Source organism: Limanda limanda, chromosome 6, assembly GCF_963576545.1.
Source record: "Limanda limanda chromosome 6, fLimLim1.1, whole genome shotgun sequence".
NCBI lineage: Eukaryota > Metazoa > Chordata > Actinopteri > Pleuronectiformes > Pleuronectidae > Limanda > Limanda limanda.
The window spans coordinates 26,303,630-26,375,718 of NC_083641.1; the positions used below are offsets into that span (position 1 = coordinate 26,303,630).

At 41.3% G+C, this 72,089-nt stretch overlaps 5 non-coding genes across 5 annotated transcripts; 1 reads left to right on the top strand and 4 right to left on the bottom strand.

Annotated features, from left to right (window-relative positions):
• Positions 1–45,008: 45,008 nt before the first annotated feature.
• trnar-ucu (transfer RNA arginine (anticodon UCU)) lies at positions 45,009–45,125 on the top strand. Its single transcript has 2 exons — positions 45,009–45,045; positions 45,090–45,125. It is a non-coding gene; the product is annotated as a tRNA-Arg (tRNA).
• Positions 45,126–45,615: 490 nt separating this feature from the next.
• On the bottom strand, positions 45,616–45,732 carry trnar-ucu (transfer RNA arginine (anticodon UCU)). Its single transcript has 2 exons — positions 45,696–45,732; positions 45,616–45,651 (listed from the first exon to the last, which is right to left on the bottom strand). It is a non-coding gene; the product is annotated as a tRNA-Arg (tRNA).
• Positions 45,733–45,936: 204 nt separating this feature from the next.
• On the bottom strand, positions 45,937–46,053 carry trnar-ucu (transfer RNA arginine (anticodon UCU)). Its single transcript has 2 exons — positions 46,017–46,053; positions 45,937–45,972 (listed from the first exon to the last, which is right to left on the bottom strand). It is a non-coding gene; the product is annotated as a tRNA-Arg (tRNA).
• A 211-nt stretch (positions 46,054–46,264) lies between these two features.
• On the bottom strand, positions 46,265–46,381 carry trnak-uuu (transfer RNA lysine (anticodon UUU)). The gene is made up of 2 exons: positions 46,345–46,381; positions 46,265–46,300 (listed from the first exon to the last, which is right to left on the bottom strand). It is a non-coding gene; the product is annotated as a tRNA-Lys (tRNA).
• Positions 46,382–46,543: 162 nt separating this feature from the next.
• On the bottom strand, positions 46,544–46,660 carry trnar-ucu (transfer RNA arginine (anticodon UCU)). Its single transcript has 2 exons — positions 46,624–46,660; positions 46,544–46,579 (listed from the first exon to the last, which is right to left on the bottom strand). It is a non-coding gene; the product is annotated as a tRNA-Arg (tRNA).
• Between the last annotated feature and the right edge of the window lie 25,429 nt (positions 46,661–72,089).

The window sequence follows — 72,089 nt, forward strand, 5'->3', positions numbered from 1 at the left end:
CAGATTACACTGTTCTCTCACATTTGGACGGTCCATTTGCCGAATCGCTCTGCCGCTCTGCATGCACTTCACAGTTACTCGAAAAAGGAGCCGCAGCTTCGGCTGATCAGCCTCTTTTGCACCGTGAAAATGTTGCCAGATCTTTCTCTAAATAGCATTCGCCGCGTGTTGGGACCATGCATAAAACTCCGGTTGGTTCTGCCTGAGGAGTAAGTGAGAAATAATCACATTCAAAGCAACAATTCTCTGTGTCCCCTGAGTCCCCTGAGACCTGTGGCTGGCTGCACGTCCTGCACTGCATCAAACAGAGCAACCTGCCGGGCCGGAGTCGCACTGAGCCGATGATGCCATCTTGACGGATTGTCAGGGAAATTTGATTCTCCGTGGGCTTTTCCAGCTGACGTGAAAGTAATGCTGCAAAGCCTATCAAAGCTGCAGGAGGACTGTGACTGTACCCAGTGTTTGGAGGTACTGTGCAGCCGAGAAAAACAACAACAGCTCCTATTATTCGGTGCAGCTCAATGAACTCTGGGGAGTAGATGTGACAGGGATGAAGGTTGCCGCCACCTCAGACGGAGCTGCAGCCACAAACAGCCAAGGTCAGGTCTGTCAGCTCCGATATGCCACCGCGGTGAACTGACAGCAGAGAGAGAGCCACTGCGCGGAGGGGTGCTTTACACTTATTGAAAATCAATAGCAATCTTTCAGTGGCAGCCACAAGACATATTTGAACAGCAGCCTTTACTCGGTAGAGCCGGGTCACATTTTCATGCAGGTTTTCCCACTTGTGAGAAAATCAAAGGAGGGGGTGAGAGGTTAATTGATTTTGTACTTTACAGGTATATTCGGCAAGGGTTCTCGTCCTTCTTGATTTCGGCGACACCTCAATTGAAGGAGGTCATGTTTTGCTTTAATTGTTGCTCCTGTAGCAAATCCAGATGATGTCTCTGCAGCTTTACTTTCTACTCAGATGTGGAAACACTATTCAGATCCTTTAACCTAGCTCTGCAGCAAATTGCGGTGCAGCAGAAAGTGCATAATTTCCTCCATCTTTCCCAGACAGGAACGTTACAGACTATATGTATGAATACTTGAATAAAAGCAGGGCATTACCATTATATAAAAGCTATGGTTGACTGCTTTAACCACTTAGTACGTCCCTCTCTTTAATGTGCACTGAGTTGAGAGACAGATTTTGCTCCTTCGGTGTTGTTGCTGCTTCTGGCACCGTCGTATTCTGCAGAGAACTTCCTGCGACCAGGAGCTCAGAACCCCCCCCCCCCCCCCCCCGTGCCTGTTACTGTTGGCAATCCACTCTCTTTATTCTACACCAAGGACAAAGCCCTCTTCGTGTAGCACTGCCCATTGTGTGCAGCGTGGTGGTGGATTTCCAAGCGATTTACTTTCACAGGAGTAAGTCATGGGCGTCGGAGAAACCACTATAGCACGCAGAGCACAACCGAAGGTCGTACATAAATATTTGGAAGTGACTCGTTTCTTTGTCACGCTCGCCAGATCATCGAATTCCTCCTCTGCTCGCGTGGCGCGTGAATAGAACCAGAACGTCCGGGTTTATTAATGTCGTTAACAATCCAACGGTGTGTTATCGAAGAGTTAGAAGCTGCAGCTTTGTTTCTCCGAATGGAATTGACCTTTGTTGTCTTGTTACTTTTCCAAATTCCCAGCAATTCATGCCTTTTGAAACACACTCCCTGTAGTAATTGAGTCATTTAGCCACCGGTTATCTGGTGCAATGATAAACTATCTGAGCCGCACTAATTGAATTTGAAGGTGTGTTGTTGGCTGCACATACAGCGGAGGGGCTTGGCTTCTGTACAGAGTAGCTCTCGCTTTTGTGATAAAAACGAGCATTACTGTGCAGGGAGAGAGTAATGGTGCGAGCTCGCTAATCATTCGGTTTCACCTTCCACAACATTCACCGGCACATCCACACGCACAGGAAGCTGTTATCACATTTCAGAACGTACGAGTATCAGAGACGCTTAAATGGCGAATAAAGTCGTATATTAGGATGGGGAAAAGTCAAGGATTTATAAGATAAAGTCTTAATATAATGAGAGAAAAGTTGAAGATTTACAAAAAATAATGATATTACCTTTTGATATTACAATCTTTAATCAAAGACTCTGGGTTCAGGTGTGGAATCCGACAGGCACAGGTTCTCTTTGCTGCTTCAGTCCAAGTCAGTTTTTACTTTAGTGTCGTAATATTTAAGCTTTTTTCTCATTAAATTACTACTTAATTTTCCTAATATTTAGACTTTACAACTTAAACTTATTAACTTATCTTACGACTTTCTTTCTCAATTACCACATTACTCTTGTGATATTATAACTTTAACCTATTTAAATTACAAAGTTACCTTCTAATATGTTTTTTTTCGCATGAAATAACTTTTTTCTTGAATTCTCTGATTTTCTATTTCCAATATGGCTAATACACGCCATTCTACTTAACATAATTAGGAGGCTATGATATAAAAGCCCCAAAATATATAATCCTGAATCATTATTTCTGCTTAAATTATTCTCCCTCGATATAAGAACCAGTCGTTGCTCACCCCACCGATGCTGTGGGAGGTGCCAGTCTAAATCCTGTGTGCCAAGCGCCTACGGCTCTACAACAGAGAAATGGCATTCTCCTCCAGTCCACTCCTGTGTGCGTTAAGTTAAGTCTTAATATAATGAGAGAAAAGTTCAAGATTTACAAAAATAATGATATTACCTTTTGATATTACAATCTTTAATCAAAGACTCTTGGTTCAGGTGTGGAATCTGACAGGCACAGGTTCTCTTAGCTGCTTCAGTCCAAGTCAGTTTTTACTCTAGTGTCGTAATATTTTAGCTTTTTTCTCATTAAATTACTACTTAATTTTCCTAATATTAAGACTTTACAACTTAAACTTATTAAAAACATATTTTAATTCCTATGATATGACTATTTTCTTGTGATATTACAACTTTCTTTCCAAATGACCACATTACTCTTGTGATATTATAACTTTTACCTAATTAAATTATAAAGTTTCCTTCTAATATGTTTTTTTTCGCATGAAATAACTTTTTTCTTGAATTCTCTGATTTTCTATTTCCAATACGGCTAATATACTCCACTCTACTTAACATAATTAGGAGGCTATGATATAAAAGCCTTAATTTATATAATCCTCAATCTTTATTTTTGCTTAAATGATTCTCCCTCCATATAAGAACCAGTGGTTGCTCACTCTACAGATGCTGTGGGAGGTGCCAGTCTCAATCCTGTGTGCCAAGCGCCTACGGCTCCACAACAGGGAAATGGCATTCTCATCCAGTCCGCTCCTGTGTGCGCTAAGTTAAGTCTTAATATAATGAGAGAAAAGTTCAAGATTTACAAAAATATTACCTTTTGATATTAAAATCTTTAATCAAAGACTCTTGGTTCAGGTGTGGAATCTGACAGGCACAGGTTCTCTTAGCTGCTTCATTCCAATTCAGCTTTTACTTTAGTGTCGTAATATTTTGTCTTTTTTCTCATTAAATTACTACTTCATTTTCCTAATATTAAGACTTTACAACTTAAACTTATTAAAAACATATTTTTATTCCTATAATATGACTCTTTTCTTGTGATATTATGACTTTCTTTCTCAATTACCACATTACTCTTGTGATATTATAACTTTTACCTAATTTAATTACAAATTTACCTTCTAATATGTTTTTCCTCATGAAATAACATCTTTATTCTTGAATTCTTTGATTTTATATTTCCAATATGGCTAATACACTCCATTCTACTTAACAAAATTAGGAGACTATCATATAAAAGCCCCAAAATATATAATCCTCAATCATTATTTTTGCTTACATGATTCTCCCTCGATATAAGAACCAGTGGTTGCTCATTCTACCGATGCTGTGGGAGGTGCCAGTCTAAATCCTGTGTGCCAAGCGCCTCCGGCTCTACAACAGGGAAATGGCATTCTCCTCCAGTCCGCTCCTGTGTGTGTTAAGTTAAGTCTTAATATAATGAGAGAAAAGTTGAAGATTTACAAAAATAATGATATTACCTTTTGATATTACAATCTTTAATCAAAGACTCTGGGTTCAGGTGTGGAATCCGACAGGCACAAGTTCTCTTAGCTGCTTCAGTCCAAGTCAGTTTTTACTTTAGTGTCATAATATTTTAGCTTTTTTCTCATTAAATTACTACTTAATTTTCCTAATATTAAGACTTTACAACTTAAACTTATTAAAAACATATTTTAATTCCTATAATATGACTCTTTTCTTGTGATATTATGACTTTCTTTCTCAATTACCACATTACTCTTGTGATATTATAACTTTTACCTAATTTAATTACAAATTTGACTTCTAATATGTTTTTCCTCATGAAATAACATCTTTATTCTTGAATTCTCTGATTTTCTATTTCCAATATGGCTAATACACTCCATTCTACTTAACAAAATTAGGAGACTATCATATAAAAGCCCCAAAATATATAATCCTCAATCATTATTTTTGCTTAGATGATGCTCCCTCGATATAAGAACCAGTGGTTGCTCATTCTACCGATGCTGTGGGAGGTGCCAGTCTAAATCCTGTGTGCCAAGCGCCTCCGGCTCCACAACAGGGAAATGGCATTCTCATCCAGTCCACTCCTGTGTGCGTTAAGTTAAGTCTTAATATAATGAGAGAAAAGTTCAAGATTTACAAAAATAATGATATTACCTTTTGATATTACAATCTTTAATAAAGGACTCTGGGTTCAGGTGTGGAATCCAACAGACACAGGTTCTCTTTGCTGCTTCAGTCCATGTCAGTTTTTACTTTAGTGTCGTAATATTTTACCTTTTTCCTCATTAAATTACTACTTAATTTTCCTAATATTAAGACTTTACAACTTAAACTTATTAAAAACACACTTACATTCCTATGATATGACTCTTTTCATGTGATATTACGACTTTCTTTCTCAATTACCACATTACTCTTGTGATATTATAACTTTTACCTCATTAAATTACAAATGTACCTTCTAATATGTTTTTTTTCTCATGAAATAACTTTATTCTTGAATTCTCTGATATTCTATTTCCAATATTGCTAATATACTCCATTTTACTTAACAAAATTTGGATGCTATGATATAAAAGCCCCAAAATATATAATCCTGAATCATTATTTTTGCTTAGATGATTCTCCCTCGATATAAGAACCAGGGGTTGCTCACTCTACAGATGCTGTGGGAGGTGCCAGTCTAAATCCTGTGTGCCAAGCGCCTACGGCTCCACAACAGGGAAATGGCATTCTCCTCCAGTCCACTCCTGTGTGCGTTACACAACAGACTATTGTGTCTGGCGTTTGCATTAAGGCCATGAAACGCAGCCCGTTCCCTGTGCAGCCCGACGAGACGACAGTAGGAGTTCCAGCTTATAAATCTGAGGCCACACTGCAGCCAGATCAAAGCAGCTCCACCGCCTGTTTTAATGAAACGCATCAAAGGAAAGAAATGTAATGTGGTTATAAGAGATCGACCATTTGCTTCGGTTTACGAGCGCAGCAGCAGCAGCAACTGTGGCGTGACGTGACGCTGATGGACGTGATATGTGATCACAGGCTCCGAGGCAGCGAAGCTACAAGGTGCAGCGAAGTGCCGGCTATTGTTCGGCCGCATGTGAAGTCGTCCTCTGTGTCCGTCATTACTGGCAGTGAATCAAGGGAGCAGACAAGGGGCTGTTGAGAAGAGCCCCCCTGGGAGCTGGGCCTTGTTCTGTCACTACCAGGAGGGACGGCCAGATAATAATGGACACATCATGAGGGCGGCAGATAGGCTTGTTCCTCTTCAGAGTGGAAGATGGTGAGAATTTGCGGCGTCCCATCAAAACAGCCTCGGCAACCTTGATTGGTCCCTGGGCCCCCGATCTTGAAGAGGACAGTTTGAACGGCTCTCGTCGAGGAAGACGGATGCAAGTGCTGTTTGCTGCAATGAGAAAAAAAAAAAAAAGCATCTGACAATAGAGGACAATCCAGCACCAGGAGGTTCACCTGGGATTTAACTTTCTATCTATTTCACAGCAGATGAATTATATTCTGATCTGGGGTTGGGAGCCATTTGCCTGTTAAGGGCTTTTTTAATTGTTATAAAATCCTTTGAGGGACCGTTATAAATTACTGTTCACATTTATCACACTTAACCCAAGTATCTGGATAGATAGATAAATAGATAGATAGATAGATAGATAGATAGATAGATAGATAGATAGATAGATAGATAGATAGATAGATAGATAGATAGATAGATAGATAGATAGATAGATAGATAGATAGATAGATAGATAGATAGATAGATAGATAGATAGATAGATAGATAGATAGATAGATCGACAGACGGATGGATAGACCGATAGATAGATAGATAGATAGATAGATAGATAGATAGATAGATAGATAGATAGATAGATAGATAGATAGATAGATAGATAGATAGATAGATAGATAGATAGATAGATAGATAGATAGATAGATAGATAGATAGATAGATAGATAGATAGATAGATAGATAGATAGATAGATAGATAGATAGATAGATAGATAGATAGATAGATAGATAGATAGATAGATAGATAGATAGATAGATAGATAGATAGATAGATAGATAGATAGATAGATTGATAGATAGACGGATAGACAGACAGACAGACAGATAGATAGATAGATATAGATAGATAGATAGATAGATAGATAGATAGATAGATAGATAGATAGATAGATAGATAGATAGATAGATAGATAGATAGATAGATAGATAGATAGATAGATAGATAGATAGATAGATGGATAGATAGATAGATAGATAGATAGATAGATAGATAGATAGATAGATAGATAGATAGATAGATAGATAGATAGATAGATAGATAGATAGATAGATAGATAGATAGATAGATAGATAGATAGATAGACAGACAGATAGATAGACAGCAGCAATTCAAGAGCCTAGAGCGAAGCAGCGATTACAACAAATACAAAGAATTAAAACAAATCAAAAAAGAATGTAACAAACAACTCAAAACTGTGCACTCTTTCCCTTGGTAAATAAAACACAATAAAGTACTAGAATACACAGAGTACAGGTACTTCGTCATCAGAATGTGTGTTTTTGTAAAAGTTGCCCGTTGGACACACAAACTCCACCAAAGAGTTGTAACTTTATCCAAGAGCAGTTGTTCCTGCAGCTCCTGCATGTTTCCAGCTGTAATGACACTGGGTTTCATCACTGCCACTGTGCCCTTGGACGTTGGGTGGACTGGTTTATTTTTTTACACTGAGAAAAATCAAAGACTAGTAAATTTCTTTTTGGAAAGTGCGACGCTCCTCATCTACTAGTTCTCCTTTTCTGACAGTCACCGTTTTGTTTGTGTTTCTTACGCCTGAACTGTGACCTGACAGGAAACAACCAGATGGGACCAACCATGGAGGACGACTGTCTATTACTTTATTTTTCCTTTCATAACGAGAATAAAATACTGGCATGAGATTGTGTTTTCTATTTCTGGGTTTGTTTTTGTATTTCTGAGTTTCTCTCTCACAGAGTTTCCCTGAACCCCTGAAATACAGAATGATTAATGATCAGCGAGAGTTGTAAAATCAGAAAAGATAAAGAACATTTCTCCCAAACTCTCAACTCCTCATGTTCTGATGCTGGGTCGGGACTATTTGGGTCTCTTTTCAATACAATGCATGGAGTTAAGGGTGAATTTTCAACGTGCAAAATATTTATCACAGACCAGTGATCACATCGAGTGTGTGTGTGTGTGTTAGATGAAGGCCATACAAGCAATTCGATTAAGGTTAAGGAAAGATCGTGGTGTGGTTGAATACAGAAAAAGGGGTGGGGTTAAATCTGCAGACAACCTCAACTTTCAATGCAACTGAGAACTAGTTTACAGTCATCCTTTAAATCCTTTAGCGGACATATTTAACCTTGTGCAGGTCTTATAAAAAAAAGGTTTCATCAATAACTTGAATTTCATTTTCTTCCTCTGCAGTCCTGAGCCTTTTTTAAAGTTAATAACCTTGGCTTAACGAAACACAGGGGGCGACTGGAGGATTGAACTCAGAGCAGAGAGAGAGAAACATTATAAATCTGCAATGTTTACTAGACCTTCATGTCTCCTTCACGAGTCCGTCCACCTGACAGCTGTAGAGCGAACCCTGTTTATTCTCTCAACCCAATAAGGTGAGGTGGAGAAAAATAACATAAACAAAACATACTTTGGGAACCGAACACATTCTTTTCCCCAAAATGTATTTTGAATTTCTCTGCCCCCCCCCCCCCTGCTGGCACGGAGTTTAAAATATAATAGGTCTGTCATGGTTTGGAGAGTGCATGTGGGTTCACTGTCAAAGCCCGGCCAATTTGGGGGGAACACATCAGAAATGCAGCAGCTGCCGAGTGACCACAGCAGTGAGGTATTCACCCAGTGCCAGGGCGGGGGGGCGTGGGGGGGGACAATGGTCTCACGCCGAAATGTGTGTCTGAAAATAGGGTTTGAATGTGTTTTACGACTGAGACCCTCAAGGCTGGCACATGCAATGTCAAATGACTTGTAACGATTTTTTCTTTTACTCGAGTCAAACTTTTCTCTTCTTCTTCTTCTTTTTGGATTTGTTCCTGCTTCATTCTGAAATATCCTTAACCAGTTTCTGAAGTATGTCCAGGGGCTTTTGTGATTTATTGTTCATTCAGCCTGAGGGCGTCATTGAGATGTGACATTGGCGGAGTTTCTTTTTTTTTTTGTCTTGGCTGCCATTGGACTTTTTATTTTAAGTTCAACCCAGAAGCATCAATTACTCATAAAGCAGCTGATCTGACACCGTTATGTCTCCTCCTCTCCGCAGAGAAGCCCATGGCACAGGGACCCCCGGGGGGCGTGATCGGGGTCCTTGGCGGCGTCGTCGCCATCGGACTCATCGTGGGAGTGGCCGTTACCGTGCTCATGATCCACCGGCGGCAGCAGAAGACCCGCACCGAGACAGACAATGACCTGTGAGTACCACGACCTCTCCCAGACAGTATTGCTGCAGAGATGGACAGGTGGTGAGATGGAGGGTGAGCTCTTGTCAGCCAGTGAGGGAGGAACACAAAATGTGTCCAGAGTTGGGTTGCAAAATTCCGGGAATATTCAAAGTTGGAAACTTTCCATGGGAATTTACGAGAATATACGGGAATTAACAGGAATAAACGGGAATATACGGGAATTTTGTCATAGGCCAATTTGAGCCCTGAGGAAACTTTGGGCACTTGACTATATGCTTCTGCATCGTTGTGTCATTCTTAACATAGGTCTTTGCACAGTATTTGCAAATGTACACAGCCTTTCCTTCTACATTGGATGGGGTGAAATGTCTCCACACATGAGAGAGTGCACGTGGCATTGTTCTGTAGAATAAGATGAGAAAAAAGTTTGTAAAAAAACCCTATTGCAATGCCAGAGATATAAATAGTTAGCCGAACAATTGGAATCGTCTGTAAACATATTTTACAATTGATGGATAAATGAATGGAAATAGGCTAGATGAACAGATGAACAATCCTCAATCAGCATGCTAATATATTTTCCCCAGTAATATCATGGAAACTTACCTGACTAGTCCTGCACACTACAGCAGGCCTCAATAGCCCTGCTGTAGAGTGAAGGATGCTGGGAGTTATCTGTGCATGTGATGGAAGAATGCACAGTGGAGGGTTGAAATGCAACATGCAGCGTGTGCTGCATTCCATACATCTTTAAAATAGAGTTTTGAATGATGTTTTTATTGCTCAGCGTTTAATTTGCATAGTTTTTTTTTTTTTCAAAATTCTCAAAAGTCCCGGGCTAAACTTCCTATGGAAAGTTTCCGGAAAGATTCCGGAATTTACCGTAAACGTTCCGCCCCTTTGCAACGCTAGTCCAGAGACAGAAAAACAGGTCGTTACCTCCCACGCGTTCTGTCTGACAGCCAATGATCTTCCTCTTCTCTCACGTCAGTGCATGAAAAATTATCTAATTGCAACAAGAAAGAAGTGCGAGTTTGTCTTTGTTGACAGTGGCAGATAGAATAGATGATAATCATTAAAACAGCAGCGATTAAGCGGTTCCTTGATTGTAATGTGAGCTGCAGCGAAGCCCGTTTCCCATTAAGACAGTGTTGTTTTAATCAGGAATGAGCACAGGACCAGGTTCTTCCTGGAGAAGCTTCACCTCTGGTGCGATATCATCAGGAAGCCAGGGAGATGTTCCCGGAGATTGTTGAGCCGTCTCTAAATGTTTCTCCGAGAAGTGACGGTGGAAATTTGCTAATTTATTTGATTTGAAACAGTTTCTAGTAAAACTTAAAAAATCCGGAGATTGAGCTTCAGGTGGTTAGTTGAGGTATTTATTGTCTGAATCCTGCAAAAAGCAACATCTGCAGGTGGTTTAATTTGGAGATCAGTGTTCAGAATGCATTTCAGAATGAGTCAGACTTGAAGACCCTGCGTCTCTCCAGCTTTATTTACTCCGTCCCCCCCCCCCCTCCTCCGGCCAGCCAGATAATTTTGTTCTGCAAACCAGAGGCCATGACAGTTCTGAGCATTACCAGCTGCTGCCTCCAGATCAGACGGGAAAACAGAAGTTGACGAAGACGCAGCTGAGAGAACAACAAGCGACAGGGCCGGGAAAATCTGAAATATCATTTTTGTGTGAAGGTGATTTAGGAAGAATAGTAAGAAATCTCTTTTCAGCAGAGAGAGAGAGAGAGAGAGAGAGAAATCAGCGTTCAAGTTGAATCCTTTGTGGTCTTTGTCTGAAACACCTGGTTCACGACATAGAGCTCAGCGGTTGCCAGGGTTTCCGTTATGCTCGGGGGTGTAAACTGGATATACAAGATGCACACCACACCCCCCCACACCCCCCATGGGATGGATGCTGCAGAGGTTGGAGACCATCCTCCCTGGGAATATGACCAAAACAAGTGGGGTTGGGGGGGTTGTGTGCACACGAGCCTTTAATCAACTCACATGATGAGATTATAATACATATTTCAGAATCTTGTCATTGATTTGATACTCATACATCGAGCATTAGACGAGAAGCTGTGCCAGGGGGCGTGGCCTCGGCGGCTCCTCCTTCTGCTCGTCTGGGTTCGACCACACTGCCCCCCCCTCTCAGGAGTGCTGTTCAAGACAAACGCAGCACAGAGACTCTCACCTCTCTCCCATTGCTTTCTGTCTCTCTCTCTCCCCCCTCCCTGCTAATCTCTCTTTCTCTCTCTCTCAGCTAAAGTAACTGCTCTCTGTTTCCCACTCCCCCCTCCCCCCCCTCAGCATTGCTGTTGCTGCTGTTGCTGATAGTTGTGTGACACAGGCTCCCGAGAAGCCAGAGTCCCCCACAAGGAAAGTAGAGGCACCTGACCCCAGTCTGTCCCCCGCTGAACCCTGTCCCCCCGGATCCTCTGTCCTGTTGCCTGCATGTAACGGTGGCCTGCAAGTGACATACTTGAGCACGCCACTGTGAGCACTGACGGCATCGAACGCCCGGCCACACTCGATCACCCGCTAGACACTCACTCTGGGCTTGTTGACAAAAGAACTTGGAATTAAAAGATATTTTTGTGTGTGTTCTTTTGCAGTCAACAAATTCAAAGATTTAAGTGAAATTCACGCAAACACACATTTTTGTTTCATCGTACGATTATGAAATAACGTGCGTGCCAAACGCTCGGTCACGTCACATCACAGCACTCTGATAAACCACGGACGCAAATCAGGCAAAACGGTTTCCCGAGATAAAACTTAATTAAAAGTCTCGAGATAAAATATCCGGCTCCACTCAGAGTTTATCAGATTTGTGGCGAACTTGTCTGAACCTACATATCAAACTGTTAATCGCAGACCAATCTGTGAGCTCGTCCAGTTTCTTAGCGTCGCGATGCTAACTGCTGAAACGCTGCGATAATGTCGAACAGACCACATTGTGCAACCTCTCTCCCCCCCCCCACCCCTCCGCTATTTACCCTACTTTTGTGTGCATGATTGTCGTCCAATATGCATGACAAGAGTCCTAGTGGTGTCAGTGCTGTTCAGCGGATGTCGTAGCTTCCTGCTTGTAGCTCGGCATGCGATGCTTAATGTAGTGAAATGTGACTCAGAGCTTTAATTGTCTAGAGATGAATATTTGTCTTTTCTGTTTTTTATTTTATTTCCTGTTGCCTGTCATGAAGAAAAAAGTTGTTTTACTTTGAAAATGTTCAAATCATTTGAATGCAGATGGGTTGAAAGTGAATGTTTGGGAGGGGTTTATTTCAATGTGGAGAAGTTCATAGTTTTATATGAATATCTGTTGTCAGGGTAAAGGGAGGGGGTGGAGGGGGGGAGCATTTAGCCAGACTGTTTAATTCTGCATGTTGATGAGCTGTTAATCAAGCCTGGGCATTTGATAACATGCCTGGCTGCGCCGCCGGTCACGCCTCTGTTTGCCCTCCTGTGGCAGCACATGATGTGACTCAGAATCGGTCGATTCCCGAATCATCAGCCGGCCAATCAGAGGCCGCGCTGGCACGAGAGTCACCTGATTACCAGAATGGATGGGCATTGTCACCGGCCATGTTCTCAGAATAATGTGTTCATCACTCTGTCTTTTGCCCCAGTGTGATGTACGACCTCCAAAATGCCGAAAAGCACTGCCAATCGTGGCGCCGTTATCCCCCCCCACCCGCCCCACACCCCCCATCCGCTCGCTAAAATGAATTAACTCGCGAGTGCTCCTGACGTGCAGCTGGTGTTGACACAGTTGCAGATACTCGCTGGTATAAATCACTTTGATGCCAACTTCCCCGGCCGCATTCGCCACAGTATCCGAGCGGAGTCACATGATGCAGGGCGGGGGGGGGGGGGGGACGTTGAGTCATGAGCCCGACGTCAATGTCACTAAACGGCATCAACGCATTTTTTTTAATTTCTTTCTCACCAGCGTGGGAGGACTGAAAATGTCGCATCATTGTGATTTTGGAGGACACTTGAAATTATTGATGGAGTCTAACAGTGACGTCAAGTTGGAAAAAATGGGATGCTGCAGTTGTAAAAAAACAAAAAGATAAAGACAGAAGACGTATCTGCTCTTGAAGCTCAATTTGAAAGATGACACTGGCTGACGGAGGAATCGGGGCCAAGGTGAAGAAAAATCGGTTCTAAAGTTTTGGGAATAAAGTCGTAACACTACAAGAATAAAGTTGTAATCGAGAAGGAATTAGAAATTTACGAGAATCAGGTCTTAATTTCACGAGATTATAATTTCATAAAAACTGTCAGCAGTTCATTGTCTTGATTTCCAATCTCATCGATTCTTGAGAAAGTACAGCTGATATATGACCTGATGATAAACTCACTGTTGACCACGACCAAACATTTCGAAATAGACTCAGTTTCTTACTCTATCTTCTCAAAGTTCTGATACTGATGAAGATGAGGAGCTGATGAGACAGAAGACAAAGTTTTTGTGAAACTTATACTGAAGTATAACTTGAACAGATGCTCCATATTCCTCATTTTTACAAAGGCAACAGGCTGATCTTCCGATATTTCCCCCTTTAATCTAGAAATTAATACATGAAGCTTTAAGTACTCAAAAGGCCCTTCTGGCAATAATGAGTGCTATAATATGGGATATGTAATTAAGCATACCATTTTCTTCATCATGGGCCATGGTGAAGAAAAATTGGTTCTAAAGTTTTGAGAATAAAGTCATAACGCTACAAGAATAAAGTTGTAATCGAGAAGGAATTAGAATTTTACTTGAATCAAGTCTTCATTTCACAAGAATATCATTTCATAAAAATCATAGTCAGCAGTACAAAGGCTTGATTTCCAGTCTCATTGATTATTGAGAAACTACGAATGGCAGATACATGACCGATGATGAGCTCACTTTCTTACATTTCTTCTCAAAGTCCTGATACTGATGAAGAAGAGGATCTGATGAGACAAAAGACAAAGTATTTCTTTATTTGTGAAACTTATACTCAAGTATTCCTCATTTTTACGCAGGCTACAGGCAGATTTACCAATATTTCCCCCTTTAAATGGCACAGAGCCTGAAATTATGACTTCAATCTCATAAATATGACGTAAATTACTACTTTATATCTGTACTGTAACAACTCTCCTTTCGGAAATCTCCAGCTTTTGTTTTCCTCGACATGGCCCCGATTCTCCACGTCGTGCAGAAGTGATCTGCAGAGACCGGATTTGAGTTTGTGTAAATTATTTTTAATTTCCAAACTGCTCACCCATGCTTTTCACCTTTGCTGTGTGATGAACGCTAAATCCTTGTTGGAAACCTTTTGTAGCTTTAAGCTGTAACCAAAGTAGGTTTTGTCTTTTCTTGTGCTTTCTGGGTCATTCCACATGGACTTGTCATTGTACTGGGCGTGAATTCCAATCAACCACTGTTGTTGTTTTATGGTGCTTGGTGACTCTGTACAGAATGTCGTATACATGCAGTACAACTGTCTATAACAATCACCTGTTTAATCATGTTCATGTGTATTGCAGTGCATGTTATCTAGTATCAATGCCTAAGGAGTTGCAAACTGGCTGTGTGTGTATAATTGTAAAAGTTACATGTTTAAAAAAAAAAAGCAACAAAACCCAGACTACAGAAATAGTTTTTGATAAACTTGTCAAGGAACAAAAAACAGAAGTCATTTCGTTTCATTCTTGTTTTGTTCTTTCTTATTCTTGTGAGGAGAAGTTAAAAAAAAAAAGAAAAAAAAACGATAGACGATCTCTACAAAGTAATTGTCGTTCTCCTTTTGGAAAGATCGGAGCAAGACAAAGCATGAAAGTAATTGCCTCCTTAAAGATCAAATCACATTTATCCCGTCTTGCAATTAAAAGTATCATTAGCATTTAAATTGCCAAATAAGATTGCGATCAACAGAAATCAATGCCGAGCACCGGGGATCAGCTCCGATACTTCACGTTGTTTTCCGCGAGCCGGGTCCGTGGTCATGTGGCGGCTCCTAATCCAAACGACTCCGGGGCGATGCGACACTTCACTTTCTCTCACGTGCTTCACACACAGCGTTTTCTAAACCGCCGGCGCCCGAAACCCTCCTAATAGAAAGGTCACTTTTTCTGCGAGTGCATTGTACAAGTCATTTTCTTTGCCGTAAATCTTCCGTCACAGATTACTCTTCTCAGTTTAGGGATTAGTTATGTTTTCTCCTCGCTATCCTCCTTAAATCTCCCCTTAAGCCGCCCTGATCCCTTTGTAGCCAGCGGAGCGAAGGAGGCGCGAGGTCTTCAAGGTGGACGTCTGAGGAGGAAACACTGCAAACTCTCCAATGTAGCTTATGGTTCCCTGCCCAGTGCTTTCTGCTCCCCACAGGCTTGTGGTGCTTGTCAGCTTTCATTAGTGTCTGCCTCTCACAAAGCCAACGCCCACATGCTGCCTGCATCGCATTTAGCTCGGAGGAGGAAGCGTGCGCGCGGAGGCTGCACAGCTGAGATGCTGCTCACGAGGAGGCCGGGGCCGAGATGAGTCTCATCACTTCTGACTAATGACGGATCGCGCTTTAACTTTAAAAACACAAAGTGCAGAATTAATTGGGTCGTGTTGCGTCAGGCAGGAAGATGCAGGATGACACGAGCACGCGCTGGATGTTTTCACTCACCATATGGCATAAGCGCACATCACAGCGGAAAAACAACCTTTATACATATTGAATAGATATCAAGCTGCACGCTCGGAACATATGGTTTCACTTAAGAGGAGGAAAAACGTGTAGAGAAGAAAAATGGGATGTTGTACTTGTAAAAATGGATGAGTGCTCCTGTAGCACAGCTTGAGAGATGAGACTGAGAGGAGTGATTTGTACAGACGTGGTTTGATTTTGTAACGTATGATTTATAAAGTGGCCGCCCGTGCTTTTCTACGGCGTTAGCGTGAAGACCACAGATTGTTTGATAAAGATGGACGACGTGTCTCCTCTTCCTCCTCTTCCTCCTCTACCCAGAAATTGGCTTAAATATCGCAGATACGATCCTGGGATAAAGCTGTGTCTGTGACGATGTCTCACCCTGTTTTTTATTACATAAAATAAGAAATGAAAAGAAACATCAGTGTGATGAGAACCACCTGAAATAACAGAAACCATATTTACCGATATAACATAGTGGCGTGCATGACCTATACTGCAGCCAGCCACCAGGTGGCGATGGAAACACTTTGGCTTCACTTGTTGGGAGCTGACACGTCGTCCGTCTTTATGTTCAGTCTGCGGTGGAGACCTTTGAAATGTGATGAATGGCCGTTCGTCGTTGGAAAAGAGGCGAGTCATGTTTACTCACTCGGCTCTGTCAGTTGACATTTTACCTCCTCGACAAAAACACCAAAAATACATCAAATCTTTGAGGAAAAACATTTTGCTTTCTGTCTTTTTTTCTCTGGTTTATCCGTCCTAGTCGACAATGTGATCACAAGAGATGTGGAACAAAACAGAGACGATAAAAACACAGACAAAATGAAAGAAACTTTTAAAATCCTCAACCAAACTGTCTTTCAAACATTCATCCCAGTTTGCAGATTGAACTGTGACCCGTCGTGCTCGTGCTCATTCACAGGTTCAACAAAGGGACGGAGGGTTCGTGGCTTATTTCACTTTCACTTTCACCTCCTCTTCTGATGAATAGATCTAGATAAGCTGTTATCTCGTTTTAAATCCGGCTGATAATCTAACCACGTGTTTCCTGGCTCATCCGACCTGTCGCGATCTCAGCAGATACTTGAGCTTAATGTTTTTTATAACTTTAATAATTGAAAGGACCAGTTACTGTAAGAACACTCATGGAGACGTGATGTGCTTTTTTATAATATGAGCTGTTGATGGACAGTTCGAATCTCAAAGGAAAGAGACAAGCTGCGTTCAGCAAAAACAAATCGTGAATAGAGTATTATAGATCAAAGAAGCATTAAATCTTTGGATGAGCATGATGTCTTCTTTTAATCATTTCTGCCACACAATGATATGTTACACCAGTAGCAGTGTAGATAGTGGTAGAGCCTTCGTACACCAGTGAGGCAGCACACACACACACACACACACAAACACACACACAGTACCGGGCTCTACACACACGCCGCTTCATCAAACACCGATGATACCTTCCCTGCTGTTTCCCAGCTTTGTGTCAACCTGCAGCGACAGACCACCAGCACCCGTCCCCCCCCCCGAGGCCACTGCTCGTAACATGATTACACAAGTAGCTGAATTGAATAAAGAAGAGAGAAGTATGACGGGGAAAGTGGTTCCTATGTGGAGTTTTTATTCATGTTCGGTCAGATTTAATAAACCTGCTCTGCATACAGGGACCCCGACACTTTACTCATATGAAAAGGCTCCTTCTCCAAAATGTGCTATGAAATGCAATCATCAGGCTCCTCGGGGATCAAATGGAAGCTGAAAAATGCAGCAGGGTCTGAATAAAAAATGCTGAATTAAACATAAACTGCTCGAGTAAATCTGACCCGACATTAAGATGCGTATAAAAAAACACAGTAAATACTGAAAAAAGACGTATATTCAGTGATGCCACATTTCTAAAAGACAATGAGGTCACTGCACAGGGTGATCGTCAACTTCCTGTCTCAGCAAACCGAGGGGAACTCGTGATTGGGCGATTCGCTGTGTGCACAGGGCGGAGAGTCACACCTTGTCTCGTACGTTTCTTGAAAGCCAAATGATCTTGTTTGCTGTCACCGCATCATCTCAGAAGTGTGTATCAGAATCCGGTCCGTCATCAGCACCGGATTACGATTCTATATAATGAGCACGCGCCGCTGCACCTGCACAAACCGCGATTTCCACAAGACTCATCATTATCTGTCTGTGAGAAAATGGATGCCAGCCCTGTGAAGGCTCTGCGACTGTAGAAGAGTGAGTCTCCGTGTGTGTGTGTTTGTGTGTTTGCTGTGCCTCGGTGCTGCAGGCAGGCGGAACCGGGTGCCACATGAATCTGGCAGTGGCACGGCAGCCCTGTCTGGAGACAAGGTGATACGGACCGGAAATAATGAGCGTGAAAGGAAGAGTTAAGGGGAGCACTCATGCACGGATTTTCTGCACATTAAAACGCCGGCTTGGCCTTGCAGGAAAAGGTCATGTTATTCAATAAGGAGGCAAACCGGTGCGGTCGGGGGGGCGGGAGGGAGGAGCCGGAGAGATGCTGCTTGTAGGTGCACAGCTCAGCGCCTGTGATCCACTTCATTATCGCTGCTCGCTGCTGATATCGTGTCACAATATTGCCGATGACATCTGACTACCGGCGTGTTTGAGGGGAGGGAGTTTTTCTTTGTAGCCATTTCAACCGCAACAACCCTTCTGCTTGCTTGTCTGAAATAATTATCCGCGCGCACTTCAAACTATTTCAACATCAAGCTTTCAATTACCGCTGTCTTTCCTGTTCACCATTTTTAATTTCCCTTTTTATCATCGCATCACTGACTGCATTCCGGAGTGGCCACTCGTCTCCAGTGGAAAAATGTCATCCCCTGTTTCGAAGGAACTAGTCGTTTTGCCCATAGATATATATATAAAGGCTAGATGTCTCGTTCGACGGAGCCGGAGGTCACCACATGGCGGCCATCTTGTTAGGGGGCATCTCGCTCACCCATAACATTGTGTTGGTAAATAACCATAACTTGCTCAATTTTCAACTGATTTTTAAACGGTTTGGTTTGTTATAAACGTCAGAGATGTAGTTATGACACTGCATAGATTATTCATTTTTTTAAGTACACAGTGCTATATCTACATCTCTGACGTTTATAACAAACCAGACCGTTTAAAAATCAGGTGAAAATTGAGCAAGTTATGGTTATTTACCACTACCAACACAATGTTATGGGTGAGCGAGCTGCCCCCTAGCAAGATGGCCGCCATGTGCGGACGTTCGTCTCCGTTGGCCGGCAACGCAGACGAGACATCTAGTCTTTATATATATATATCTATGGTTTTGCCGCTCTGTTAATGGCGGCTGGTGAGCGAGCGCAGGTGTTGCGGCTTTGTTCTTCCCCAGGTGTGTCAACAGAGAGGCAGGAGGGGGTGCACTGGGATTTAATGGATGTTAGTACCGGGGGGGGGGGGGATCCAGGGAAAGGTGGAGAGCAGGAGCCGCCTGCTGAGCTCTGTGAGTCACCGCTCAGGACGACATGTCTCACACACCGCGGCCTCGCAGTGGGCCGGGTGTTTGTCCGGATGAGGCTCCATCCACCCCGAGGACTTGACTCACACATGCCCTTCTCCCTGCCCCCTATGCCCCCCCACCATCCCCATACCCCTCACCTCAGTGTCCAATTACAGCCCAGTCTCATTAGCACAGTGTCTCTCCAGCGAGAGCCTTTGAAAGGGCAGGGGGAATGGCTGCCGCCGCAACAAAGCCTCCGACACCAGATCTATCAAAGTCCGAGGAAAGAGTGAAAAAGGCAAGTGCAGGCAGGACTTCTCATTAGAGTGGAACTGTGGAAGGTGAGGGACGGAGAGAGGGACGAGCCCTGACTGTGCTGAGTGTCATGTTATCTTTTCACTCTGTTAACAGGACAGACCTCCCGCCCGCCCACAAGCCGGCCCCTCCTCCGCCCAAGAAGAAGAACAGCGACATGAAGGGACACTTGACATCTGATGACATCCAGGTAAGAAAGATCCTTCATCCCTCCTCCTCCTCCTCCTCCTCCTCCTCCTCCTCCTCCTCCTCCTCCTCCTCCTCCTCCTCCTCCTCCTCCTCCTCCTCCTCGTCTCTTCTTCTCATTCGCACAAATTCTGAAATCTCCCCCCAGAATCCTAACATCACATTTCTGTCAATGTGTCTCCAACGTTTAAGTGAAATGTTTCCAATTCAAGCACAAATATATCAAAATGTGTTCGGAAGCCAGGTCAGAAATAACACATCACATTTGATTATAACAGTTGGACTTCTGGTTTTCGGTCTAAACAATCACACTCGAGCAGGCTTTGGTATCCGGCAGGTAAACAGTTCATGTGCAGAAGAAGCAGAACACAGTGAACAAAATTCATCAGATATCAGATTTTGATTTTATCTGCATTCATATGTAGAACGCTCAAAAAAAGTATATTGGCCTTTACCCTAAGAGGCTAATTCGTCATCATTATAAACCAATAGGCTCTAAGATTGCATTCAATTCTATGTACCTTTATTTTTTTAGCGCCATTTCACCACATACAATAAAATATCAAGGCATTTTAAACAGTAAAGTCAAGATCATACAATATAGAGAAAGAGGTGGAGTCAATAGAGAGAAAGAGGTGGAGTCAATAGAGGGAAAGACCAGCACAATGAGAATAATTATTTTAATATTCATAGATTCATAGTAATTATGTTACTAATAATATCAGTAGCAATGATAGCAGCACGTATTCATCATAATAACATAAATGCTGATAATGAATAATAGACTAATAATTATAATCATGATAATGCTGAGAAGCAGATTTAATGTCTATAGACTGAAAGCTGTATGCACCTGTTCTCCCATAGGTTCTATGCAACATAGGTCTATAGATGTTTAATATAGTATTAATTCACTATCTTAAATTTGGAGGAGATGAGAGGAATAGATTATGAAGCAGCACTCGACTCTCATAAACACTTTCATCTCTCAGCGGTGTGTTGTGGTGGGTTTTTTCAAGCAGGAGATATGATTTCATAACTTGAACGAGCAGCTTTTGTTTATTAATCAGAGACAAACTGAAATGTCAACACCGAGTGGATTAGTGAGGGGAGAATTATTTCCGCCGTAGCAATTTCCTCAGATCACTGATCTTGGCTGAAGAGGCAAAAAAGAGAAACACACTGTCACAGGAGCAGAGTTTGATCCCTGACGCTGGAAGTTCTGGGGCAGACCTCATCAATTTAGATTATTAAAGATGAAACATAAGTGGAGAAGGGACGTGACTCAACAATTTCATGACTCACCACATTGCATGAGATTCCCGCACAACGAAATTAAGTATGTTGATTGAATACTAGCTTCCAAAAATAGAAACACTAAAGATTAGTGTCCGGTACTTCATGTTAGCATGTAAAGAATTATGACATATTCAGATTTATTCTCTTGCTATGCCTCCTGCTGCTGTAACGACTGGATTTCCCTGGTGTGTGGATCAATCAGGTCAAGTCTCAGCTGCCAATCATCTTAAATCCTCAGATAAATCAGCACACGATCAAACTTCATCTTTAGAAAAGAGTATTTTACTGTTCTACCCTTTAACATGGAGGAGGCAGAGTTTATGACCTATACTGCAGCCCAGTCACCAGGGGGCGATCAAGGTGACATGGCCTCACTTTCAGGCAGCCTTCGAGTCGTCCCTCTTTGCATGCAGACTCCGGTCGGAGCAAACATGTCTCAGTTCACAGTGGAGTTAACAAAGCTGCGTTACTTGTGTGCGACACAAACCTGAAACTTGATTTGCCGTGGGTCAAAACAAATAATCCCAAATCCCGCTGGAAATCTGAAATCTCATTTCCTCCCGCCTCGGCCCGGGCTCCCTTGATGACTGGATCTGTGGGAGCAATATTTGAAATCAGCCGGTGGTCAGAGATGCATGAAAACACAGTCTGTCACGATAATGTGATTGCTGTTGTTTTGTCCACAGCTCGGTCCACAGTTTAGGAGAAGAACGGCAACTCTCATAAGAAAGAAATCAAAGAAGTGGAGCAGAGGTCGCAGGGAACCTGCTCAGACCTTTACTGCCGAACAGAACAACAAAACAACAGGTCATTCAACAAAAGAGTTATAGAATCTGAATAATTACAGGTTCACTCAAACCATCGATTTGGCCGCCGTGCATCGGCACTGCTGAGATTTTAAAAGCAACTTTTACGATGGTGTTTATCGCTCCAAGGTCAAACTGCTGGACGTCTGTGCAGGGACAGTAATGGATTCTATGGTGATTAGTGGGAAGATGAACCAGAAACTGACACTGGACAGGATTTAATGTGTTGAGCTTTACTGCTGTAGTTACTGTGATACAACCTGCAGGCTCAGCAAGTTAGTAAAGTACAAATATATATATATATTACAGCTAGTTTATAATGAGGTATATACATGATGCGTAAAATATGCAGGAATAAACTATAATTATTGATAAATTGTCAATAAGCAACATTAATACGTGTGTACAACAAAATATTTAAAGATAAGATAATAATTCTTGAGTAAAGAGAATGAAGCTAGTATTACATCTCAAAATATATATATATAGAATATAAAGTGTATACAGAGTAAATGCAGAACCAGAAATTATGTAAGTACGTTATCTGAGACGGAAAACTAATACTCCACTAAAGTGGCAGTAATATGAGATACTGCACATTATATTTCACCTAATATGAGGGAACAAACAGTAATATTACACATGATTATTAATATTACACATGAATTAACAGACAACAGACGTTTTTAAGGCTCCAGCTTCAGGTGTCTCAGTATCTGCGGCTGTGATTCACTCGGTGCAGCAGGTCGTGACGTAGCTGCACCTCCAGCGTGTTTCACGTTCCTGATGAACCAAAAGCAGGAAAATAATAAGAGCAACAACTTAAATGTAAAGAGCGGGGTGGGAAAGGTGGGGGGCGGGGGGGCAACTTCAGAGAGACAACTTCCTGCCTGTCAATCATCTTGATGAGCTGTGTCTTGAATTGACACTGAGATAATCAGACTCTGTTGAGCCGTCAGGCGATGTGTAATAATAATAATAACAACTCTCTTTGATTTTATGGTTCAATGTAACTGCTGCAGGTCGACTTCCTCTATGTTATTTTTAAAATCTTCCCTTTTCGGAAGCTTTAGGAGACATAAATGTTACAACACCAGAGGAGTTTCAACACTCTGGAGATATGCATTTATACATCAAATTTAAATGTATATTTTTGGCCTTTGTTTGATTCTGACAAAGCCAGATTTTTAATAGAGATATAAAGATAAATAACAGAAGCTATACAAAGTTGTGCATTAGACGAACATCGCCTGTAAAATGATGGTACAGCAAATGCGAAAGTATTTAAAAGAAAGTTAAAACAGTGCAACAGTAAAACTTAAAATACAAAACTAGAGATATCAAATCACATTCACATATATTATATTATTATAATATTTTCTGACTGTTTGCGGATCATTCTGTTCTGTTTCCTGCGGCTGAAACATCCTCAGCTCAACACTGACCACGGTTCTGAGTTCAAAACACCATGAACACCAGAGAGAGGCAGATTTTGGAAAAGATTTGGATTCAGGCACAAATAAACAGAGAGAGAGAGAGAGAGGTAGAGAGAGAGAGAGAGAGAGAGAGAGAGAGAGAGAGAGAGAGAGAGAGAGAGAGAGAGAGAGAGAGAGAGAGAGAGAGAGAGAGGAAATGGCATATGAAGTATCCCAATATTGAAACTGGAGGCTGAAAGAGTTGGATGCTGCAGCTCTATTTCAGGATGGGTTGCCGGGTCCTGACTGGCCTGTGGAAATTGGCAGCACGGCGGTTGTTATCATCGCCCGATGCACAAAGCAAAACTGGCAACGCAGCCAAAGTATAAACATCTGCGCTCGCTACATCACAAACAATCAGCGCACGTTGCCGTGAGACGGACTGGGAGAGCCGAGCAGACGACAGGCATCCAGGAGGCCGATGTCTTCATGTTCCCAACAAACGCTTTCCTCCAGCTAATTACGTGTGAAGTCTGCTGCTCCGCTCGCCGCTCAACCGCTCAGCCATTAAATTTCTCTGCCGTTTGATGTAATATGAACGGAAACGCTCACGAGAACCAAGTCCACGCCGACTGGCGTTCAACAGCTATTTTGTTTTTTGAGGGTGAGAAAAATGGGGATCACACAGCATTTGGCAGAGTTTTGATTCGTCAAACTGAAACACACAAAGGGGCCGGGCTGAGGAAACGGTGTTACTGTTGTTTCAGGGTGTGAGTTGTGTGTTGTGGTGAGATACACGTGTCTCCTCTGGTCTTCACCCTTCACTTCCTGCTCTCTTCTAATATAAATTATGCTTTAAACATCCTTCTGCTGCTGCTGCTGCGGGAATAACATCGTTATCTGCGCCGCGTATAGTAATTTATACAAAGTGAAGCTTTATGCAATTATGAAATTCAGGCTCCTGTCATTGAAATGTTTTCAGAGCAGTTATGTATTATTGTGTCGTCTTTTGAACATTAACCTCAACAAATAGGAAGTTGACTTATCTCCTCTTTGGAATTCACAAGGTTTTTTTTTTTTGTCCCCTGATTGTTGCAACATGTTTTCCTGAATGTTTTTTAAGTGAAATCGAAGCCTCTGTATCTTTTATAAGCACGTCGCCTAGTTTTTCTTCAGAGAGGAAATAAAAAAAGAAAAAGCATTTGACACATTAAAGGCTCTTTTTCAAATTTAAATTTTTCTACATTTATCGGGGGGGGGGGGGGGGGGGGGGGCGGGTCCTCAAATCCTCAAACGCTGAGATATTCCTCTGGAAATGTGACAAAGCCAGGGCGCAGTTGTAGAAAGTCTCCATTCAAAGGCGTCTTCGCTCTGGGATGAATTTAAATACTTCACTTAAAGCAACATCAAACTATTAAAATAAGGGGGGGGGGGGCGTGTAAACACCAGTCTGGGATTTTCACAACCAGCCAGGGAGCCCAGTTTGTGAGGCCGTTAAAGTGTTTTGCTTTATGCTTTGTTTGTCTTGTAAAAAGACGTCTGCGAGTCCCTAATGGATTCAGACTGAATATTATCAAGATGATCTGGATGAGCCTCATCCACATGTTGACAATATGTGTTTGCTGAGCTGTAATTAATCTGTTCTGTAATCGTGTAATCACGTGTCACCTTCACACCATTCCCCCCCCCCCGAGTCCTTGTTTCCCTTCTCGTCTCGCGCAGTTTAGATTTACAGCGTTTTCTGCTCTGCGCTCTTTCAGACGTTTACATCATCACCTTTCGACTGATATGGATTAATTAGACAAAGTGTCTCTGATGCAAACAGAGTTCAGCCGAGCCGCTGGAGTTCAAACCGCTCGTCTGTCAGGGTTCACGTCTCATTTGTGAAAAAAAAACGATTTCAAAAACACTTTAAAACCTTCTATTCTGCTGCTGACGTTTCTTTTACATCTTAAAGTTTATGCAACAAAGGAAGGATTGTGAGTGAAGGGCCAGAGGCTAAACCAACCTCGGTCAGAACTGTAGTGCAGAATAAACTGTGTAAACGGGTCTGTGGAGTTTTTTCAGGTCATTGCAGCTTCTCTCAGACGAGCACTGAACATCTATCATATACTTGTTACATGATAGATATAGAACTAGGAGCTATATGTGAGAAAGCAAATGTCTGTTTTAGATCCTCTGGACAATCTCTGGAGTTTCTCGAGCTCAGGTTAATGTCTGAGTGAGCACATATATATCATTAATATATATAAAAGGGATTTGGAGGAAGTTACACAGCAGGATAATATCTGCAGGATGGAACCATGAGATGAAGGCGCTAATGTGGTTGTATTTTGGCAGTTTGGATGCTGACATTGCACTTTTTCTGCAAAATGTTTGATTCACACTGAACTTCCAGTTGTTTGGCGCATACACAAAATATGGACGTTTTGTCTCCATGTTGTTTTTACATCTTGGGCGTCCTGTGAAAGGACACGAGCGAGACAAAGAGCTGAGAGAGCTTCTCAGGTTTTGCCACATTCGAACACGACTCACCATAAACCAGCACAACTGAAAAAAAGTAAAAACACAACAAATATCTCTCCCTATCTTTGTGTATCTAAGGCACAGAACCTCCTGCTGCTTCTCCATATGTGAAAGTCAAACTCTGGACCTTTTCCAGATTTCCTGTCTGAAAATGTGAGTGTGTCTGAGCCCTGTGTGTTTCCTGTAGGTGGTTCATCTGGACAAGGATGAGGAAATGCAGAAGCTTCCTCTTCAGCCTCCTTATTACGACATTGCGCCCTCTGAGTCGACCCCCTTCACCGATAAGCCGGTGAGTAGCGACGCCACGAGCGGGTTGAAAGTAGCGTCTCTGTGTCGGGGTCACCGGGGTCACCAGCAGCCGGCGCCGCCCTCCGGCTCGTGGTAATTGCCGGTGAAAGGGTGAACTCGCTGCTTGGAGCTTTTTGGAGAATGGATTCAGAATTTAAATGCGGCGCTGTGATGCTTCCTGAATGTCGCTGAGGATGTTTTAACGTAGCTGCTTCGTCTGTGCTTGTGTGTTGTTGAACGTGTGTGTTTGTTTGTGTGTGTGTGTGTGTGTGTTTGTGTGTATCGTGCCCTGACCCCAGCACTCACCACTCTGCCCTCGGCCTCATCTCCCGTCCTCTTCCTCCGAACCATCGTAATTACCCGTGTGTTTGCATGGCAACTCTGTGCAGCCGGCTCTTGGCGTGATGCTGCTCAGTTCACCGCCCCCCCCCCCCCGAGTATTGACTGTGAAGTGTTTGCCTTGTTATCAGATGCCTCGGCTAAACTGTGGCGAGCCTCCCTGAGTGGCGCAGATGCTCCAGTGCGTTCGGGGCTTTGCTCGGTTTTTGGCTCGAGTCTCGGCTTTGAGCGAAAGAAAATAAAAAGTTGTTTGGTCTTTTGGACAGTTTGTGTGTGTCTGTGTGTGTTGTGTTGTGTGTGCACAAGCAGAAACTTGTCTCACTGTTGTAATTGTCTGCCATAGATTAGCTAACAAGAGCAGCTCATTATTAATATTATTGTTGCTTCCTGATTTGCTGTTGAAGGTCAGAAGTCAGAAATGTTGTGGATACAAAAGTTTGACTTGCAGAAAGCTGATGTGGGTGCGGATCTGGATTCATGCATTTGGAAATTAAACCTCGTACAAAGTTTTAAATAACTTGTTCAAAACAAATTCTGAACTTACTACGACATGTTTGTATTTTTCTCTCTGTCGATGCCACGAAATGCAAAAACCACCAATGAACAGTAAAAAGTATTTCTGTGTTTCCACGACCTCAAGTCGATTATTCCTCCGAGTCATCGAGCTCCAAACTGCAGCCACTGTAGTTTATTATTTTATTACTTACTTATATTTGGTTTTGAGCTTGTACGCAAGCACAAAAACCTTTTATCTGTGTACAAGTATTGATAAATAGACAAGTAAAAAAAGTAATTGCATTTAAATGTCCTTCAAGTACTCAGAGTGTAGCCAGTTCTCCACTGGGTGCATGTGCAGAGTTTGAAGGCTGCTTTACTGTGGCTGATCTTCTGCAGAGCTGGTGTCTGGTCTGACTTCTGTATTTCTATGAATAACAGTCGGTCTCTGTACTCGACTAAAGCTGCAAATCTTCTTCTTCTGCTCTTACAACACACACCTTGTTAAAACAAATTAATGGATCCAGTCAGTAGCAACTAGTGCTTTTACTTTAAAACAGGTAGAGGAAGAGTTTACAATATTTATGCTGTGACATATTTGACAGACACTTAAACTGAGGTGAAGGATCGTTAAGTTCTTGACCTCGATATGTAAGATAATGTGTGTAATGATTTGAAGCTACACAAATCAAATTGTCCATTTTGCGGTTATCTGCAAATTGAGAAAGATAAAACATCAGTGGTGCTGCTAAAACCTGAAAAACAAGGACTCTAAAATTTAAAACAAGATGTTCCACGTGCAGCTAACACATAAGTTAGAGTGAAATATCTCCAGGTAAAGAGACACAGGCCGAGTGTTGAGGTCTGATTATCACACATTGATGGTTGTTGCCTTTCGGGATTTAATGACATCAAGAAAAATACACATATCACCTGTTTTGACCTTTACATGTTGAAAAGTTATTTCAGTGAATTACATGAACAGGGGAACTTTGAGCCAAATTGATTTGTGTTGTCAGTTTACAGACTTCTCAGTGTGTTTCATTTTTCTCTGACATTCTTGTCCGCTGTGTAACTTCAATGTTAATTGCTGCCTGCTGTGTTTAGCAGAGCTTGTGTTGCTCAAATGTGAAGTTGATGCACAACTCGGGCTACACATCACCTTACATGGACCCTGTGCTCCGTCACTGATGCTCTTTATAAACGTACATGCGTATTTGTGATTCATACATTAGCCTGTCTGCCAAGCTGCTTTAAATCTGCTGCTTTGCATTTACATTATGCTTTTTAAATAACTCCTCTTCTCTCCTCAAACTCGCAGGGATATATAAATCACTATCACTCCTCTCTACTGGAAGAATTGATTTTTTATTTTCCGCGTAGTTATTCAAGGATATTAAACTACATCATCTTCAATTCTCCGCTCAGAGGAACCGGATGTTTTTATTTCTGATTATCCTTGGACACAGGATAGATTTTCTTTAGATTCCCTTTTTCGTATCTCTGATAACATTCCACTTAAATTGGAGTTTAGCGCTGCTCTTAAGATGAATGAGGCACCACGGAGGTTTGCCCAACACTATTTGTGAGAGACATGCATTGACTGCTGAGCATCAAGTGTTACTAATGATGATTCTCTAGGGGCAAAACACTATCTGCCAATTTTGAATGCGATGTGGCTGTAATTTTCCCCCTGATTGCACTCTGGTCATGACAAATATTCCAGATATTTTAATATCCAGCGAGAGCAGAGTGTGAGAGGTGTAGAAACGTGCAACGCTGGAGCGACTGCACAGTCGACCTTAAATTATTAATGTGAAAGCTTCAATCATTCCTGTGTAATCCTTTTTCTCAGATGGAAATAAGGTCCACTGGTGCAGTTTGGGGACAACAGGTATCTCCTCCCTCTCACTCCCCCGTTAACATCCACCCTGAGAAGTAGGGAGATCACAGCTCGGCTTTGCATTGACTTCCTCGTGACCCTCTTTTTGCTCCACTGATTTCATTAAAGCAGACGGACTAAAAAGCAGAGGCACCATCTGATCCAATCACTTCTCCTGCATCCGAATTCTGCTCCAGGAATAGATAAAAAAATATTATGCAGCAGAAAGAAAAAAAACATCAGGGAGGTTTTCACTCCTCGTAATGTGGGCAGCGTTATCTTTTGATTCCTGTCATCGTGTGTAATTCTAGTTCTCCCTTTAAGACATCAGCGCTCTGTGATTCACGCATTGCTTCCCACCTCCTCTTTTGCTTTTCACAACATGACATGTTATTCCATCTTTAACGTCCATTTCAGGTCAGTGTCAGGGAATAAAACTACGTGTCAGTTCTGTCACAACATTAAAAAGCTCATCAGAGGAAATCAAAACCTCACTGAATGTGCTTGTGTTTCCCTGATGTCTCTTTTGAATCCTTCATGTTTCTGTGTGTCAGTGTCTCCAAGTCTCCGTCATTTCACAACCTGGTTATTTTCTGCAAAACAGCGCTGCAAGCTTCCATTGTCATTTATTGATTATCCCATTAAGGTCATTTACTCAATCATCTACTCGGCCAATTGCCCATCGAGTCAATCGGCCGGTCGATCATCGACTTGTGTTTGTGCATCGTGGTCAGATGCTGGTTGAATGAAGGTCTTTGTCTGCGTTTACATGCACAGCGGCTCCGTGGACGTGGTCACGCTCGGTTGTGTAAGTGTCTCCATGTGTGGAGTCACTGAGGTTACAGCCAAAATCAGGGAATTCATGTGAGCAGCACATGAATGAATGTCCTCATAGATTTAGTCTTTTGAAAGATTGTGTGGACATGAGTTCACCTCAATTCGAGTTTTATAGATGCAACACATGTCCATTATGTGTTTGGTTTCTTAAGTTATGCACATGAGCGCCAGAAAGAAAACAAAATCCTGTAACTGAACCCAATGTGCATGTAAACAAAGTCAGAGTCCTTCTCCTTGTGTCAAACTTTTTGTTGATGGTCTTTATAATTATACATTTCTGTCTGTGTGATGATTTTCTGTGCAACATCTCCATATTTTTTGGGTTTGTCATATTAAGGCTACATCCACCCTGTACGTGCTCGTTTGAAAACGCATCAAGGATACGCCGGCGTCCATACTACTCCGGAGTTTTAGAGCCGCTGAACCTGAGAAGTTTGGAAACACTTTTTTATTCAGAAACTGAGAACTTCCTAAATTAAAGTTCGACACTCAAACTGCTTGCTGATTGGGTCTTTTCGGTTTTATAGTTACATCATCAGTTACAAGCGTTGCCGACTCGGTTGTCTTGGCTAACAGCTGCTGTGCTGTTAAATTCTTGATTTTACAATGAAACAACTGCTGTTAGTCAAACAATTCAAGTTATGTACAGGGATAAAAACTGATACGGAGCCAGAACTCTCATGTGGGCGGAGATCATTTTAGTTTGAAATCGCGCTTCTCAAACGAAGATGTGCCGGAGTGGATGTGGCCTCAGTCTTAATCTGACATTTTGTATGTTCCATGCTAACACATTTTTATTTGCCTTCCTTCTCTAACACCACTGCTCACAAATGCAAAAAATGTCCCAGTGACCATCAGATCTTCAGTCAAGATTCTCTCTCTCTGTCTGTCTCTCTCTCTTATACACACACACACACACACACTCTCTCTCACACACACTCTCTCTCTCGCTCTCTCTCACTCTCATATGTTTGGCTGCCTCACTCCTCACACACCTCTCGCCTCTCTTGTCTCCAGAACTCTGGCCACAAGGACTGTGATGTCCAGTATGCGGAGCTGGATACTGCAGCTTTGGTCTCCTCCCCCGGCCCCCGAAGCTCTGCTCACACTGGCCCTGGGGACCTTGTCGAGTATGCAACCATCCAGCCTAGCTCCCACTAGCGCATGCCATTATAGGCCTTTCCCCTCAGACTTTGGCCTCAAGGTACACAGACTGATGCACTCCTTCCCCCCCACTCATGCCCCCCTTCACATCCACCCACCTCCCTCTCTGTGCTCCATGTGGTTCCCTTGTCTTCCTCCCTCTCTGGTCTCTGGCCGTCTTTTGATTTCCCCCTCTCGCCGCTCTGAAGAAAGTTTGAGGGCAGATATATATATTTCCAGGCTATTATTTAAGCACAGACACAGACATGCAGTTCCTTGACGCAACAGAGGAACAACGAAGCCTAAGCCAGGCTTGCACATTATTGCGTAAGATCATAGGATCAGCCGCATAAGAGCTCTATTATTTTTTAAAGAAAATGTCATGTAAAATATGACCCATTGGCGAGAAAAATACATGTTTTTAAAAACTCTTCATCTTCATATCGTCTCTGAGACTTCATTTGCATGAATCCTGATCCCGGAGAAATCTATAGCGTCTCCCTACACAGTCAACAATCCCTGCTAATATCAAAAACATGGGAGATGTAGCTGCATGAGTCTTTTGCATGAACATCTCAGTGGAATGGTGAATCGTTATCCATGCATTTGCATTTTGAATAACATTAAAACAGGATGTAACTGTGCTGTAGGGTATTTTAAGTAACTGTTTCTACCACAACAACAACAAAGACGGCATAAAATATTGAACATGTCGAGTGTAAAGTATTTTTCCTGAACAGACATAAACATGCAAAACGGGTTCCTCAAGTGATTAGAGCAAACTTGACGATTCCTGATTGGAGGCAGCGCAAAAACACACTCTCGTCTCCAAGATGTAGCTCTGATGTCTCATCTGCACCTCACAGGAGAGGAAGAAATCCTGCCATCACACACACATACAATCCCCCCTGTACCACTCGAAGTATTCATCACTCACATACAGCAAAGTGGGATATAAGGGGACATGAATGGCCATGTCGCTGTGACTGATTCTTTCCACGAAACGTCCAAAGGCAAATCATTCTACAATGCAGGAGGTTTTTCTCGAGGAAGTCGTTGAGACACGGTGAGGTGCACGGCAAAGAGTTTATTATAGAAATATACCGTGGCAGCGATTCTCTTCTCATGTGAAGACAATTTCATCTAAATGTAGTCGTCAAGTGCGTTATGGTGCAATAAAAGCCCCGCAAAGATTAAATCAACTGTTTAAGTGGAATGAGCTGTTTGCCAGTTTTGCTGGGTGTGGGTGTGTGTCAGAATGAGAAGATTGAACTGAGGAAGTTTTGCAGCGACTCACAACTGTAACACAACAGAATTTAAAGCTGCATTATTCACTGGTTGGGATTCACCGGACGGCAACAGGATACACTTTTAGAATTTAGACCAGGTCAGTTGCTGGGAGTCTTGGGACGTTACGTGAGTGAACTGCAAGCGCATTATATAACAATAAACTTTACTTATATAGCACTTTATAAAAACAGGTTGACAAAGTTCTTAAATTACATAAAAACTGGTAAATTTGGTTAAAAGCAACATAAATAGATCAATGTTATAAAAATTGGGTTTATATTAGATAAAAAGGCACAAAAGAGACAAAAGATCCATTTTTATCTTTTTAAAGTTGCAGCTTTCCATTAGAGAGTTTGTATTGTTATTGGTTTTAAAGTTTTATCTGCCTCTAGAATAAATTAGCGGTTCCCTCATTGTACCAGTGAATAAATATGTACAATCTGACTTCAACACTTCAAATATTCCTAAAACAATACGGCAAAGAAGGTGTAATCTGCATCTGGATCTAAAGTGGCTCATGTGGTGAATATGAACCAATTAGCACATAACTAATTCATGCCATGGACGTGGACCGAAACTTGACCAGAACATTTTGTTGCAATTTTCACTCCATGTGTAACTTACTTTCAAAAATATTGGCAGAAAAATAAGTAAACACACTGGGGTCTCGTAGGTGTTCATTAGGTCGCCATGGATACGGAACATTTCACACTGTGATGAACCCAACACCATAACTTCATCTGAATATATATCCAGAGCAGTTTTTAAACTCAACAAAACCAAATGCTTCTTTCACCCCCTCGTGATTAAGCCTGAGGAAATTAGCAGATTTTAATATTCTCACGCACTGTTACTCTGCTCCAGTACGAGCCCATCTGCATTAACATCCCCAACTTATCTTTCTTATTAAATCTTTGGCAGCCGCATGTGGGAGGAAATCTCCTGAAAGTCTGGCAGAAATATCCATAGTTAGATATAATTTATTCTGACTTTTGGACCTTTAATTTCTTCATTACTTTCTCCCTTTTTTTCTCCAAAACATTTGTTTAAATGTTTTTAACACATGGGTATAACTGGAATCGAAAGATGATAATTGCATTTTTAAACAATTTTCCGGAGTGAATGGGGATGAAATAGCAAAATAACGTTCTTTCATCAGGAATGTGAGGCATTAAGTTGTTGGAAAGTTGCGTTGAACGTTTGTTTTTGAAGTAGTTTTAATATTTATTCGTTGAATCGGAATTTAGTGAGTAAATCACGGAAAGGTCGTCGTCTCTGGCAGTGCACGTTCATGTGATTTGGGGGCGTGGCTTTGGCGAGAGGGCCAATAGGAGGCGATTAGATGAATCAGTTGCATAATTTCAAAGTGTTCAGGGATTAAAACCATAACACAATTGATATTTGAAGTGACATTAACATTTTTTATGCTACTGGATTGTTTGTTGAGCTTTTCCAGTTCAAAACTCATTCACCCAGTATCTATAGGGGTTCAGTATCTTGCCCAACGACATCGAACCACCAACCTCTGGTTAGTGGACAACCCGCTCTTCCCCCTGAGACACAGCCGCCCCTTGACAAATACAACAATAATCATTTCATCATGATTTGAATCCTGTGAAAACATCTGGAAACCTGACACAGTTCTAACACAGACCAGACACACAAACCAACATCGATTCATTTCTTAACCTTGGCTTTCAGCGGCTGTTCAATCAGCCGCTCTGTGAATTGACGGTTTACTGTCACCGGGGAACAGTTTCCACACAAAGGTCCCCGTGGGAATTGCCTGTTGACATCCTCTGTTTGTAATAAGGCACCAGGCCTCGTCTTCACTGGCTCCAGTCACGAGGTTACAACCAGTCAATAAAATCTTTGTTTACCGAGCCAAAGCCTGAACCGCGAGCTCAGACATCCAGAGTCACAAAATCCTCACTTTATTCTGGGAGAAGAATCAAAGGCTTTTGGTCAGTGACTTGAAAAGTAATCAGGGAAATAAATCGGCCCGTTGTTAATCACAGCCTGATTGTATTTTTCCAGCATCCATTCGCTGTGGCAGTTGAGTTATTATACTCTCAGATACAGAAACTTATACGGGGGCCATTCTTCTCCAAGGTTATGCTATCTGCCCGACGCGCTGTCGCTCGGGAATGACTTCAAGGTGATCCAGATTTCATTTAGATTAACCCGCACTTTTAAATTCATGCGTTTAAGCCGCGCGTTTCAACAAACTTTCAATAGAGAGCTTTTGAGTTCAGTGAGGGACGGAGGAGAAAGTCGGACCTGAGAGAAAAAGAAAGAGGGGTCACTAAACTAAGAAAACACCTGGGCCACTTATGTTTTGCAGGAAAGTACAAAAAACACACAGAATTGCGTTATTGATTTAAAAAAACAAACTTCTCCACATCACAAAGCAAAGCATCTGTTCCTTTTTGCTGTTTGTATAAATGTGGAATCTTCCATTTCCGAGCGGCTGACTTTTCTATTCTTGTTGTGTGAAAAGCTGTGATGCTGAATGTAATGTATGGAAACATCTCTTTATTCTGATCTGTGGTTTTCGGTGTCTACATTCGCTCGTCTGGCAGATTTAACAAAAGGTCCCGAAACAGAATCAAAGTGCAATCATCCGTCCGTTCGCTTCTGAAACCGTCTGCTTTCATTTCCTGCTCGTCTTTCTTCAGGAGGTAGAAACAGAATCTGATCAGACACAAAAAGTCGTCTTCTTTAATAGTTTTTAAAACTTTTTGTTGGAGGTTTTGAGCCTTTTTCTAAATGATTTACTCCGAACACAGTTTCTGTCCCGAAGCTGGAGGAACGGAGACGTGACCGTGTGAGGAAAAGACATTTATTTACATAACATTATGCTCCACTCGGGAAGTAAATGGAATAAATTCATGAATAAGTTTAGATTAAAACTACACAGGTTTAAAATGCAGTTGTATTGATCAGTTTATTGAGTTGCAGCTTCTTGTTTGACAAATCTTTTGATTCATGCGATCGGACGCGGCCCAGATACTGAACGCAGGAATACATCTCAACGAGCAACTGGGGCAATAAATGTTTTTACTGTTCTGTTAAATGTTGGAATAAGATATGGAAGTGATTTAAGATAAATCCGGATCTGTGGAAAAGTGCAAAAACAGCAAAACACATCCTCTCAGCTGCGAGTGTGGTAAAACTTTCTGAAACGAGCATCCTCCTGATGACTGTTGAATTAAAGTTATATAATCACTGTTAAAATGGCCCCACAAGCTGCTGCATAAGGTTCATATAATAAAGACAAGACGAGCAACAGTGATGAATTATGATAATTACTTGACGCAGTCTCAGTTCACGTCCTCTGAAAGGAAAGTTTAATTTTAGCTCCAGATGTTGATCCCCAGCAGATGTTGCATCTGTTTCTGCGAATCGTGTCAAACACGAACGAGAAGAAAGAAGCAGAACGAGAACTGAAGAGTTACCAGTCACTGTTTTCAATCAACTCCTGTTTCCCTGTTTCAGAGTTTGATCTGGTAACGGGAACATTCTGAGGGAACTCGCCCACAAGTCTTTGTTTTACTAATTATGTGATTTATGGGCTGAGACGATGAGATTGATTTTTACATTCAAAACCTGCGAGGAGTTCCTTTATTATTTGTTTATTATTATCTACTGAAGTTTCTGGGCTCTTTTTGGAGTTTCCATGTTGTGCCTATGTGGGATTTCTTCGGTGTGAAGGGTTGTTTTTCTGTATCTCAGAACAAACTGTTTCCTGTGCTCTGATTGGCTCCAGCCGTCATCTGACCCTCTGAGGACGATCAATTTAGCTCCTGAATTATTTGCAAGTATTTATTGACCATCTAATTATCTCCTCTTTTCCATTTATGAGCTTCTTTGCATTAAATTTCCCTTCAAGAGCCATATGTCTTCAGATTGGCCTTTATCCGATAGTCCATCTATTATATAAATCCTTGGACCGCTGCCCGGAGTTTGATGCTGAAACTCTGGAAGAGCTGAGAAACAGAAAAAAAACACATTCAGTTTGACTTCTACTGAGGAGAAAGAGACTTATAAAATATTTTTGATAAAAGAAAAGAAAGTTACGGGTCAAACTCTGCACAATTATTTTTTTTGTAAGAACTCAAGGATATAAACAAATAAAACTTTTTTTAATATATATTATTATTATAATTGGCAGATTGACATTATGAACTCAAATAAATTCCAAATATGAAGGATTTGAAAAAGGTTAAATGCGATGCCCCCAGTGATAAAACGAAAATCAAAAGTTTATTTTGGAGAATATTGTTTATGAAGGAAACTTTTTGACGAGCTTCTCTCACAGTAACGATGTGTTTCTTACAGCATTTATAGAAAGATCTGATTCTTTGCCTCCTGGAAACGTGTTTCAGCGAATTAAGTGAAAGAAATAACAGAACAAACTTTTCTTCTGTCTCACAAAATACTTTTATATTCATTGAAAAAACATTTATTTCCAAAATGTCACCAACTGTTAAGTCAAATAGTATTACCATTCAAAAGGAAATCTTTCTTTCTCTGTATTAACGCTGCCTTTTTAAAGGAATAGTTGGACATTTGTATACTATACAACGATAACCAAAGCTAAAACAACAGGAAGTTTCTGCTTTCTACTAAGAAAGCTACTTTCAACAAAGTTTTTTTCACTGATGTACATTCAGAAATTCATGCTTCTGATAAGTTTTTGGTTTTTAATCATTTATTTGATGATGTCAACTGAGACTGACTAGTGATTGGTCAAGTATGCGTATTGATGTGACCTTGACACCGCGGCTCCACACCACAAAGTAGTACTGCGGAGACTCTGACTCTAAATTTATGTCAACGCTCGTTTGTATTTCAGCTTCATTTTTATACATGGGAAAGAAGTTAAGACTTGTCCTTCATCGTTATAGACAATTTTCCCTTTTATGTTTTATTTTCTCAGCACAGATTAAAGAAACCAGATAAGAACTTGTGTCGAAAGCAGTTTGCTTAGGTTTTCCGCTCCAACTCTCAAACTGTCCTGAGTCAAACGCACACGCAGAGAAAACCTCACCTCACACTGTTGGTTTTAATTTGCTGGAAACGGCTGGAACTCACCAAGGTCTCCTCAGCGAGCAAAGAAATTAATAACCTGACAAAGTCTCCGGCAAAGTTTTCTCCGGCAGGTTGAACGGTCCTTGATATTGACCTGAAACAAATAAAGCTATTCAGGCGCTGGTGTCGGATTGTGAAGCGTGTGTGACCGTGTGTGTCAGGACGGGTTTACCTGTGTGTCGTCTGCTGTGGAAACACCGTTCACCTTCACACAAGATCAACACTCGGCCGCTGAGTGTCTGAGAGCCGGGGTTTCAACAGTCATTCCCCACAAAGGAGCTTTAAATGACTTCTTTAGAGTTCAATCTCTATATTTGTCCAAATTTATGTTAAAAAAAACTCCTTTTGATACAGCTGAGGGAAAAAATCATTTCAAAGAAGATGGAGACAACATTATTTTCTTGCATTAGTCACTACACAAACGTGATTTCATTATATTTACGTTTGTTTGCTCACAACCTGCTTATTAACACAAATCCCTCGCTCAATTCCCCATGTTTTACCCATGACATGTATCTTTTAATGTGTCAGCTTCAGGGTTTTGCAAACAGTTCTATATTTTGTTTGTCGAATGCAATGATCTATAGGAAGCTTGAAGTCAGTTTGTGGTTTTGTTGCCTCCCACGATCCACTTTCAGAACTGGGATCATCGTTTTCGTAGAAGTAGAGATGCTTGAGGAATATTCGTAAGTTCCATTTTCACTCTCATTCGTCTTTCATTTATTTTTTTGCATGTGTATTATTCATTTCTGTCATTTAATAATTACGTTTAACTGATTTTCATTTTTTCATTTTCAAAAAAACATCAAACTAATTTAAGGAATCAAAAAATAAATCAGAAATTGGCCACCAGGGGACACATAATGCAAATTATCAATGATCCATTTTTATTTATCTAATAGTCTGTTTGTTTCCATATTTTTGTTGTTTCATTTCTCCATTACCATTTGGACTTTTCTCCAGTGCACATGAGTGGTCACATGATATGTGTTTTCTTGCGTGTTTGTATGAACAGGGATTAAAACTGATTCAGTGCTAAAATGCTTGTGCGGACTCACAGAAATCGATTTAGTTTTAAAATGCAGTTTTAAAATGAAAACCTGGTGTCATTGATGCAGCTTAACAACAATGTGAAGTAGAATCTTCAACACTTTCCTCCAAACAAAGCTTGTTCAAGCTGCATCTCCAGATTCTACTGCTGTGTTTGGACTTGTAACAGACAAACAGCACAGAGAGTGGATTGTTTCAAACAACATGATGTAAGAGATATTCAGCAGACTAATGGCTGCAGTTTTTGAAAGCTGCAGGAAACCAAACAAGCGCAGTTTAAATGTCTTCTTCGTGTGATTCTGTCTGGACCGAGTGTCAAGTGGATGTTCCCCCTGGTGGAGATGATGATTATTACACGAAGGCATTTCTCGATTAACGCATTCCGTCGTCAGGGTTGTTTTCTAAGAATTAAAAAGTCTAAACATCAAACTGAGCGTTTGGGATCTGAGAGACGTGAGTGTTTACTAGTTGCTGAGTGGCATGTGAACGAATCCTACTGGGTTTCATGATGGGAACTGTAATGTTAATGGTGCCTTAGGCTTAGAGAGTTCACCACAATCAACAAAAAAACATGCAAATAGACAAAACAAACTAAGAAAACGTCGCTATGGCAACAGTGTGCTCTACTTATACACACAACAAACTACAAACAAATATACAAAGACACTGCAAATACACACTACACAACCATGTAGATAAATGCACTGCAAATACACACAACAAACAAATGTACAAACACACTGCACATACACAACAAACAAAAATAAAAAGACACTGTAAATACACATAACACAACCAAGCAGACAAATGCACTGCAAGAACACAACAAACAAATACACAAACACTATATGAATACACACATAACAACCAAATAGATAAATACACACAACACAATCAAATATACAAATGCACTGCAAGTACACACAACAAACAAATGTACAAACACTCTGCAAATACACAAAAAACTGCAAACTGTGAACAAATCTCTACGGCAACAGCATGCACTTCAAATAAACATAACACAACCAAATACAGGAATGTGCTGCAAATACACACAACACAACTACGTAGATAAATGACATACAACACAAACAAAACACACAAATCTCTGGAGTCCTTCTTCTTTAAACGGACGCTACTCCCACTGTTGACATTTAGTCAAATATCAAATCTTCCAACCGAATGCAAATCTCTTGTATTTGTTACTGTGTTTTTGTTTTGTGTGTTTATTGTATTGCAAAAGTTTGTCGAGACCAAGTCCAAACATAAAAAAACAATAACCTTAAAACAAACACCGCTGCTATATATCTGTCGCCTCTCACATCTACACCACCACAGACCTCCTGCTGACCTGAACCAGCGTGCACCATCTGTTTCTGCACCATTTTTGAATCATGAGAATAAATAAATATACATATACATAATGTTTTAAGCTGGTAAGTCAATACAGAAATCAGGTCAACAACAGACACAACAGTATAAATTGAAGAGAATTCAAAGACATTCGGCATTTCGGCATCTTGGCTGCTCGTTGTAAAAGAACATGTGCATGAAGATGTTTTAGGAATCTGCTTGAATTTGAGTTTATGAAGAATTGTTGGATTGTGCCATTGCTCACTAGCGTCTCTGTAGTTCAGACTCGCTGTTCTTCTGTGCGCTGGAATGTTCTGATGTAGTGAAACTCCATGTCGGGCTCAGTGGAACCCCCCCGTCTGAGATGAAGATTAAAACCCTGTGACTCTGCTGTATCGTCTTCTCTCCTCTTCTCCTGTCTTCTGCTCACAGGACACTGGGGGGCGCCCAGAGGAGCTGTTGAACCCGGCTGAATACATGAGCTACCAGCGCGTCTGCAACATGGAACCCTTCCCCGAGTCCCAGCCCGCCGCCGCCTACCCTCCTCCCCCCGCCACCTTCCTGCCTCAGCACCCCTACACGCAGCAGCCGGCCAGCGAGCCCATGTACTCCAACACCACCTTCGCCGCCGCCCCCCCCGGCCCCCGGGCTCCGTTCACCTTCCCCAAGGAGCAGTCCGTGTGAGGCGCCACGCAACTCCTGGCTCCGAGGGGCACCGGGGGGGGGCCGCAAGCGCTTCAAGGGGAACCGAGCTCTGCTGAACGGACGTGCATCCATCCATCCATCCATCCAACCCCACCCTGCGTCTGTTCATTCTATAAGCTTAATACACCCAACCCCCCCACCCTGCTATGATGGAAGTGTGTGTAACTCGTGGCCCTGGACCCTCTGTGTATCGTGCACCGTTCTCTCCACTGACGTTAGCGTAGCTGACACCGACTCCCCCCCCCCCACCCAACCACCCCCCTCACCCGTGCCCACTCACGCTGTCCCTTAGCGACTGCTCCCTCAACCTTTGAATATTTTTTGCTTTCATGCCAACCGTCTAAACTGTGTACAGAGGTTGAAATTGTATCACTCAAGATGTTGTTGTTTTTGTATTTTCTCCTTCTGTTTTTTCTACACCTCCTGCAGTGGTAGTGATCCCTTTCTCCCAGCATCGTGCTTCTTCTTTATTCTTTTATCTGTTTTTTCTGTCTGTATGTCAATCATATGCTTGCTTCTTTGAAAGTCGTATACTATGCTGTTTGTGTGATTGGATGTGTTCTAGTGAAAAAACAAACAAACAAACAAACAAACAAAAAAAACTGCCATTTGATTTGTGAAGCTAATTATCAATTATAACGACGCGGACTTACCCCTTTAAAGACAGTTTAACCACAGGGTTGTTGTGTGAACACGTGAATTGGCAACCGCTCGACTGAACCCTTCGTTTTCGTCTCACCGCAGCTTTGCTGTCGTGGATATTTTCGGCCAATCGGAAGCGAATGTTATCCTGATCAACTACGAATAAAAACAAAGGGCTTGAGATTTAGCAGTATCGCCTTTCTTCTATTTCTCCATGTTTTATTATTCATTTACCCTGGTTAATTATTATTATTATTATTATTATTATTATTATTATTATTATTATTATTATTATTATTATTATTATCTACCAGTAGTTGCCAAAGACATATGGTTTCATTCTGTATTTTGTATCCGTTTTCTTTCATGCAAGCGTTTACATCAAAACGACCTGGTTTAATGTGAATTAAACGAAGTTGATCGGCAATGTGCTACACATACGCTCCCAGTTTACATGAAACTTATGCCATATGCTGTATTATCCATATCTGTATGTGAGAAAAACTTGAGTTCCTCATGAAGGTTGGTGTGAGATTCACGGGTCCTTTGTGTTACCAGCCACCAGGAGGCGCTCTTTAGTGCAGGTGCAATAGATGAAGACAATCACATACCCGGGTTGTCCTGGAAAGATCGCAGCGCAGGTGATTTTACGTTGCTGTGTTAGAAACCTAAAAGGGACCAGGGCAACCCGCACGCTGAACATATTTTATCTATATTTTGGGGAATTTTAATTTGTAGTAATAGAGTTTAAATAATCCGAAAAAACGCTGAAGAGAAAAGCTTGCTACTGTATTTTTTTAGAGAATGCTCGGTTATATACGAAAGCATGCCGCTTATTTTCAGAATTTACATTGTGACTGTTGATTTCAAACCATACATAAGCTAATGTGCTTGACAAGCCAATTCCAGGATACTGCCTCCCACAGACACACACACACACACACAGACACACACAAGCCCGCCGGACTTAGCTAATTCGCATACAAATCGAAAGTTCACATTTTTTGCCATGTTAGATGTATGTTTGGAAAAAAAAAAAATAGGTAAAGATGAGAAAATACTCGTGTTTGTGCTCAATGTGAAAAAAAAAAATTAATAATTAATCCCTGAGATGTTGAAGGTAATTTAGTGTTTTACTCTTACTGGTTGGTTGATGGGAGAGAGTGTGACACTTTCTCCTGTGCTCACCTTGTTGTCTTGCGATGGCTCGATATGTGTGCTAGCGTTTAGTTTAAGCAGCGGTGTCTGGTTTGAACCGCTGAAGGAGTTTGATATTGCTGTACCCGAAAAAAAAACACTGAAACACTACTTTGTCTTTTTTGTGACACATCTACTATTCAAGAGATCCTTCCTTATATTATCATCATGATTATATTATTATTAATTATTATTATATAGCGCTTAAGATTGCATTTGCATATGTTGTTTAAATTTTTACTGTCAAATCCTTTACGTTTTTCAGTCACATTGATTTATTTCTAATGTTTTTTCACCCTTGACCTCGTTGTTTTGTGTTTTGTAAGACTGTAACATTTAGGTTTATTTGTTTTTTTTTAACATATACATATGTATAGGCGTACAGCACTTTTCTTTTTGACATTCATTGTACATTTTGTGGAAGGATACTACCTGAATAAATACTAGGATACTGTTTTTTTTGTGTGTTTATTTTTTGTTGCCGAGACTGAAATAATTGAAAATGATGTGACTCGATTTAACCTGTGTTTTTATTTTTTATTTGGAGTTATGTTTTGATGTAAATATATTAACGATGTATCTGATGTGTGACAAAAAACAAGTTATGCAGTTTAACATTAAACTTCACAAACTACCCGTCATATGGTTGTCGTCTATTTTCACTATTGTCGACTTATTGTGTCAAAACACACAGCAGAATAATTATAATTATATATTAACTCCTTTAATTCCTGAAGGAAACATTAAGCAGCTAAATGCTCAACACCCAGTTGCTAACTCTGTCTCTGTTGTTTTGTGTTAGTCTGGCAGCATGTAATGAAATACGCTAATGATGTAATGTATTGTGGAATTTAATCACGTCAATATTTATAAAATTGTTACTCAAAAGCCATAAAACGTTCAGCTAATAATATTAACTTGTAGGCACTTTTACACATATAGCCACTAAGGGACGTCCACAAGCAGCCGTAGCTTTTCTGTGACTGGAATCGCTGATTAATCATCAGTGTCTTAAGTGCTGAGTTCCCACAAGATATGAGCAGTAAATCACTGTAATCTACACTCGTGATTACTCTGAAAGTGAAATCAACTGCACTCAGAACACAAAGAGCTCGACCCAGAAATTGTCAACGTTCAAAAAAACGCCGTCAGAGGATCAGGCAGAGAAATCTGAACGTGTAGCAAACTGAGGTGAGGTTCAGATTAACTATCATAAATCAACAGGCAGGAAAATATGAGACGTAAAACAAACTGCTGGACACAAGGGGACAAAGACAAACCTGTTCTCAAACCACCGGTCCACCACTCCCTGTCCACTTCCCCCCCTGTGCCATCACAAACTAACTAGCAGGGAGTGAGAGTGGGTTTTAAACCCCTTCACTAGTGGGTGAGTATCAATGCTGAAAACATCTACAAATACAACTTAAAGGTTATATTATATTTCAGATCAAACACAGGTCTAGAAAAAGGTACATGTGTTCATTTCATTGCAAAGTGTTGTACAGTTACGAGGACTGCTGCAGAAACCAAGGAGCTTATAAATATCAAAGGGGTAAAAACAAGAAGATGTGTAATAACAAAAAAATAAAAAAAATGAAATGCAACAGGTAAGATTTAATTGGGGGTAACCATGGTAACGAAAACGGGTCTTTATCCTGAAGTGTGCAGCTGAATTTGTTACGTTCAGCTGCGAGTTTAAAAACAACAAACCAACAGGGCAACACTCGAGTGAAGGGACGACATTGAGACCCGGGTTGGACGAATCAGGGCGGAGGACACGCAAAGGACAGGAAGTGGAGGACCGGGGACACGAGGAAATATGTGAGTTTGTCTAAACCAAAGAGAACAAACACAACTGAATTAATGATACAAATTAATGACGCAAAGAAAGAACATCACCCCGGACTGGAAGGCACCAGAGGGGCTGCAGCCCGGTTGATGGAGAGCGTGTAGCCTCCAGCGAGCCTCAGGACCCGAGCTGGACGAGGTGAGACCTGCATTTCAAACACCTTCAGGCCCAGAGACCATGTTTTTTAAAACTTCCGTTAAAAAATATTAAAGGAAACTTCCCCCAACATGTCCAACACATCAAAAACAACTTCTCTTCGTCTGGATCTGTGGGCTCCTTCCAGCGACGTCCTTCAAGGGTTCGACATGTTTCCCACCACAGCTGCTGAAAGATGTCGTTTCCACACATTTTAACCTTTTTACACAGACTTATAAACGGAAGAAACGGTTTTGGAGAGAACCTCATGCTGCTGCTTTACATTTCGGGTCCAAGGATTTCAATTAATCTGACTATTCAGTTCAGTTTTATTTATATTTATATTATATTTATATTATATAGGCTGTTTAATGCCGTATCCGTACCTGAAGGTACTTTACAGATTGAGGTCAAGACCTTGCAATATTATAAAGAAATCCCAGCACTTGTCAACAGTGGAGGAAAATCTGTCTGCTATGATGGTTACACTTCATACTTATTGATTTAATAGTGTAATTAATAACAGCATTGATGAGAAAAAGCAACTAATAACGATAAAAGTGATTTTTTTTTTGAATGATGGGGGGGGGGTTAGTGAAACATCACAGCAGGAGATGATTAGGACCGGACGTGTTTGTAGATTTCTTCTCCGTGCACGACTCATCGACAAAAGACTTGATGGGAATCAAACCCAGAACCATTAAACAGTTGGGATTTTTCCAGTGTGATGAAACACACATCACAAAATCTTTAGATCAAGTAAGTCAGATGTCGGTGGGACTCGAACCCACAACCTTTGAATCACTTCCGTTGTGCTTATGATACACTGTAAAAAGTCCAACTGTTTAATGGTTCTGGGTTTGATTCCCATCAAGTCTTTTGTTCTTTAGTCTACTCGTTACAAAGTCTAAAAACACGGAAAGGGACAAACGCAAACACCAACGTAAGGCTCTGTGGCGCAATGGATAGCGCATTGGACTTCTAGCATCATCGTATTCAAGTGTTCTAGCATAAGCAGAACGGAAGTGATTCAAAGGTTGTGGGTTCGAGTCCCACCAGAGTCGTCTTTATACATTAATGAGAAGGAAAATCTGAGTCCTCTACGCCATCTGACTTACTTTATTTCAAGAGTTTGTGATGTGCGTTTCATCAAACTGGAAAAATCCCAACTGTTTAATGGTTCTGGGTTTGATTCCCATTAAGTCTTTTGTCGATAGTCTTACCATTACAAAGTCTAAAAACACGGAAAGGGACAAACGTAAACATCATTGGAGGCTCTGTGGCGCAATGGATACATTGAACTTCTAGCATCATCATATTCAAGTGTTCGTACATCAGCACTAAAAAACTGATTCGAAGGTTGTGGGTTCGAGTCCCACCAGAGTCGTCTTTACACATTAATGAGAAGGAAATTCTGAGACCTCTACGGCATCTGACTTACTTGATCTAAAGATTTTGTGGTGTGTGTTTCATCAAGACATCACACACTCTTGAGATCAAGTCATTCAGATGTCATAGAGGACTCTGATATTCCTGCTCATTATCGTATAAAGACAACTCTGGTGGGACTCGAACCCACAATCTTTGAATCACTTCCGTTGTGCTTATGTTAGAACACTTGATTATGATGATGCTAGAAGTCCAATGCGCTATCCATTGCGCCACAGAGCCTTGTGTTTGATTTTTGTCCGTGTGTGTGATTTGAGACTTTGTAACGGTAAGACTATCGACAAAAGACTTGATGGTATCAAACCCAGAACCATCACACAATTGGGATTTTTCCAGTGTGATGAAATGCACATCACATAATCTTTAGATCAAGTCAGTCAGAGGCCGTAGAGGACTCTGATATTCCTGCTCATTATCGTATAAAGACGACTCTGGTGGGACTCGAACCCACAACCTTTGAATCACTTCCTTTCTGCTTATGCTAGAACAGATGAACATGATGATGCTAGAAGTCCAATGCGCTATCCATTGCGCCACAGAGCCTCGCATTGGATGTTTGCGTTTGTCCGTGTAAGTTTTTTGAGACTTTGTAACGGTAAGACTATTGACAAAAGACTTGATGCAAATCAAACCCAGAACCATCACACAGTTGGGATTTTTCCAGTGTGACTTAATGCACATCACAAAATCTTGATATCTAGTAAGTGTGCTGTTGTAGAGGTCTCTGATATTCCTGCTCATTATTGTATGATGCCGACTCTGGTGGGACTCGAACCCACAGCCTTTGAATCACTTTCGTTCTGCTTATGTTAGAACATTCGAATACGATGATGATAAAAGTCCAATGCGCTATCCATTGCGCCACAGAGCCTCACGTTGAAGTTTGCGTTTGTCTCTTTCCCTGCTTTTAGACTTTGTAACGAGTAGACGATCGAACAAAAGACTTGATTAAACGCACATCACAAAATCTTTAGATCAAGTAAGTCAGATGGCGTAGAGGACTCTGATTTTCCTGCTCATTATTGTATAAAGACGACTCTGGTGGGACTCGAACCCACAACCTTTGAATCACTTCCTTTGGGCTTATATTAGAAGACTTGAATATGATGATGCTAGAAGTCCAATGCGCTATCCATTGCGCCACAGAGCCTCTTGTTCAATATTTGCGTCATCAACACGTCAACTCGCTCGCTGGGCTCACTCACACATTTATCCGACATTGTAGCTATAGGATGAGGGCAGGAACATTTTCGGGAAATGTCCATGATAGCAGGTTGTAACGTTAAAGAAATACATTGGAGAAATAGAGAGAGAGAGAGAGAGAGAGAGAGAGAGAGAGAGAGAGAGAGAGAGAGAGAGAGAGAGAGAGAGAGAGGAGAAGAGGAAAGTGTCCAGTGCATCGTGGAGGTTTTCCCAGCAGTCTCGGCCCAAAGAAACGTATATTTAATATAACGAGCCAGCCCCAACTGTATCCATTGAGATAATACGCTGCTGTGAGCTCTTTATGATGGGGTTCGGTCGTTAAGGGCTTCGCACAGACGGAAAAAGATTTGTCCTTTCAGGGTTTTACTGGGAGCCGATACAGAGACGGTAATGTGGGAGGAATGTGATCTCAAGGCTTTTATTAACAGAGTTATAGAAGTATAAAGTCTAATATTGGTAATACATTCAAAAGGACTTGATTTGTCAGCGTTGTTTTGATGCTGTCGTGTTTCTACTTTTCATTACAATGTACAGTATTCAGACAATCAGCCTCTGGGGAATACTTCAAATACTAGATTTAGGAGAGTGTATGTTCATAAAGCCTTTGATTCTGAGGCCGTATTATCGGTAGCAGTAAGAATCAGGAGCGTCGGTGCAGTTAGTCAGCAGAACTCTGTCAGTTACACCTACGCAGTGTTTGAGGCGGCTGATCAAAAATAACACTGCAAACCAAAGTACCAGAACTGAACCTGTGACTTTGACAGAGTCACTTCTCTGTGGGCTTCAGTCACAAATCTCCAACACGCCGGATAAAACATGGTTTCATCTCAACAGAATAACAACAACTGTAAAGGTTTGATTTATTCTGTGTGGTGCAGTTTTCAAATCACTCAACGACCCAACGGCCGCCTCCCGCTGCTTCAAGTGCTCCGACGTGCCGTCTCTGGGATGATGTTAGATTAGGTTTTGGAGGATGGATGTTATCAGAGCGTGGAATCCACTGATTGCACTATAAAGTGAGTAATAAACAGCCATATAAAGTAATAAGCAGCCATATAATGCGGATTGATGCACATCGATCGGATGTCGGTCTGCAGCAGTAATCAAGAAGTGTTGCTGTGACACTGTCAGCTCGTATAAAATGAAAATATAAAACAATACAGTGAGCAATGAAGACAATTTAGCCACAATGGGATGAAATGATGGATTAATAGTTTGTTTAATCTGATATTAGTTGGTTTGTTCAAAAAGAAAATGGAGATATTCGAATGGCTTTTTCTTTAATGTTGAAATGTTATAATTATCGATCTCACAATGATAAAGAAAACAACATATATAAATAAAATAAATCCTGGATCCTCCCCTGATCCAGATCGACATGAACCACATCATTCCACCGAGTTTCATATAATCCATTTATAGGTTCAGACAAACAAATGATCGTCAGCCATATAATTCAGATTGATGCTCATCCATTAACATCAAACTAGCGAATATCAATTTTGGTGGATTTCTATGATCAAGAATATCAAGTGATGGATTTTGTTTGACGTATTCTGTATGTTTGTATTTCGTATTCCTTCTTTTTCCCCCCGAGGGAGGAGAGAACCGGAGCCGAGGAGACGAGGAGGGCGACAGACAGACAAGAGCGAAAGAGACAGAGCCACTGGAGAGGTGAAGAAGAGGAGGAGAGCATCAGACACTCCGATAGAACACAGAGTTAACGCAGTTTGTCACAGTTCAGAACGAGCCCACGTCACAACAGGAGCAGGAGCTGCGAGGCCGGGGGTTGGTCAGTTTTAAAATTGAACAAAGCGTTGGCAGCGTGTGACACTTTCATCAGAATCTTTCTCTGTTTTCTTTTTGGCTCCCGCCGCTGAAAACACATAGAATAAAAGATGAATAAGGAACTCACACTGAACTCATTTAGTTTGCTCGGTGGTAAAGTCAGTCTGCACACCTGACTGGAAGCTTTTAATTGTTCTCCGCAACTAAACTCTAAAGATTTATCTGCTGAACCTTCGATGTTCCATTGTCCCGACGACACTTTGACTTGACAAGCGAGCGTTGTTGAATGACAGATTGCTGCTGTGTGCACGGAAAAGAATAACAGACCCTGTGAGGACACGCTTTCATTTTAAATGCTCTCTTGGCTGAAATTTCGAAATGTACAGAAAACATTTTTGCTGCACTGATTATTGTGTAAATATAGATTTTGTCCTCCTCCACCACTTCTCACCAATCAGCAGCAGTAATGTGTTAGTTCTCTAATGAGTACTTTACTAATTGGATTTACACCAGCTACACCTACACCACCAACACGTTAGGGACAATGTGATACAGCTGAACTTCATGAATCCAAAAAATAGCAAATGTATCAGAATAAGTTGTCATATTACAGTAAGAGAATAAAGTTTCAAATTTACAAAAGAGTTTTGGAATGTTGCAATATGTGATAATATTAGATTGAGTGTCACGATAGAGGAGGAATATCACAAGATCAGTCCGTCGCCTGCATTCAAATGAATGTGGAACATCTTCAGTTATACTTTAATACTTCTTCAGCTTCACATTATAAAAGGAAACTTCGAAAAAATTTTGCAAGTAACTGTATAATACTGAGAAAGATTTTCTTCTTGTTATATTATGAGTACAATCATACTTGAAACTTGTGATTATTCTTTTGAAAACCAACAGATTGTTCCTTGCAGAATTCAAAGATCATAAAGGTCATGAACTGTGTCTCTGTAGTAACGGCACAGCATCTGCAGCGCCCCCTGGTGTAAATTAAGGCCATGTTTTTCTTTTTTCTTTTCATAATCTCTTTATTTTATGAGGGAAATGCTTGGCAGACCAAAAATGGTAATGATTAATAAATATTTACAGCTGGAGGTGGAGAGGACAGAATAAAATGTACGTTGCAGTGAAATGTAGTCTGATCACACAACTTAAATTACCATACAATTGCACATTAGAGGAGGACACGGCGTTTTGTTGCCACGCGTCTAAACTGAATTTTGTATTGTGTTATATCGACATGTGGTTTTGTTTGTGTGTCTACCTCCTGCAGATTATTCTGTAATAATGAAAGACAGATTTTTCTGTTAGTAATCATCATGTCTGACCTTCAGGCTTGACTGGCACGAATTCCCAGCTTTGTAATTAAGCAGAGAAAGACATGCGCACAAAGACAAACACAAACACACACGCACACACACACACACACACACACAAGGTCTTACTTTGCTGAACAAAGTCCGGAGCATCACCACAGCAGGTAAAGTGATATTTGACAGAACAAAGCAAGCCTCAGCTATTTAAAGGCGTCTGCTGGTGCTGCAGAAAATCCTCAGAGAACAAAAGATAACATGACACGATCACATCTCTCGTTGCCGTTCGGTTTTAAACCCTGCAGTGCTGGTGTTGTGTGTCTGTGTGTGTGTGTGTGTGTGTGTGTGTGTGTGTGTGTGTGTGTGTGTATGGGCAGCACACAATCTTGCACAACAACACATTTGTAACCCTAAGAAAACAAGCTCATTTCATCATTACCAAAAGACAGGTTAACTTGAGTGCTTTCTCCTGAGAGATGCAAGGAAACGCTTGAGAGCTCATCCAGAAAAGCCCACTTAATTGAATTGGGTGAAGTCTTCTGGAACAAATCCTCTGTGTCACTTTTATGTAACACGTCTCTGTGCTCTTCCTCTCTTTGCTTTGTCTTTCTTAAATCTGTAACAGACGCCAGCAACACAGACTTAACTTATATACCAATTACAGTATGACGCCCGTTTACTAATTTTTTTATCATAAAAGACAAATTCATGTCTGTGACAGTTTACACGATATTTTGTCAAATCCACGAGTATTTGTAACAAGTCGCTAATTGTTTGTGGAAGATTGTAATTCTCAGCAATTTTCAAAAATACACAAACACTCAATAGTTACGATTGGCTGGACAGCTGCTTTGTTAAATGTCAACTAATAACCTATTGAAATGTTATAATTACTCTGTAAACTACATGTACCCAGAAAAAGAGTTATTGGCCAATTTCGAATACAATAATATCTAACTTAACATGTTCCTCTGTGACTTGACTTGTTATAGATTGTTCTGTTTGACAACGTTACAAACAACAGCCTCGGAAATACAATCTAATCTAATGAAACCAAGTTCAGGAGCTTCAGATGTGAACGTGAGCAACTGGTCCTGCTTGTGTTTTTCATTTGATTTCCTTTGCTTCTCTTTAGCATTTAGAGCTAGCATCAAGAGCTAGCATCAAGAGCTAGCATCAAGAGCTAGCATGGCACTTTACCTTGAAAGCCTTCAGTCCCAAGTGTGATTATGATGATCACACAAACACAGAGCGAGGTTCCTGTGTCACGGCTGCAACAGAAACCGCCATTATTTATTTCAATACAAACAAACAGAACAAAGATGGATTGAACTTATTTCTGATGTGACTATAGTTAATTTCAATCATATGACTTATGGTTAAAGGTCACTGCTGCTTCTGGCTTCACTTCTTACACTGGATATTCGTCGTTATTTATGTGACTCAGTTCAAACTGGAAAGTTGGAGTTGAGCTATTTCTGTGACCAGAAAGACAGGATACAGTATTGAAAGCCTCTTGTTTTGGATCGTGTGATATCTCATCCACACATATACAGTACCTCCGAAAATAAAATAAATTGCTAACGAGCTCCTTGGTTGCCAGGCGACGAGTGAAGCTAAGCTCAGGGATGCTGTGTGGGAATTGTCAGCCAACCTGCGGCACACAGGTTTTTTACAGAGATCACTCTCAAACCTCAAATTAAAGACAGGAGAGTGAGCAGGAGCAGCTTTTATTAATTTTTTTATAACCACTGTCTTCACACTCAATATCATTTTCACGTCTTTCAAAAATCTTCACAGTCAAAGATGCTCTGGAGCTCGTCAGTTAAACTTTGCTGCAAAATACACTTCTTATTTCAAACGGAATATAACTATTCGTTGGTTTCAGTGCAATGAGCCAAAAAACAACTTGAAACAATCGCCAAATGCATAATATTGTTTTCTGACCCTCTACTGTCTCATCCTCAAACATTTGAAGCCGAGCAGCTTAAAAAACAAAAAAACCTGTAGCTGTGCCTCTCACGACAGATGAATTATTGTGTTAGAAACAAACAATAGCTGTTTTGTTCTGGGTAATGTAAAACAATATATGATAAAGAGACACAAGCAAAAGCATTGTTCAGTGGGCTTCGCTGTATTTCACCATCTGTTCTCACAGCGTAATGTTGAAAAAGAAAAAATACCGAATCCCTCAGCAGAGCGCGGATCACTGCCAACAGTCCCCGAGAATTCAATCAAGCCACATTATATTACAGACACTCACAGATATCCGCCTTTTATCGTTAAGATCTATGAATTATTCCCTGGGAAATAACTGAAAATATCAAAAAATATATATATATATACCAGAAAGGCCTCTTTTTCCAGATCTGCACCAAAGTTTAAACAAATCTTCTTTCCTCTTTGTCTCATCTTTAATACGAATGACACACAAACAAACACAATCAATAACAAAATACACCAAAAAGCCATAGTTTTGTTGTTCATAGTGATTAGCACATGTATTGTTTTCCCATCTGATCTATTGATCCTGTCCTCGTTGTCACCTCCTGCTGCACACGGACGAAAAACGTCCATTCAGTGATAACTGCACCTTTATTTTCTCTATACAAACGCTCGTTGCAATTGTCTCCAATTTTGTATCGATTCTAAAGTTTACAGTGGAATAAAGTGACCGAGCTTCAGAAAAGAAGAATATGATCTGTGTTATTTCTCTCGTGAAGTTTCATCCGTCTGTGAAAATGCAGCATTATTTCAACCGCATTGATCTGAATGTGGAACCGAAAGCAAACTGCTCTGAACAAATTATCTAAATGATCTATAAAACCGAGCTGTAGTTTCTGTTGGTGGTTACTGAGAGACATATTCATGAATTTGTGATTGAACCCATTTACAGTTTTGTTCCAACCGTTGTGCTGTAAAAATAAAGTGGAGAATACGTAATAAACTTTAAATTAAGCTAAAGTGATTCTTCAATTTTTGGTTTGTGTGTGAGAATAACCAGAGAAACATCATCAGTTGTGACAAGTGCTCAGAAGACGCATAAACAATTCTCATCTCATCACCATCTCCACTAAGCTGGATGAGGCAATTACCTTTGAACGCTTGACCTTTCAGACAAGCACATTAAATGCATCTGCTCCGTGTGTCTGTGTGTGTCTGTCTCTGTGTGTGTGTGTGTGTGTGAGTGTGTGCATCGTACTGAAGACTGGTTGATCAAAGGTTTACTAAAACTTAACCCGTCAGAATCGATGCGGCTCGCCTGTGGTTGCAGGAACCGGGAGCCGGCTGTGCAGAAGCAGCAGCTCAGACGGACTCGCTGCTCGTTTCTTCTCATCAGCTCGCTGCCGTGCTCTGATATGGCGCTAAGCTTATTGGGATGCACAGAAGAGGAAAGGGAAACGGGGACGAAATTGACTAATTCGGTGCCTGGTAGAAATGGAAACAGATTCCATGTGACGTGCCGCGGCAGCGAGAGACGTTCGCTGGGGCCACAACCAATAAGCATTATTCCTCTTGCTATACATCATATTCAATCCCAATAGTAAAAGCCTTTTTTTTCCTCTGTTTCCTAATCACATATTGTTGATGGAGCCGTTCTGGTCGGATGAGTCTGGCGGCAGTTTATTGATACTGTGGCACGAGTTTCTCCAAACTGATTCGTATTATTTGGCAGTGGCTCCCTTCTCTGGTAATTTATTTGATACGACAAGTCAAATAATGAATAGGAGATAACATTATTTTTCTGGAGGCCTGGGGGCAGGAAGCGCAGGAGCAGAGCAGCTAAATATCCATCGAGGCCTCGGTGAGGAATTAGAGTTTCTCCTCTGGGTTTGTGCAAAAAGTTTTTCTGCACCGCTGCAATAAAGTAGATTGAGAAACGTGAAGCTCGAGGATCTGGTGTGTGTCCTCGTCACACACACGGTCAGTGATGGATTTCATTACGTCCTCGATCACTGACAATTAACCATCGCTCACAGGTTCAGGTTCACATCAGTACAACAGTGTTTTCCCACTAAACCCAAATGTGTGCAGCAGATTGTCAAACTAACTAAACTTTGTTGTCGAGGTGTAGTTGTCGTTATGTGAATTGTGGTTATAATCAAGACAAACAATTACACGATCATCAAGCCAGCCCCTGACTCATTCCTTTTTAATTATAAGCAGCGACTCATCAGGTGGAGGTGAGCAATGTGTCACGTTTAATGAGATGAATCCCAGAATGAACAGGCGCCGTCTTAATAGAAATTCATTAAGGGTTGCACCTTCTCTTTATGCTATTTTGTGTTTCCTTGCCTTTAATTCCTTAAAGGCACGCGTGTTAAAACACACACAGATCTTTTTAAGGTGAATAAACCGGTGCTGCACGGTTTCTCTTCACCAATGAGGACTGGCAGCAGAAGAGAAGCAGGGAGAGAATATTTATATTTACCCAATGTAACGCTGTCTAAATACTGTTTTCATTTACCATGTTTTCTACCTGTAAAGACGGATTTGCCAAATAAAACATGCTACTAACAATATGTGTTCCTTCCTGATGTTATCTCTTTATGTTGTTATTGTCTTTTCTGTTATTTGATTTAATTCATCACCTTTAATCGAATGTGGGAGGAAAGCTATTAAATCTCAGATCCAAATGAATTAGTAAAGGACGGTTTGTTTGTGACCTCTCGACGGCAGACGTGTTTCTTCACGAGCTCGGATAATTAGCTAATTGTGTTTATCTCATTCTTTAGCGTTTTATAACGCTTAAGATTGTCAATCAAGGTCACCGCCACAGAGACGCGAGGGCAACGCTACTCACCCTCCCATAACTTCCTGATCGCAGGGGAAAATTGCTTTAACAGAAAAAGCCAGAGAAACAAAATTTACACGAGATCAAAGGCATGAAAGAGCTCTTCTGCACGGGGACGATAAGACGTCAAGGCCGCGGGACGCTGCCCCCCCCCCCTCAGACACGTGGACACTCCCTCTGACCACCTGTGTCCATCATTGTTGAGGAGACAAGCCACTGGGGGGGGGGGGGGGGGGGGGTGCTTTAACAGGAACACCAGAGCAGCTGATAAATGGAGAGCGACAGCGAGGAGGCAGACAAAAAAACAACAACCTCGGAGATAAGGGGTTTGGAGAAGGCTGCCGCGTGATAGCGTGTAGGAAGTAATTTTCATACAATGCACTTCAAACGGTTGAAGTGTGTGTGTGAGTGAGTGTGTGTGTGTGTGTGTGTGTGTGTGTGTGTGTGTGTGTGTATCAAAGTGGGACAACAAACAACAGAGATTATTCCTGATCATTCTTGAGGCGCAGTAATAATCTGCTGCCGACTCCAACCTTTAAACTCCTTCTTGTTCTTGGCTGCCTGTGATGTTGGAGACATTTCAAGCTAATTTACCTCTTTTAACTCAACGAGTCGCGGTGAACAACGGCGCCGACTAAAAGCCGGTGAACTTCATGCTTCTCATTATCGCCCCCACCCCCCTGTTTTAGCTGCTTTTTCACATGTTGACAATTTCTTTTTGTATTTCCCTCAAACTCATCCTCTATCTGTACTTCCAGCTTATCGTCTTGGTTTGTAGTGTTTACATTATTATTAAAATGCCACGCTGAGGCGTGAAGAAGCAACTTGTGAGGGTTTGTGAAGACGCAAGTTTATCGTATATTCGCTGTGGCATTTACACTGAGGCGCTGAGCGAGTGGCAGACTTTTCACGTGCTCTTCCAGAATGTGACGGTGTATTTAAGGTACATTTGAAAAAGTTACCCCTGCCAAGGAGGTTATGTTTTCACCTCGTCCATTTGTTTGTTGGTTGGTTTTTCAGCAGGATTGTGCAAAAAAGCAATTTAACCGATTTCCATGAAACTTGAAGAGCCCAGTAAATATTAGTGCAGAATCAGACAAAGGGAAAAATGTCAGAAGTAGAATTCTTTATATGTACGTCTTGTCATTATCATCTTATATGGGCTGTGTGTAACTATACCTGACACTGATTGGTTTGTAGACGGGGGAGTATTTCATATTTTGTGGGAACTGTTGGGTTTCTCTTTACACTTAAAAGTCTTAGCCTTATTAATTATTTGGCCCTTAAAATTGAGCTGAATTGAATATCTTAGTTTATTCTTCTTTGTGCCATGGTTTTGTTGTGAAGCACTTTGTAACCTTGTTTAGATAAGTGCTCTACAAATATGAGTTTAAAGGTCCAGACCAAACAACACGGTTGTTAAAGACCCTACGATTAAAAGTCAGGGTGTGTTTTGGATATTTTTCTTGAAAGAAAGAAATCAGGCAATTATTTAAGGGACTAATGTTGATGATATTCTCCAATTTGCTGCAGAACCAAATGCAAATCTGGAGAAAGCAGATTTAATGTGGTTTGTTAGGATTTTTCCAGGTGCTGTACGGTGATAAACAGGCCGACTTACATCATGTGGATTTGGTAGAGAATCAACAGTTTATATATATCTTCAATAGTTTTATAACTTTGTCCAAACAGATGTGACAGATTCTGCCTCCAGTCCTGAGGAGACACACAGAGAGCAAGTTTTAAAAACCTCCTCTCAGATCAGATGAAGCTGTTTCTGTAACTCTCTGTTCTCGTGTCTGTCATCTCTGCTCCTCGCTGCTCTGAAGTCCAATCTCAGCCACCTCGTGTAAACTCTGCAGGAGCTCGGGCTCCAGCTGACGGTTCCACAGAAAGCTTTCATCAAAGTTAAACTCTGATGGCTCCATCTGAAGGTGACATTAAAAAAACCTTCATCCAAATATGCAAAAGTATAAAAAATCGGGTACTTAATAATCAGCAGAGGAAGAAAATTCCAAATATATATACTGCAGAGTTTCAAACTGCATTCCTTTCCACACTCATGTGATCCGACTGGACGGTTAACTATTAATCTTGATCAAGATATTTGGCTCAGTTGATTAAATTCATTTAAAAGTGCAGAAGAGATTAAAATAAAAATTAGGTTTCATAACACAGCTTATTTATGCAGATTGTAAAAGGCAATAAGAAGGAGCACATTTATAAATGCATCTGGCAGTCACTCACCGTGACCTTAGATTTCATATCCTGGAACTGAGCTGCTGATAAATATAAAAAGTAGGCTGCACTCCATCACACTCCACACGACCTGATGTAAACCTGCCATAATTGACAAATGTCTCAGAATGGGTATTATTCAATTCTGAGAGCTGCTCTATCACAGCAGCACTTTATTTCAATTAACTTATCTAAGCCCCAGTGAAAATGTGCTAATAAAAGGGAAGAACTGTATCATTATAATGAATAAAAGTACTATTATCCAGCTGCAGATAATTGCTAATTCCCAAACCCTGTCACAGAGCGATTCTTTTTACACCTCATTCAGTCATGTAATGTTTTTTAATTTGATTTAATTTAATGGTCATCTAACTTTGAATTGTCTCTTTTAAGGCTGCTCTTGAGATGTGCTTGTTAACGATTTCAGACGAGATCCCGCGGAGCAGCCGGTGCTGGATGAGGAGATTCAGCCCAGAGGTCAAACCCACGTCTGACTGCACAGGACGACTCCAGATAGAAAATCCAGGTGTGGGATGAGAAACGTTGATCTCTCTCTTACAGCAGCTCCCATCAAGGTGCCCTTAAGCAGAACTGAGTTGCACCAGTGGAGCTCGACGGGAGAAGAACGGTCGGGTGGAGAAAGACTGGCCGGCTGCCAGGGATTCTAAAATAGTGGTTAAAGGAGTGGATCCGCTTTTTGGAAAAACAATTCTAAAAGGTTCAATAGACATGAGAAGACCGACGAGATTTCCGTTGTCTTAAATTCAAGTCTGCAGACAGTTAACAACCAGTTAGTTTACTACAAACCAAAAGGACCAGTTTGGAAGGAGCGTCGGACCACAGGATCAAAATTAAGTCCAACCAATACAGGTGGTGTCAGTCCGGATCAAACTGGACTGAGACCACTGAAACCTAAACTAACCAGATCAAATGTCAACAAGCAGCAAAGATATCATGGTTTGAACTTTGAGGAGCAAAAGACAGAACCAGACTTTCAATCAATCAAATTTTAGTTGTATAGCCCATATTCACAAATCACAATTCGTCTCATAGGGCTTTAACATGGTGTGACATCCTCTGTCCTTAAAGGGACTCTTACCTTTGTTGCATTTTTACACTTATTTTGGATAAGGTTAAATTGGTATTAATAAGGTAATGACACTCTAAAATGCAAGACAGACCCACCAGGAGTAAAAACAAACAATTATTTCACTCTCATAATATTTAGTGAAAACTTCAACCAATAAAATTCTTCGGACCGAAGGACCTTATTGGCCGACAGACCTGTCTGTTTGCTGCATGGACATGCAGGTTTTCCGTCTGCTTCTTGTGGCGCTTTCGGGCCCGCGTCATCAAGGCATGTGAATGTAAATGTATATAACTTACCGAATCCATTGCTTTGGTAAACAAAAACTCACGTGCGTGCGCGGAGGCAGTAGGTTGAAGTCTGCTTGTAAATAAAGTTTCTTCAAAAAAACACCGCGGATGGGAACGAGGGGGTGGGGCATTGGAGGAAGGCGGGATGATTTGAATGTGCTGTAATTCTCAAATGCAACAAAGGTAAGAGTCCATTTAACCCTCAGCAAGAGTCAGGACAAACTAAAAACCCTTTTAACAGGTAAAAATACATAGAAACCTCAGAGAGACACATGTGAGGATCCGTCTCCCAGGACGGACAGAAGTGCAATAGATGTCAAGTGTAGGAAAACATCATCAGGACTAAAGTTTTTAGCAGCATCGATGAGGGTAAACATTTTTCAATACTGTATGTCAAGCAGTCCTGCTGCAATCATAGTCTTTCAACCTGATCGTATATCTGACCACTAATCTATCACAGTAATCTCTTTTATATTTATTGCATTAGAAGATATATCAAATGTAATAATCTAGAATATTCTGTGGCCACATAACCTTAACCCTAACCCTTACCCCCAAATTGCTCAAACCTTGCATTATTTTCAATTATATATATATTATATAAGTGTCTCAATCTTGTTATGTTATAGAGGCTTAAAGAAGACAGACACTTCTATTGCAGACCAGTTTTAATGTCAATGCAGGAAAAGCTGTGGTAAAGAAAAAGTCGATGGAGGAAGTGGGTGGTGGGTTCAGTGGAGCTGGGTAGACGATCGGCTCGGGTCACTGGGAGGTGGGACACTGGTCAGCAGCTGGTCAGCAGCTGGTCAGCAGCTGGTCAGCAGCTGGTCAGCAGCTGGTCAGCAGCTGGTTCCCCTGTGGCTTCACCGTGTGACGAGCTCGGGTCAAACGAAGGAAGGTCGTGTGAACGCATCGATGAGCCGACCGAGGCGGCTTCCTCCGATCGATAAACGTGTCCAGTGATCTGAAGGAGAAGCAACGCTGCTCATGGGCCTCACTGCAGGAAGGGAATCAGACCGTGAGCTTCATGATGGGAGGAATAAAGACGTCATCTTCAGTGACCACACACGCTGAAAGTTCTGCATAAGATGTCATCTGCACACTTTAAAACCTCTGACCCCGTTGATGAGTTGGAACGTGTACTGTGTGGTCATTAGGACACAGGAGTGGTCCTTGGCAGCAGCAGTATAAAACTAATAATGACCATTATTACCATTACTGTATGCTTATGACTGGTACACTTGATTTTAAAGGGCACCAAAGCCAAAGAGAACTCTGAGCTGCGGCAGCTACAAAAAAGGGAGAATGTAGATCTAAGCAAATTTATTTCAAACTCACTGCAGGTGTCTGTGTGTGTATTTGATGATTTATGCACAAGAGACACTGTAAAGTTTATTTTTTTAAATGTATAGTGTTTTCTCTGTATTCTACATGGTTATAATAGGTAAGTAGGAGGGCGTCCACACAGCAGGTCTGTCACAGTGGGACCAGGCAGGTTGCTTGCGTCGAGGCCCATCAGAGACGGTCTCATGTCGACGAGTCAGTGTGAGAGAATCACACTTTTATATGCGATGATATTTTATCGATACAACATAAGGTGCTGGATAATGTCGCCAGCAGCTGGTGTTCCATAGCAGCTGCAGATGTTAACGGGGAAATGCCAAAAAAAATTCAACGACCTTTTTTTCCCCCAAAACATCGAAGCCATTGTGCTGACACTAAAAATCCGAGGCTTCGGGTTCCTGCACATTTTTATTGAAAAGCAGCGCATGATATTGAAACAGGGTTCAGCTCTTCGAGGGGAGAATGAAATGTCTTCGTAAGTGGTTTGGTGTGTTGAGCACTAATGAAGCAGATAAACTCAGTTAAAAGGTTATTATGCTATTACCTGATCCGTCAGAGCGACGCATCACAACAATATGAACTCACAGAGAAGAAACCAACCGCCATCAGGGCTCGTTTATCTCTTTATTTATTGTTCTTTTTATATGTAGCAGGATGCTTCTCCTGGCATTTTATTAGGAACACCTGTACACCTGGTCGCAATACATAAAATCATACAGATACACGTTCATATATTTTGTTATGTTGTAAGGAAAATCTGATGTCATTGACTTAGACTTTGCATGGTCGTTGGTAGTTTCTGTTGTTCTGAAACTCTTCGTCTCCATTCATTTTCATGCACAATTTAGACCCGTTGATACCAATCAGACTGATTTAAGAAGAGAGGGGGGGTTTATGGCTCAGTATTACTAATAGGAGCGGCCATCTTGACCTGTTGACATAATGTGGAGTAATATAATGTCAGTCTCAGCTGTCAATCATCATGTTTCACCCCATTTCTATAGCCTGAACACTTTGCCTATATTCTCTGACTTTTTAGTTTGCCCATGTCCCATCTGTTAACATGGAGGAGGCAGGGTTAATGACCTATACTGCAATGCATTTGAATTTGGTTATAGCCAAACAGACACACATTCAAAATAATGATGATAATAATATAATATTTCCATTATAGCATCACATTCTGACTCCTGGTGTCTTTCTGAGCTGCCAGTTCTTTCCTTTTAAAGCCGCTCGGCGCCATCGGCTGTGAGCGTTTGCCAGAGACACCTCTGCTGTGCCTGTGAAATCCTAATTCTATCAGCGCAGACGACTCTGAGAAAGATCTTCTTGAAAAGATTCTGATTACATTGATTTTGACGCACCCCCCGCTCTACATAACACAGGTGTAAGTTTCACAGACATTCCCTGTCTCTGCTGATTGGAACACAAGGAACGTGTGTGTGTGTGTGTGTGTGTGTGTGTGTGTGTGTGTGTGTCCAGGAGGAGACAGCATCAGGGCCACAAGTCAGGAATAATGAGGAAAGTTCCGGCACAGGAGGTGAACAAACTGACATTAGTTAACGGGGGTGTCATAGGCTGCAGGGTGCAAAAGTGTGAGGAGCGAAGAGAAAAAACAAAATTAGGAAAAACCGGAAGAAATATTAAGGGTTGCACTTTTAGGCCGGGAATATAACTTAAAAATAACTTATATATAACTTTCTGTTAATTATGTGTACGTAAGACGGCTGCTACCTGTTTCCTGCTGGTGTGTTTAGGCACTGCAGCTCCTCAGATATGAATGTGACTCGTAGATGCGGGCCCTCTACTGGAATACCTCAACAATTATCAATCTAATCTCATAATTGAAAAGTTAAGTGCAGACATGAGAGACCGGAACAATTCTACATCCAAAAGAGAATTATCTTTGCACGAATTAACATTTAATCTGTTCTTTTTATTGTTTAAGTGTTTCCCTTTAAAATTAAATGTCCAATTCATCAACGTCATTAAACCGGTGACACTTTAGATTGGTAAGAACATTTTAAATAAGCTATATACTGTATTTTATTCCATCTCTGTACGACAGTGAACTGTTTAAGTCACATGAAACTTTTCTCTTCGTCTTTCTAGCTGCAACCTTGATCATCCTCTGTTTTAAAAAGTTGAAACTCAATCACATTATATCACGGACTCTTTGTATCGGTGACTCTGCCGCTCACCCGCCGCTGATTACGCACAATATCGCTTGAAATTCACGACCCGGCTCCTTGTACCTCCTTGTCCATCACTCTGAAGTCAGCTGTCATCTAACATAAGTTGATAATTGGCCCGCACTGGGATAATTGGCTCAATTTATTAACTCGATTAATCTGGCTCCTAATGAATTAAGTTTCAGGAAGGCCAGTGATGAGTGGTCCATCTTAAAACAGGCGCTGCCAAAGGGAACAATTCTAAATGTCAGCTGAGGAGAGGCGTCCACAGCAGCCTCCTGTATAACCCCATTCACTCTGTTACATTATCTACTATCTATACATCTATGCATTGTCTTTATACCGCATGGATGCAGTCCTTCAAGCTCATGGAAGTCATATAAGATATTAAATATGGATCTCACAGCACCACTACTTAATTCATTGATGTTATGCAACATATTTTTGTATGTTAAGTAAATTATTTGTTCAATTTTCACATTACTCTCTGTAGGCGACAAAACTTTTGTCTTGCCAAAATCTGACTTTTCTGTGTTCGTTAAAGGGACTCTAACCTTTGTTGCATTTGAGAATTACAGCACATTCAAATCATCCCGCCTTCCTCCAATGCCCCACCCCCTCGTTCCCATCCGCGGTGTTTTTTTGAAGAAACTTTATTTACAAGCAGACTTACAATCTACTGCCTCCGCGCACGCACGTGAGTTTTTGTTTACCAAAGCAATGGATTCGGTAAGTTATATACATTTACATTCACATGCCTTGATGACGCGGGCCCGAATGCGCCACAAGAAGCAGACGGAAAACCTGCATGTCACTGCAGCAAACAGACAGGTCTGTCGGCCAATAAGGTCCTTCGGTCCGAAGAATTTTATTGGTTGAAGTTTTCACTAAATATTATGAGAGTGAAATAATTGTTTGTTTTTACTCCTGGTGGGTCTGTCTTGCATTTTAGAGTGTCATTACCTTATTAATACCAATTTAACCTTATCCAAAAAAAGTGTAAAAATGCAACAAAGGTAAGAGTCCCTTTAAATGATCAATCTTTCTTCAGTGAAGCAAATTTATTTTAGAATATAAAACATAATGTGGGTGGGTTTTAGCTTTCATAAGAGCCATTTCTAAAACCAATGGATTTATTTAAAGTCAGGTTATAAGCTGTTGTTTCGAGAAAATGGATAAGTGACAAGACTTTTGTCAGGGGCTGTAGACTTTTTTTATCATGATTGAGATACAAGTTTCACCATGTGAGTTGAGAGAGGGGGTGGGGGTGGGGGGGCTTTAGATTGGCAAACAGTATGTTTCCCAGAACAGTGGTAACAGTCTGAGCCACATGGACGTGAAGTCTGCTGCAGAAACTGGGCACGATACGAGTGAATCATATGGTGAAACCCATGTGGGCCAATTCTAAATCTCCTTCTTTAGCCTTTTGCAGTCGCCACTTAGAGTTGGAAACCAATCAGACGCATTCTGGACCCGATTAGTCATAAATGCGACAGTTTTCTTCCCCAAAATTCACTCGAGGGCGGCAGCAGAAGGAGGAAGCGCCACATTGGTGGAAGGCCGACAGTGGTCCAGCGGGTCGGGGGGGTCCCGGAGTTGTGTCGGCTGACGGCCCCCCTGCCTCTTCCTCGTCTCCCGGACAGATTGGACAAATCATCGTCATCATGTCTGTTGTAAAACAAGCTTGTGAGATGAATGTAAACGAGTGACCTGCTAGACATGCAACTCATTACTCGGAATAAAAAGCTACCGGGGAGAACCGTAAAATAATAACTCCATTTGGAGCTTGTGCTGTGTAGAAAGACGTGACATCATTTTACAGATGTGTGGACCGACCCGGGCCAATGTGGGAGTCGGGTTCCTGCAGAACGGCTCTTTGGAATAATATTTGACGAATGATTTCAGCAGGTTTTGTACACAATGTAAATTACAGTTCACAGTGTGTTATAATGTTCGAGTTATTGGACAAAATAATTGAACCATAGCAACAACTGAGTAGATTAGAGTCTGCAAGATGCTCTATGTTTATCCTGTCGTTCATCTTAATGGGGACGTCGTCACGAATGCAGGTCTTTGCTCCACCCGGTCAAATCGTCATCACGACCTGGAACACAAGAGGCGCAAATATCTGTAGAAAAATGTTGTGACAAATTCACATGGTGATTCAGTGGTTAGCACAGTTGCCAGAAGGTTGTTGGTTTTCCTGTGTGTCCTTCGCATGTGCTCCCTGTGCATGTGTGCTGTTCACCAGCAGCCCACCACAGTGCAGAGACAAGCTGCTTAAGTTGAACGGCGTCTCTAAATGGCCTGAAGGTGTAAACGTGAATATGATTGTCCCTGTTCCCTCCCTCTGGATCAATGTCTGCTAGGACCCTCATAGGATTAGAGCTGTAGATCATGAATGGATTAAAACAAACAAATCAACAAAATAATGATTACCTATTATGATATTGTCAGTTTGTTGTTGCTAATTCAGTTATCTACCATAACGTACATATGTTTATATTAACCAATCAATAAGGAGTAGACTGTATGCTAGTGGAAACCTGTCGTGTGTATTTCCCTTGTGAACATGTCAATGCAGGATGAGAGTGTGAATGAAACTCAGCAGCTCGACCTGCGGCTGCTGCAGGAGCTGCTCTCCTCCATCGACCTGCTGTTTGAACCCTCTGTCAGGGAACTCATCCATATATTCTCTCAGTGTGTGTGTGTGTGTGTGTGTGTGTGTGTGTGTGTGTGTGTGAGGCAGGAGATTCAGGAGATGTGAAAGCTCACACGTCTACACATCTGAAAGTACACACTTATACTTCTCCTCCAACCCGACCACTATAACAAGGGGATATATTTACTCGAGTAAAAGTACTGTTACCATGGTGAAATCCGAATGAGGCAAAGGGAAAACTACTTTTTTTAAACCAAAACTAACTTCTATACTGCTGGGTTTGGTGCAATTAGGACACATGATGTATTCATGCAATCAGGCTTAATTACAGAGCTTTTATTTTGAAAAGTTTTGAATTTGGATCTGAGGACATGCGATATATATGTAATCATTCAAACTTCAAACCAGCCACACACATGAACAGTAATAGAGATTATTTTGTTAAATTTTATGAGAAAAAAAACAGTTTTTCTACTTCACCCTGCACCATAGATCGTATATAAAAAACACACAAACAATAAAAAGCGACTGTAGACAATGAAAAGGAATAATTCTGAAGTAGCTCTGGAGCATGAACACTGGATTAGAGGAACATAACATTCTCCATTAGTTATTCAAGATGTACTTTCTTGTGAAGGTGATCACTGAGGTGCAGATTGACCGTCCTTGGGTGAAACAGACAGGACGAGGCCGTTTATATAACATGTTCATTTTAATCCCAGATCACCTTTACAAAACCTAAGTGCATTAACAAATTTAATTAAAACATGAAATCAATTTGTTCCCTCTCACGTTGAGCGGCTGAGATCTACCTGCACACATTTCTTTATGCAAACAAAGCTCTCACCAGACTTGAAGTTCAATTAGTCCTTTAAACTCGGGCCTTGGGGGAAAGAAGTTCTCAGCCCTTTGATGTTTTCATCCTTGTCCGCCTCCATCAGCTGCATCAACAATTCTCGGACACGGCTCCTGCAAGGCAGCAATTAAATGCACTTCTCTAACTGGGTATGAGAAAGCGAATGGAGCGGAGAGACAACATTAACTTAACAAACCCTCTTTATAGGTTTCAGCATTTACACTCTGCATCGGCCTTCAGCACCAGCCCGTCGTCTTCACACCGTTCAGCATCCAAACCAAACGCTGCAGATGTATGAGGCCGTGTTTGTGCATCAGACAGTAAAAATGCCAACTAATGAACTTTTAACCCCTTGTAGACGAATGACGCGAATTTGTCTCAAAACCCCATTCCGATCTTTTTTCTTTTTTGGACGCACTCTGTCGCCATCTAGTGGTCGGAGTGGAAAATACATACTAGCCCCTTGGTACTGTGCAGCAAAGTTATTTTGAGGTATTAAGCTGTATTTGAAATACTGTGATGATGGAACATCAACGATTGTACAGAAACATAGGTTGTTATTCAAATTCAAGCAAAAGCAGCATAAATATAATAATCTACATACCAGAGACTGGAAAATTTGTTAAATTACGGTTATGGCCCATTATGCCTAATGTCGCTGATTTGCATCATACCCTGAATTTATATCTATTGTATATGATGTATAAAAATTAACAATCTCCACTTAATTTAGCATCTGTATGACAGCCAAAATCACAAATAATATTTTTTTTTATATAATTGGAAATTAATTCAGGCAAAAAGGGGATAATAAACTCAACAGGGCAGATTCTTTTCGTTGGCTGAGTCCAGAGCTGACAGATCCCAGTGTTAGTCCGAACCCTAAATGCCAGTGTGAGTTCCACAGAAAGTCAGTGACATACGATGGGATAAATGCGTTTTTAAAGCCTTTTCGAAAGAGCTGGACACGCTATAGCTCATTTTGACGCAGTGGTCTGTGGGGACATCAGTCGTGTCGAGCAGATAAATGTGCTCCACAGACACTTCTCTTTTTCCCCGTCCTTCTTTTCATTTCTTTTATTTCGTGTCAGTGGTATCAGTGCTGTTGGACAAAGCATTTCATCTCTCCCGTCCTTAAAGAAGATATAGGCTACGACAATCTATCAGCGTATCCCGGCCGCCGCCGAGTCGCTGCCGACTCTTTTACCTCAATAACATGCTTGTCAAGTGTATCTCCCTCCCATCACTCTTGCTTTTTTTTTCTTTGTCCTCCCACGGTGGCTTGTAAGCAAACAACACGCTGCCGTGAGTGGCTGTTCGGTGCTCCGGGTTAATGTTCTTCATTAGAGCTTCGGTTTCTGTATGTCTGCCTTCGTTCTTTACAAGGGCCGGAAAGCCTTGGGACAATTCTTCTGACATTTCACGAATGGCAGGCCCCCGACGCAGGGAGGTTTCATCTTTATGTGAAACCACAAAGAGAGAGAGAGAGAGAGAGAGAGAGAGAGAGAGAGAGAGAGAGAGAGAGAGAGAGAGAGAGAGAGAGAGAGAGAGAGAGAGAGAGAGAGAGAGAGAGAGAGAGAGAGAGAGAGGCTACGGATTGCTCTGCCTGTTAATGATGGTTTAGAGCCCAAGGAGACGGGATGCAGACAGACCCATGGAGCACACAGCTGGAGTAAGGGAGGGCGGGGGGGCAGGGGGGGGGGGTATTGCAAGGTAAAGCACCGGCAGGAGGGGGGTCACGTCTCCCACATACATGACAGCAGCAGTCACTCAAAATGAACTCCCTCTTGGATTTCTGGTTAGCACTCGATATGCCTTTTTCCCCCCTTTTCTACAATATGCATACAGTAAACAGATGTATACAGATGTGGATAATACAGTATATGGCAAAAATGCTATTGTTTATCATAATTCAATTACCGCATGTGTGTGCACAGGGGGGAAGAGGGGCCGATGTGAATATTAAATTACTTGACTGGGTTTTTATGACACCGATTTTCTTTTTATGGTTCACATTTGGCTTCGCAATCGACGCCACATAGCGTTTGTTTTCCAGCCTAATTGAAAGCGGAGAAAAATAAAATAAAGAGCAGGGATATTTTAGAATAAAACCCTATAATGTTGCCGTGCTTATTTCTGGATGCAGAGGAAAACAATATATTCCTTTTTTTTTCAAAGTCATCCTGGGAAAAATCAACTAATTATAAAACGAGGAACCTGCACTAAGATATCTTTCAAACTGACGTAACTGCAACTGACACAATCCCATCAGCCCGTGTGTTATAGAGCCGCTGCTGTAGAGGGAATTTAATTTTCAACACAAAATGAACCAGACAAAATGAACCAGACTCTGTGAGAAATATGCAATAAAGAGACGTCATTGTGTTACGCCGCCTTTTAATGACTGTGTGTGACCAGAGGAGAAGCAGAAGCTACAGGAGAAAAGCACGTGATGGTTCCAGTCGATACTTGGAAAGGTCGCGTTGAATTGACGAACGCGGCCGGTGTAAAGAAGAGTTGTTCAGCCGGCTCACGTGTGGTCGTGTCCTATCGAGGGAAATCGGTTCATTAACTCAAGTAAAGGCAAAGGTTCATCCTGCATCCTGCTCATGTCTCCCTGTCTGTGTGTTATGGAGCTCAATAAGATCCCATGTTTCATTTAAAATATTAAATGTTGTAGGAGCCATATTAACCTTTGTTATCTTTCTTTATTAGCCATGCGTGTGTGTGTGTGTGTGTGAGAGTGACACTGTGTCTGTAGGTGTTTTTACCCCACCTACAGGACACCTGAACTGAACCTGAGAGGCGAAGGGTGGAGCCAAGAGGAAAGGCTTAAAGAGCCAGCCACAAGAGCATCTGGGCGTGGCTGAGCGAGGCAACACTTTTTTGACCATGTTTTGTGACGTTCAATGTGCTCTACGAGAGACTCTTTAGTTTAATGTATTTAGTTTGTTTCAAGCAATTTGTAAACCATCTTTTTTCTACAATAAATGGCCAAAGGGACCAACCGGACAAACCTCTACTCCTCATCTTTTATACATGCGTCAGGATCAAACCCAACTCAGCCACCAGTAGCAGTAAAATAGAAATTGCTGCTACATATTACATAATGTGTTAAAAGAAAAGACATTCAGATTAAAGTCATAATATTACAGGAACAACTTGTACTTTTACGGGAATAAAGTAAACTTACAGTAAATGTTCATCTTTGTTAATGCGAAGATGAAGTTAAAGGGTTGGCTCGAGACTTTTTCTAAATCAGGAGTCATGCAGGGGCCACAGTTTACACAGAGGGACCAATTAAAGTTCCAACATCCAACTTTATTCAGTAAGAAGCACATTTAAGTCCTGGTTCACTTTTAGCTCTACAGCTTTGAGCAAAGAGACACAGTGTACAAAATACAAATACTTAAGAAAGTGTCATATTTATTGTTAGTAGAAGGGACAGCTCAGGGACCAATCAGAATGTCAGCTTGTTCTGGCCCCACCCCCTTGATCTGCCCATATATATATATCCTAGTATATAAGTATTGTATTTTAATAAATGTAATTTGACCTCTAGAGGGTTTTGTGAGGAAAGTAATGAGGATTGCTTCAGATTCAAAGGCCTGAATCTGCTGCTGGCTCCACTCCTGGAAGTTTAAGTGTTCGCTGAGGTGAGGAGGATTTCTGTTGTGCTGTTTGTGCAAAGAAAGTTATTGTGACTTAATTCCTTTGTTGCGTGTTTGCTGCTCCTCGGGCTTTTACCCCATGAATTTCTTGTGATTTTCATGGTCTTGTATCTAAACCTGCGGCTGCTGCATCTCTGGGATTGAACACATCTCATCTCACTGGACGCTCTGCAGTGACACAGGGAAGTGGTCACACAGCTGCTTGTTTACAGGTAGTCTGCTCGGTTCTGTTTAACAGTTCACATCCTTCTTTGTATTCAAGATGGTATTGGTGTTTTTCTTTTATGGCCGTGAATCTTCAGTGGAGCCGATTACAGCTGGGTCTCAATTCTGAGGGCTGCTTCTTCCAGAGGACGCAGTCTGTGTGTCCCACTAAGACGAGTCCTTCGTGGGCAGCGTGGATCGCAAAGACAGAACCAGCTCGTCCAGCTGTTACCTAGCAACCGAGCTGCAGTCGGACATGATTTGAGTGTTACTCAAGCATCGGACCTCATTTTACTTAGCGGCATCGTTATCTCTCTAGAGTTTGTGATAGGTTGGGCTGGAAGGGATCCAACCCTCGGAGCCTTTGTCAGCTGCATGTGAAGGAACCTTCAAAATGGGACAGTTGAAAATAGATGCTTTTATGTTCACATCACGTGTAAAGAATCATGTTTATTTGTATTAATTTTTACATTACATTCTATATAAGGTTTTAGTTGTGTATTTCTATTTTCTATAATTACATACAACAGTTCTTTTTTAATTAAATATTTATATTAGCGAGAATATAAGAAATATTTCACTACCTAGTATTGACATCGAACCCCAACAATAACATCGGCCACGTTCAACTTTTCTGTCTTTGCTTCTCTGAACTTTCTATTTATTTGCTGTTTTACTCTGAAAACTTCACACAGTCATTAAATAATAGATTTATTTGATGTGCGTTGGCTGAGTTATAAATGTTTGGGACATGATGACTTTCTATAATCAGGTTTTGTTTTTGTCTTGAACTTAAGATTCATATTTTTTAACTTGCTTCCATGGTGACCTTACCTTGGTTTCATGTGGGCGGTTGTGTGTGTGTGTGTGTGTGTGTGTGAGTGTGTGTGTGTGTGTGTGTGTGTGTGTGTGTGTGTGTGTTAAAACAAATCTGTTATTCTAGAAAACAAAGCCGAGAGAACTGAAGCAGTCGTGTGATTGTTTAATATTTTAACATTGTCTCTAAATCAGACGTTATTAACATGGCTTTTAGGCAATTTTTTGGCAACAACCAAGCTTCAAAGTACATTCTCGCATAATATGTAAAGTATAATTCCCACAAACCTCCTCGATGTGTGAAGCTCCTCACTTCATCAGATGATTGACAGCAGCCGGTGCTTTGACACAGAGGTCAGATCACTGAATGCTCCACTGCCCTTCTTATTAACCATAAAGAACCATGGCTAATTCTTTAAAGAGCAATTTCAAAATGAGTTGCACATTCTCACCATCTCATCACAGCCTCCAGCCTCCAGCCCGTGTCACTCGCACAATGACTTCTTATTTGTGTTTGGCTTATACCCGCCCCCGGCACCTCTCCTTAAATCCCCTCCGTGTGTATTTACTCAGTATTCCTGCAACACGGACATATTTGTACAACAAGGTCAATCCTCAGCTTCATTTTGCCTCAGTCAACGCAGGAAATCACACAAACCCGAGCCAGCAAATGTGTTTCTTATATATAATTTATGAACCTTCTTTCATTTTATCATTCGTTTTAATGATGGAGATGTCAAGAGAGTCCATTGTGATGTTTATATGTTCTAGGTCACTTAAAGCAACTGTTGTCTCACATTCACTTATTTATACCAACCTTCGTTTTCACGGCGCCAGAGCCACCGAATGAGCTGTGGCAGTGAAATGAGGAGAAATTAATCTTTCAATGTTTCATCCCACTCTGGGTTTTTCCTGCAGAATAACCTATGTTATATTTTAGCAATGGGGGCACAGACAGATCCCAAATAAATATTTTACACCTATAAATAATTCCATTTGTTTCTGCTGCCTGTGAGGAGCTGGCGCTACCTGCTTTGCAAGCTCTGCAGGCCTCTGTCACACATCTTGAATAATGTGTGCGACGCCTCACACTGCATCACCAGTTTAGTAAAGTCAGAAACGAGAAAACACACAGCCTATTCCACAGTAAAACAATGGAATATATATATATATTGTTTTATATATATATATATGACCCAGAGAGCGTTCTGTTTGTTGAGATTCAGTTTCCACAATGTGCCCATTATGGCAGTTCATCACTGTGAACAGTGGGTCTAATGGGAGGAAAGTCACCTTGATAATGCTACATAAACACGAATATTATATTTCCCATGCTGTTCTTGAATTAATAGGTAAGTGACAAATGCTTTATTGAAAAATACAGGATATCTGGACTTTGTTTGATATTCTGTTGAGCAGTTTTCAGCTAGTTTGTTCTCACCTGCAAGCTTTTCATGAGGGCATTGTTTTTGGCCTCAGGGAGCCGCCTCGGTTCCCGCTCTCCCTCTGTCGTTGACGTTGCTAATGAGGCAGTTTGTGAATATTAGGACCGTTATTCACTCATGTTGTGAGTGTCTTCCAATTAGTCTCTGTTACCACCAGATCGAACACAGTTAAATGCTGGACTTACTTTTAAAAGTGGGAAGAAATGTCCAATTTGTTTGTTTAAAGTCCAGTGATGACTGGATTAAAGAAATCAAAGAATCTCTGACTCAAAACTCAGCAAGTTGTTTGTCCCGTTGTTTTCCAAAGCAAAATTAATATTTGATCATACAAAATTACCCTTTTATTAATTCTTAAGTGGAATATATTGAGGGCGTGTCAATGGGTTTTAATTAGGGCTGTCAAAAATAACGCGTTAATCTATGAGATTATTGTGCCCGAGATTAATGCGATAAAATATTTTAACGCAGTTAATGCAGCTTTGTTTACTTCCGGTGTGCGGAAGAAAATTCAGCTCCTCGAGCAAGCTGCCAGCGACTCCCTCACCGGTGACCACTGCACGTCAGTCAGCACTTTTACCGGAGCTGGCTAAACTGGAGAAGTTGGAGAAGCTACTTAAACCATGCAGGCAACTCCACTCTTTCCGTCCTCTCATGTGCACTTTTTTT